This window comes from Pinus tabuliformis, chromosome 2_2, assembly GCF_031772625.1.
Source record: "Pinus tabuliformis cultivar Carrire ecotype Pingquan chromosome 2_2, CPIR1, whole genome shotgun sequence".
Lineage (NCBI taxonomy): Eukaryota > Viridiplantae > Streptophyta > Pinopsida > Pinales > Pinaceae > Pinus > Pinus tabuliformis.
In genome coordinates, this window is record NC_142300.1 from 748,091,141 (window position 1) to 748,163,229 (window position 72,089).

The following is a 72,089-nucleotide window of genomic DNA, read 5'->3' on the forward strand; positions in this document are numbered from 1 at the left end:
AGAAACAGGGGAATGAGGAGGCTAGGAAGATAAGGCTGGGACCCAACAACTGCTAATCTTCCAGCCATCATCCCTATTAAGATTGATTGGCCTTTTCTCGATTTCCAGGGCCTCTCTAAATTATCGATGGTGAAACTGCGCAACTTTGGCAATGACTTGAGCCTCCTCTATACATACATGATGCATAGTCTTCCCAGCATGCTCAGCCAGGGCCGAGGACTTGGTCCTACCATGTCTTAAATCTGCCGAATGCTCGCTAATCCGTTGATTGATAGAGCGACCAGTCTCACCAATATAAGGGGTCCCACAGGAACATGGAATGACATAGACGCCCTTCATGTCCTTAGGGTCAATCGGGTCTTTCACAGACCTGAGGGAGCCACGGATAGTATTGAGAGGTCTGAAAGTTGCGGGAACATTATACTTCTTCAGAATCCTCGCAATCCTGTCCGTGGTTCCCTGGATGTAAGGAAGATTCACACCCAAGATATGATCACTAGGAACCTTTCGGATTGAAGGCTCCTTCTTGGCCCTGAGGAAGGCTTTTGGACCGAGGTGCCTCTTGTAACCATTCTTCTCAAAGACTTCCAGGAGGTGAGCCTTCTCCGACTCCAGGCTCTCCTCATCCGAAATTCTAACAGCACGGGTGGCAAGCCTGCTAAGAACCCCTAACTTTTGAGAAAGATTGGTTATGTGATTTTGCCGAAGACTATCTTAACAATGTTATGGATCACAGAAGTCTAAATTCCCTAATAAAAAAAGTTATTATGAAAGGTGTATTTTTGATTGGAGTATTTGTATTTTGAGTGATTGTTGATGATGTAGCTTTCTCGGCATGGAATTATTTCAATTTTTCCGTCTCTGTTGGATAATTTTTTAATTTGAATTTAAAAATAAATTATTAAAAATTATAATTATATTTATTTAAATAAATTATTATCTTAATATTTTAATGTACTTTTATCATAAATTTAATTTTTAAAATGTTAAATTAAAATATTATTTTATTAAAGAAATATTTAGAAAGTCAAAATTCTTTATTTTTTAATTCATTTTATTTAATGATGTAGTATACTCGTTACACATACACAAAACAATTATCTAATTATATTTTATTTGTCATTAGTATATCTTCTGACATCATAGTTTATGTTTTTTTAGCAATATATTTTTTCATTATATTTATCTCAAATATAGTTGATGGCTTTTCTCAATATATTTTTGGATTATTTTTATATAGGTATTGTTTATGAGTCGCTGATCTGGTATTTTGTTAAGACACTCCTTGATGTGAAGTCACTAGTTCAATTCCCTTCCCGGATCCCCATGGTATATTGAACAGATGAAGATGTAGTCCTCGCAAACCAAAAGAAGAAATCCAACACAATTTCTTTACAATTTTATGATCAAATTTAGCTAAAAACTCAAAACATAAATTAACTAGCTACATTTTCTTTACACACACACACACACACACACACACACATATATAAAACATCAATCACATAATTATAACATAAACCAATTACATAATTATAACACTGACATCAATAAAAATATCAAATAAAACATGAACTACATAACCAGCAAAAAAAAATCCCAACACCATCTTTTATATAAATTTCAAAATACTCAATTTGCAAGATAAACACACTAAACGTTATCTAATTTTATACAGATACTATTACATTAAGAAAAGAATATAAATTTTAGAAGTTGTCTAGGTGGAGGAATTATCACGACAGCCAAAAGTGGCCGGAATCCAGGCAAAAAAATTTCAAAAAATCTTGTAGAGCCAGTGTTTGAATCATGCTTTTGATGGTGGAAATGAATCAAATGGATTCAGCACCATTAAAAGCTTTTAAAGCACCTAAAATTGTGAAGTTTAACAGATTTTGCTTGGATTTAAAAAAAATTCTGACGGATTTTTTCAAAATATAACTAGAATTTCCATAACTTTGAAGGCAAAATAGCATAATTTTTAGACTATGGCTAAATTTTATAATGAATTCGGAAAACTAAAATTTTTGTAATTTTATTTAGACACTATTACATTGAAAAACATATATTTTTTTGAAGAACAACATATTTTGAATGAATGATTCCCTATCATTTCACTATTTTTTGGGAAATTTAATTAAATAAAGTTAAATGAGCTCAATCATGTTTTTTTATGTCAAAATCACTCTCAATTGATAACAATTTTTTTTATTATTTAAGATCCATTTCAAAAATAGTTAAAAACCACTTTTTACATAACTCAATCATGTTTTTCATGCTAACATCACTATACAACAAAAAAAAACTTTTGCAAATCCAATTCAAAAATAGTCAAAAATTACTTCTTACATAAGAGACCAGTACTAAGCAACAACCGTACTACACTTCTTTAATAAGTGAAATGTAGAAGATTAGAGTTTGTTTGGAAGTGAAATTCTCATTATACACTTTATTTGTTTTAAATTTTTGAAAGATAGATTTGAGATTAAGGTTTGTATTACCTAAAGTTAAATTAAAATTTTGAAAAGTCTATTTGAGATTAAAGTTTGTATTACATGAATATTAGAGTCTTTATTACATGAAGATGAAAAATCATTTGTGAAGTGAAATCCTCACCATGAATCCTATTTTTTAAAACCAAAACTAAAATTATGATAGGCCAATTTCAATATAAAATGTCTATCGATGACCAAGATTAGAATTTAGAGTATATATTATATGAACATGAAAAGTATTTTGTGAAATGAAATCCTCACCATAATGTTTCATTTATACTTATAATGATGAATTTGTAAAATAAAATTTTATATGAAGCATGTTCATCATGCTTGCAAGAAAAGGAAATTGTTTGTTGATTTTTTATTTAAAAGAAAAATTATGAAATACATGTCCTTCATGACCTTTGCAAAAGAAAAATTGAATTTGTACTTTGGGCTCCTCAACAGACCAAGGCGGCCCTCCAGGTCATCATATTGGCCTCCCCAAGTAGACACCCATTTTCATCACTTGAAGGCTATAAATAGCCCATTCAAACTCCTCCCAAGGGCACTTTAGCTGATTACATCTCTCTCTATTCTAAGCAAAGAAATACAATGAATACAAGGCTGAAAACAAAAGGAAGAGATTTGCTTAATTTTCCCTCACTCTAGTGATCAAAGGAGGCATAGTTCTGGGTGGTTTGCTATGGTATGTTTTTTGCGGCACAATGCAAAGTCTAAGGCAAATTTGTAGGATGAATTTTGTCCCTTTTGTAGATCTGAAGAAGACCCTATTACAGAAGATTTTGTGGATAGAACTGAGGACACTTGGTTTGGATCTCGTGGAGGGTTGTCTTGGCTCTTGGTGGATGGCATATTTCTGGACAATTTTATTTTGATGGATATCTTGTTGCATTAATTCTCTAAGGAAAAAATTGGTTGGATAATTTTCCCCTTAGCGGGATTTTTTAATGGTAAAATCTCCTTGTCTCCATTTGTGATCTTTATTGTTCTTCTTTCTATGGTGTTGAATTTTTGAAGTATAATTACTTAATTATATTATTACCACGGTAAATGAAATCTATATCATTAGAAGTAATTACCATAGTTCATAAATAAAGTACTTTCATCTATTGTAATGGAAAAACCAACATTGTTTTGGACCTTTGGTGAAGGAAAGAGCGCAACGATCACTCTTCAAAAATACCTATCATGAAGAAACCGTAGATGTACAATAAAGTTGAGTTGGATCCATGGCTTCTACTATGAAATCAAAAAACAAGTTAGAGGGGGCTACAAAATTTAGTGCTTTGAAGATGAGAATCAACCTAATTCTCACAAGGGAAGATATTTTGGAAATTGTGCAAGGCAAGATGATTGAACCTACAAATGAAGTAGGAAAGAAGAAGTGTAAGAAATATGAAATAACTACCATAATAATTATTGTGGAGTACATCAAGGATCATCTAGTTCCATACATCTCGAAGCTTAACACTTCAAAGAAGATGTATGATGCCCTAAATGATTTGTATACTATGAACAATATTGGCCAAGCCATGAGTTTAAGAAATGAGCTTCATGATATAAGAATGGCAAAAAAAAAATAGTGGCTTCATACTTTTTGAGGATTTTTCAACTAAGAGATCAACTACAAGCTATTGAGGAATTTTTCTCTATCAACGAACTTGTGACCTAAGCACTCAATGGACTATCACTACCATGGGATACATTTGTAGTAGGTGTAAGTAGCCAAAAGGAGCTCCTTGATTGGAAGAATTATGGGAAATATTTTCTAAATAATGATCAAGACTATTGTCTAGAGGATGAAAAACAAAGGAAGAAGAATATTCTAAAGCCTAATCAAGTTGTTCCAAGAAAGATAGAGGAAGAGGAAAGTCTGGTTTCTAGAAAAAGAAGAAGGATTTTGATAGAATACCTAACCCTCAAAGAAAGAAAGATATGTCGCAAATTCAATGTTTTCACTGCAACAAATTTGGGAATTTCAAAGCCCAATGTCCTGAAGGATTCAATAATAGGAAGAGAAGAGGGAATCAACATGCTACCAAAATAGAATTTTAAGAACAATCTAAAAGTCCCAAAGTTGAAGGAGATAAAGAGTACCATTTCTACTATTCTACACTTGTAGGATCTCCTATAGATGAGAACAATGTATGCTTAATCGATAGTGGAGCTTTAAGACATATGATAAGGAAGTGTGATCATCTTACAAGTTTGATGGAAAAAATATTCATTCAAAAATAAAAGCTTGGAGACAACAATATCTACGTAGTCAAAGGAATTTGGACAACATCTCTTAAGCTAGAAACAGGTTAAAGTGTTCACATGAGTAACATACTCTGTGTTCCAGGATTGAAAGAGAATTCGTTTTCAATTTCATTTTTCAAGAATAAAGGAGACAGAGTAGCCTTCATTGATGGGAAACTTTTTGTGTGGCTCAAGGGCTCTAGTATAAGCTCTACTATGGTTATTAGGATTCATGAAGGAAGGTTATATAAACTCCTGGGGAAACCTATAGAAATTTCTCACTGTAGATTAATCTAATTATGCAATGTACTAAAGCAAAATAATTAATCTATTTCTACAATCAAAGTTGTGGAAGCTTAAAGATCGCGTTGAATCAGAGATGAACACATATAACCATAAGAAGAAGAATCAATGCACATGAAACGCAGAAAATACACATGGGAAAGTCTCAGCTAAAAACCTCGCTATCTGTATTATCATACAGGGTGGAAATACATCAAGATTACATAAATCTTTAGCTCCCACAGCTAGCCAACTCTCAGTACAATCCTCCTGGATGCTCACAGGCAAACAAGGCTTCTCACAAACCTTCTACTCTACCCTCCAAGCCTCCTATTTCCTTGTGATGTTTCTCCTGGGTGATCCTATTGTTACCAACTGTAACACTGATCACTCACAATGTTCTCACACCCTATAAAACTACGCAATCCTCAAGGAATCTTGTTCCTTCTGCATGGATGAGTTTTCTTTATAGGAAAATTCCTCCAAGTAATAGTACTATGTCCCTGTCCTTAATCTTAACTTGTCTTTGTCTGAATAGACACGCATGAGCTATTTATGAGAGAATCCTCAGTTATCTGGAGTACACTAGTTGCATGCATGCATGCATTAACTGACTGAACTCACAATTAGTTCCACAAACTGTTTGGAACTAATTTAACTGGACTTAACTAAATTAACTGATCTAGCTAATTACAACTCAAATACAACTCATCCTTATCTCCTTAATTAAGAGATAACTTCCTTAATTTAAGGGATAACCGTTGCATGACTTCACAAAGACTTCTAGCTTGAATTTCTCCAACTAATTAACTCAAGATGATTTAATTAATTATTTTCCAAGCAGATGGTGAGTCTAAATTCGAATTTTAATTCAAGGAAAAATTAACATTGGAATATTCCGAATGCTATTTTTAGCATTTCTTGTTGATATTCTCAACACTCCCTCTCAACAAGAAAGGAATTCAACTCGATCCCGGTCTCTAACCTTTGGAATGATCTACATGCAACACTTCTCTCTAGTTTTGTTGCTCTAGAAACTCCAGAAACAAAAAATATCCAACTTGAATCAGTATGATGCCTTTGTCATCAAAGTCTCTGACTGTTATTGCCTCTGTCGACTGAAAACTCTACACCTCTGTGCTCTTCAGTATCTGACTACTCTAGCCTCTATCACTTTCATCTTTGACTGTATCAATCACACTGATTGCTCCTGCTGCATCCGTGCCGCTACTGGTCCTATCTCCCAGCACTACATCCGCAGTGCACCTCCTCTCATCATGTTGCATCATGCTGCCCACTGCTGCATTGCAACTCAGTCACTAAGAAGTAAGTACCCGATCTCCCAACTAACCTCCCTATTGGGTTGGAAACACCCTCTGATGTTGAAGCTCCCTCTGCCGCTCCATCCGCATCTATCTCTACTCACTCAGCCAGTCCTGCTACTCCTCGTTGGGGCTCTTGTAGCAAGGTCTAATCAAAGAGGTTGGGTACCTCGAGGATCCTACCCCTATTTCAGCCTTCATGGGACTATCACTTCACATCGCCCCACCTCACACCTAGAGATATGGCTACATGTGATCCCTTTTTTGACATGGCTCAAAATTTCCCCCTACTGGAGCTCTCTGCATGAGTGGATGCCTACACTCGGTCTCCTCTCAACATCTCCAATTATGGCTCCTCCACAGTTATCTCAGACTTCTTCTGGGGCTGCATGTTGAGAGGTAATTTACTCTCCCTCTCAACCACCAAGTCTCTAACATGTTCCTTGCTCCTCAAGGCTTTGCATGCATCTTGAACCTCAAGAGCATATAGGTTCTGAACTCGTGAAGCAATATATTTTACTTGTCCTGCGGTGATGTGTCTAAGGTACACCTTTCCTTTACTGAAGACAACATCATAGCCTTTTTCCTCCAACATCGTGATCGATACCAAATTCTTCTTCAATCCAGGCACATACTTCACATCTGTCAAGGTGATAAGAGCTCCATTCTCCCTTTGGAAAGAAATCATGCCCACTCCTGAAACACTATACCTTTCATCGTCACCCATCTCTATAAGTATCTTAAGGTCTTTCTCCTCCAAGGTGCTGAATAAACTTTTATCATCAGTCATGTGGAATGAGGCTCCACTGTCAAGAAACCAACCACAACCCATCATTGACGAAACCATGCATGCGATGAGGGTGAAGTCCATTTCTAACTAAGAGGCTAATGCCTCACCTTCAGATCCATCCGAGGATCCCTTCTTGGACTTCTTCGATGGGCAATTAGTCAGATAATGACCTATCTCATGACAATTAAAGCATCTCAATTTAGATTTGTCACCCTTCTTCCCTCCATGAGAAGAACTCGATTTGGGATGAGAATCCTTATCCCTCCCTTTCCTTGCCTTACTCGGTAAGGCTAGATTTTCTTCATCCTCCTTAGATGAAGAACCATCTCGTTTGCTCCTCCTAATATCCACCTACATGAGATCTGACCACAGTCATTCCCAATCCGCCAATTTCTTCCTTCCATTCACAGAGTCCTGGTAGCTATGCCAGCTCTTTGGAAGGCCAAGGAGAGTGAGGCTCACCATATCATCATCGGCAGTAGTTATTACCACACTTCCATGCTCATCTCTATAGGTGGTGAGCTTGTTCAGATATGTGGAAATAGTATCACCATTCTCCATCGTTATTCTTCGAAGCTTATCCTTGAGCACCAATTTCCTCTGGTCGCTACCGTTCTGATATAGGTCCATCAATGTCTTCCACATTGAAAATGGAGTCTCCTCCCCATGGAGACTCGAGACAATATGGTCTCGAACTCCCTCAAGGATGACCTGTCTCGCCCTCGCCACACACTTCTTCCATTCAACCAACTCTTGTGCATTAGTTGAACCTGGCTTTGGGATTTCTTGATCAAATAAATCCTTCAAACCATTATTTACTAATATAGCTTCTAGGCGATATTTCCATGCTATGTGATTCGAGTTGCCATCCAACGCACACTCGAGTCTCAAGCCATAAAATGCCATTGACAAATCTGAAGTGTGAGATGAATTTGATTTGTACCTTCAATCTTGAACTTCAAACTTCGAATTTCCCTTCTTAGTATAATATTCACAACTTCGATCACCTTTGCTCTGATACCATGTAGAAATTTCTCACTATAGATTAATCTGATTATGCAATGTACTAAAGCAAAACACTGAATCTACTTCTACAATCAAACTTGCGGAAGCTTAAATATTGAGCTAAATCAAAGTTGAACACGTATAACCAAAAGAAGAAAAATCATTGCACATGAAACACAAAAAATATTGAGGGTAAAGCCTCAGCTAAAAACCCCGCTATCTGTATTATCATACAAGGTGGAAACACATTGAGATTACACAAATCTTTAGCTCCCACATCTAGCCATCTCTCAGTACAATCCTCCTGGATGCTCATAGGCAAACAAGGCTTCTCATAAACCTTCTACTCTGTGCTCCAAGCCTCCTATTTCCTTGTGTTGTTTCTCCTGGGTGATCTTATTTTTATCAAGTGTAACATTGATCACTCACATTGATCTCACACCCTGTAAAACTGTGCAATCCTCAAGGAACCTTGTTCCTTCTACATGGATGAGTTTCCTTTATAGGAAAATTCCTCCAACTGATAGTATAATGTCCCTGTCTTTAATCACAACTGGTCTTTGTCTGAATAGACATGCATGAGTTATTTATGAGAGAATCATCAGTTATCTGGAGTACACTAGTTCCATGCATGCATGCAGTAACTGACTGAACTCACAATTAGTTCCACAAATTGTTTGGAACTAATTTAATTGGACTTAACTAAGTTAACTGAGCTAACTAATTACAACTCAAATACAACTCATACTTATCTCCTTAATAATAGATAACTTCCTTAATTTAAGGGATAACTGTTGCATGACTTCACAAAGACTTCTAGCTTGAATTTCTCCAACTAATTAACTCAAGATGAATTGATTAATTATTTTCCAAGTAGCTAATGAGACTAAATTCGAATTTTAATTCTCAATTTTAATTCAAGGACAAATTAAAATTGGAATATTCTGAATGCTATTTTTAGCATTTCTTGTTGTTGTTCTCAACAAAGCCTTCCCAAGATTTAGTTCATAATGATATTAATCCTTGTGAGCTATAACATAGGAGATATGGACACCTTTATTATAGATCCTTTCAATCTTTGAAGTAGATTGTTTTAGGTGTATCATGCTTGTTGATGGATCATAAAGGTGTGTGTAAGGGATGTGCTATTAGAAAGAATGTTAAGAAACCCTTTCCAAGTAATGAACATAGGACCAAAGAGATTTTAGATCTAGTCCACTTTGATGTATGTGTTCCTATGCTGAAGAAAAATCTTAAAGGAACTCTTTAATATGTATCATTTATCAATGAATTATCTCACAAGGCTTGGATCTATCTTATGAAGTCAAACGATGAAGTTTTTAGGAAGTTACAAGAATTCAAGGATGAAGTGGAAACGTGAAAAGGAAGATATCTAGACTCTGAGATAAGATAATGGAGGAGAGTACACCTACAAGGAGTTCATTTCCTTCTATAAGGATGTTGGTATTAAGAGGGAGTTGATGGTTCCCTATAACCCTCAACACAATGGAGTGCCTGAGAGAAAGAACAAATCTATTGAAGAATCTATGAAGGCAATGATACATGATCAAGATCTTAAAATATTCTTGCGGGAAGAATCAACCATGGCAGTTGTTTTTACCCTAAATAGAAGTCCTCCTTGACTTCTAGAAGATAAGACTCCTGAAGAAGCATTCATTGGTCATAAACTGATCTACAAAATTAAGAGCACTCAAAACTTGCAATAATATACTTTCACTTCATTGTAAGGGCTGATTAATTTAAGTTACAATTTTATCCATAAAGATGCAAATTTCATCATAATCTTGTAACGTAAAACTGCATATAAAATAATATAGTCAAGCATGGACAAATATCATCCTCAAAACCAAGATGATAATGGAGTTCACACCCTTCACTGGGATACATCTCCAGATTCACCTCCATAGGTCGAATCACTTTTATTGTATTTCTTCAAAGAGGAACTTATGAGATTATCAAGGAGAAGATCTCTCAAATCCACCAAACTCTTCCCTTATCCACATTTTTAAAGGAAACAATCCCATGAAAATCTCAACTTTCCTTGAGATTAGGAAAATGGTTTGTGAGGTGGATTCTCAAATTTAATCATTTTTTCTTACAATTTAAATTAAAAATACATGGGCACGTTTAACATTTTATGCTCATGATTTTTTCAAATAATTCCACCTTTACCAATCATCCCTTGAACTTTTCTTTTGGCTCGGTACTCTTTGGACACTAGTTTCAAGATCCTCCTGGATCAGAAGCTACATGTTGATCATATGATAATCATTGGTTGTTTAGTGTTCATACATGTACCCAAGTATGAAAGAAAAAAGTTAGATCCATCCAAAAAAATGAGATATTTGTTTGGTGCAATGATTCATCAAAGGCATATAAAATCCATATCCAAGGACAACGACATGTTGAAATAAGTAGGGACATGACTTTTGATGAATATGCCACTTATTAGAAACCCATAGAAGAGAAATTTGACATTAAAGATGAAGAGAATAAGCATATGGCTCTCAAATAAAATGTTACAGGTCCTCCCAGATCCTTAAGTCTTCGTGAAGATCATGAAGAAATACCATAGGGATTTTGTGAACCATTGGATCCCATGGTTATTCAATAAAATAGAGAAAAGACCAGCTTGGCTTAAATCTACTTTGTAGGATGCAAAAGGAAATGCGGCTCCACAAGGCACCTTGAGGGAATCTAAGAGACCTAAGAGATATTTTGGTAATGCAACCTTAATGACTAAGTTGATTGACTCTGAATCTCCCAACTTTGAGGAAGAAACCACCCAACAAGTATGGAAGGATGCAATGATGGAATGAAATACCAATATATTATGAAGAACAGTTTGTAGGAAATTGTTCGAAGACCTGAAGGAAAACATATGGTAACCTAAAAGTGGATACATAAGGTCAAGCATGCATCAAATGGGGTCAGTGACAAATAAAAGGAAAGATTCATGGTTAGAGGGTTCTCCCAGAAGGAGGAAGAAGTGTATGATGAAACCTTTGCAGCAGTTTCTAGGCACACCACAATTAGATCTCTTTTTCCCTTGCTTCATTAATGGGCTTGAAGTTACAGCAAATGGATGTGAATATTACCTTCCTTAATGGCATGATTGAGGAAGAGGTGTACATAGAGAAACATCAAGGGTTTGAGGTTCATGAGAGAATACCTTGTGTGAGGAATGAAGAAGGCCATATATAGACTCAAGCAAGAACAAAGAGTTTTGTATTCTAGAATTAATGGGTATCTAACGAGACTTAGTTTGTCGAAGAGTGTTTCTAAACCAAACCTTTATATCAAGGTTGTGAAAGGTGAGCTTGTGATGCAACTACTACATGATGACTATTTTTTGCCTAACAAGTGTAGATCATCTTATTTTTCAGTTTAGGAGGGAGTTGTCCTTTGAGTTTGACATGAAGGGTATTGGTTTGATGCATTACTATTTGGGATTGGAATTTTGAAAGAGACTTGGTGAAATCCTCTTCAAGCAAGGAAAGCATGTCATCAAGATCCTTTAGAAATTTGGAATGATGGAATGCAAGTTTATGGAAAATCCTATGGTAATGAATTTGATAAAGCTAAAGGATTCTAAGTCTCATGTGGTTTATTCATCCATGTATCGAATGTTGATTGGTTCATTGATGTATTTGGTGAATACCAGGGCAAACATTTTCTTTGCAGTAAACACCTTGACTTAGTCTTAGATGGAATTGAGACATGAGCATTGGATTGTAGAAAATAATATATTAAGAAATTTGTGTGGTACTATTGATTATTTCTTGAGATATGCCTCTAGTGGTGAGATACAACTACAAGGATATATGGATTACGACTGAGTAGGGAGTGAGAATGACAAGAAAAGTACATATAGTGTATGTTTTAGTTTGGGATTTTCTATGATATTATGGATGAGTAGGAATTAGGCATTTGTCACACTAAGTACTGTAGAGACAGAGTATAATGTAGTTTGTCTAGCATGTTGTGAAGGATTATGGCTTCGTAAGCTATTCTTTAGATTGTTTGACCATCTGCTAGAATCAAATCTATTGTGAAAATCAAAGCTCTATGAAGCTAACAGACAATTCAATATTTCATGATAAGATGAAGCATATTGATATTAAGTACTGTTACATTCATGATATGGTGCAGAAAGGAGCAATGAGGCTCCAATATATTCCCATTTATGTGTAGATAGTTGATATTCTCACAAAGCCTTTATCCCATGCGATGTTTGTATAATTCAGGGACAAGCTTGGACTTGTGGAGAACCCATCTATTAGTGAGAGGGATCATTGATGTGACATAAAAAGGGGCATGGCTCAGACTATTAGTGACAATAGGAGCATGTCCTAGATTTTTTATTAGTGGACAATACGGGCATGGCTTAGTCTGTTAGTGACAACAGGAGCATGGATCGGACTGTTGGTGAGATAGCATGATGGAAAAACATTCTAGAGTGGATGGTCCCTCAGGACTGTACGCTTAATGGAGTGGGTTACTTTTCAACACCATGGCCTAGAGTGAGGCCTTTCAAAGTTGGGAGATGGGTGTCCCTAGGTTTTGACCTTGCGTGATGGAAACTCTGAACTAGTCACAGTAACATGCGGTGAAGTGCCAAACATATCATGGTAATTGGTTGAGTGAGTACCATTGGTTAGGATTGCTAATCTAGGTTGTGGTACCTATTGATGATGATGACGTTGATGTAGGTCAAGATTGTTGACATAGATGACAATTTTATTAATGAGTTGTACCTTCCCTAAGTGAAATCATTCATACAAAGAACACGTGGATAGTTATTATGAATACCTGCCTAGTTATTTTTTTTACATAGGGCTGATATTCATAATGATTCAATTGTACTTGTACTGATGAAATATAAATTATATTTGTAAAAGAAAATTAATATGAAGCATATTTTTCATGCTTGTAAGGAAAGGAAAATATTTATTTATTTTTATATTAAAAGAAAATTATGAAAGACATGTTGTCTGTGACCTTTTCAAAAAAAAATTGAATTTTTTATTTTTTATTTTTTCCTCCACAAGAGACCAAGTTGGCTTTCCAAGCCATCATGTCACCCTAGCTAGAAAGACACCTATTCACATCACTTGAAGGCTATAAATATCCCATTCAAAATATATAAATTACTTGTTTTATAATTTTGGTAATCATCTAAAAATCTGCAAGAATTTTTACTTTAATATGTGTATAACTATGAGCATGAAGAAAAACAAAACTAATATGAGAATCAAACCTCCTTTTAAAAAAAAAAGAAATATGAAAATAAAATTTCACAAAAAAAAAAAATTCATGAGCTCAAACCTTATAAGATCACTTACAATGTTTCCTTATATTATAAGATTAGTTTATAGAAAATGTCTTTAAACAATTTCCCTAAAATGGATATTAGGTCCCAAAAAAAGGATAAATGGAGAGGAAAGTTTTTTAATGGCTGGAAAACAAGTGTAAATTGATGGAGTTTTGGTTGTGGGACAAGAAAACCCTCTTATTTGATACTCTAATCATTCTTGTTATCTTGGTGAATGTGGAGGGAAAAAAATGAAAAAATGTTTTAAAATATATAAAATTAAAATTAAAAGCATTACACCCTATGCTATTCTCTTCATAGGAACCAACCTCTTCCCCATTGAGTGAATGCCCATGGTTTTTAAGTTCATCTTGTGTAGGAACATGTTAAGCAACATGGATGATAAGTGGCTCCATAAAATGGATTTTAACCCTAGCCATAAAAAACAATGGATGAAGTGAATAAGGGATCAAGATGTCAAGTCTTGGGTAGAAATCATTTGCGAATACTCGAAGATGTCATCTTATAGGATATCAATAACACTAAAATTACTATGACATCTATATTTAAAAAGAATATGTTAAAAAATATGGATGATAAGTGGCTCCATAAAATGGCTTTTAACTCTAGCCATAAAAAAACAATTAATGAAATGAAGAAGGGATCAAGATGTCAAGTATTGGGTAGAAATAATTTGGGAATACTCGAAGATGTCATCTTATAGGATATCGATAACACTAGAATTACTATTACATCCAAATTTAAAAATAATTTGTGGTGCCATAAAGAGTTGAAATAAAAGGAAGTTCAAATATTTTAAGGGAGTGATTAACCCTAATGTAATATAGAATATATTATAAGGAGGTGTTCAACTCTAATGTAATGTAGAATATCCAAATTCTCTCCTAGTTATGACTAACACAAAGAAGAAAATCAACATTCCTATATAACAAACAAACTTAATCACTTATGTGACAAATATAGGTGTTGGACCATTCCCAAAGCATAATGAGGTCCAAGAATTTGTTATCTTTGTGACACTAAGGGGTTTGTAGATAAAAGCTTCCTCCTCTTAAAGTGGTGTGGGTACACCCAAATTAAAAATCAATTTCAAGATACTTATTGCAAACCATAGAATCCAAAAATTTGTCATCTTTGTGACACTAGGGGGTTGGTGTTAAGTTATGGTATGTTCTATGCTTAGAACGGTTTACCTATCTTTCTTATTATTATCCATAGATTAGCAATCACATATACATTAAGTAAAGTGCAGATAGAAAATTTAAACAATCAACAGAAAACAAGCCAAGACAAGAGACACAAGATGTGCAGGCTAGCCAGGGACAAACGCCAATATGGGGAAACCCTTTGATCAAATCTTCTTTTATCTTCAATAATTCAGCAGAGAGAAATACTAAACAGATTTGATTTATATCAGCAGTATCAAACCCTAGATTAGCCCTAAACTAGGGTAGCATACCCTAGATCGCGCTTGTCAAGTCTCCACCAGTGAGTCTTTCACCGTACACTAATACAAGACTTCGCCGTGAACCAATCCAAGACTTTTCCATGCATCAGTCCAAGACTTCACCGTGCACTAGTCCAAGGCTTCACCACGCATTAGTCCAAGACTTCACTCGTGCACCAGTCCAAGCCTTCGCCATGCACTAGTCCAAGACTTTGCCGTGCATCAGCCCAAGACTTCGCCATGCACCAGTCCAAGACTTCACCGCGCATCAGTCCAAGACTTTGCCATGCGCTAGTCCAAGAAATCTGCGTCCTTCTTTTCACACGTGTGTGAGAAAGAGACTTTCTACGCAAGAGAGAGAAGAGACTCTTTTTCTGCGTAGGAGAGAGAGGGATATGATGAGAAGTGAGTGACCAAATGAGGAGGAGTCATCCTGTGTTTATATCCAAATGTTGAAGGTGAATAGATGTGTCTGTTGGGCGTCTGAGCCTACATAAGTTGCTGGCCAACTTTGATAATTTGTTAATAATCAAAATAAATTCGTATCTACATAAATACTTATCAGAATCGGATGATCTTTATATCAATCCTACACCTCTTGATGAGAGGAATCTAGGAAATATACTATCACCCATGAATAAGGCGATCACATGGAGTTTGGCCCTAGTTTCCAATTTTAACACTCCCTCTCAACTAGGGAGAACTCAATCTGCAATTTGTCTAACCATTGCTACTATTCATCCATCAAATGCACTGCCTTGTACAACTTGACCCCTGCTCTGCTATGCTCTGCTTTGCTCTGTTCTACTCTGCTCGAACTATGAAGAAGAAGAAGTGATTTAGGATGTCTCATACCATCCTCCATTGACCTGAAGTTAGTCTGGACTGTGTACTACTTTCACTAGTCCCAGACCAGTCCTCTACTGACCCGAAGTCAGTTTCAGAGGGTGTACCACTCTCACTGGTCCCAGACTAGTATCATTGATCCTAGATCAATGGAGGTCATCCTAACATAAGGAGTACGATAGATACAATGATGTGTCCATCGATAGAACTACTATGGTCCCTATCCTCATTTCCTTGCTCATTGATCAGATGAGAGGTACTTCCCATGAGTCCCAAACTACATGGGTAGGATGCCACGACATGAGAACTAATCATCCTATCTAGTGGATGCCACATAGAACAAATCATCCTGGCCTACTGGAGAATGAATCATCCTGTTCCACAATCGCCATGGAGAACGAATAATCCTAGCCCATAGGAGAACTAATCATCCTGTTCCATAGTCGCCACGGGGTGTCAGGGGAAGGTTGAACCTTTTACCTTGTAAAAAGTGCACCAACAGGGGATGGTGAGTTACCCTGTGGTCATATGTTGCTCCAAGAAGTACCCTGTGCTCCCCTAGAGCTCCCAGAGCTTAGTACATCATACTTGACCCTCAAAAGAGGGTCTCTGAATGACTCCAAGTCATTCTTGAAAAGTCAAAAATTTGACCTTTCCTATGGGCTTTGTCAAAATGTTGGCGACCTGTTCATCTGTACCAATATGTTGGAGCCTTATAGCTCCCCACTGCACCATGTCATGAATATAGTGGTACTTGATATTGATATGCTTGTAGTGATCATGGAATACAGGATTCTCTGATAAACAAATCTCACTTTGGTTGTCACATAGGATCACGATGGTATCCAAAGTAAATCCAAACGGCTCACTGAAGAGCTTTCGTAACCAGACTACCTCACAGGAGGCCATGCTAGCAGCAATGTACTCTGCCTTGGCGGTGCTCTTGCTCATCTAGGATATCAAAGGCCCACCACATTGCATGCCCAATCAGCATCAATATATCCAAGTAGTATCACATTTCCGGTAGTGTATCTTAACCCATAAGTAATTGTGCCACGAAGATATCTTAGCAGATCCTTGTCACCAATCCAATGTATGTGGTGAGGTTCAATCGTGTGTTTACTCAACGTGTTGACTGCAAAGCATATATCTAAACAGGAGTTCACTAGGAACATCAATGCTCTGGTGAGTTGATGATACTCGGTGGTATTTCCTAAAACAAGTCTTGTAGCACTACCGCTCAACTTCTTGAAGTCAAGCTCCATCGGGGTGGTTATGGGCTTGCAGTCCACCATGCCGAATCTCTCCAATATCTTCACCACATATTTTCCTTGAGATAGAGAAATCTCCCCTGGTTTCTGCCAGACTTCCAGTCCTAGGAAATAGTGCATAAGTCCTAGGTCTTTCATCTCGAACTCAGAAGCTAGCTCCCTCTTACATTTGTGAAGTTGAGGGTCTGCACCTGTTAGAAAGAGGTCATCAACATATAGCACCAGTATGAGAGGCTTGTCATCTTATAACCTTAAAGTAAAGGTTGGGGTTAGCTTCAATCCTAGTGAATCCTAACATCATCAAGTAGCTATCGATCCTCTCATACCATGCTCAGGGTGTTTGCTTTAGCCCATAGAGGGCCTTCTTAAACCTGCACACATGAGATTCTCGATCATGAATCTCAAATCCTTTGGGTTGCTCCACATAGACCTATTCTTTGATTGAACCATGTAAGAATGAAGTCTTGACATCCATCTGATATAGGTTCCATCCTTGTGAAGCACCAAGGGCTATGATCGAGTGGATGGTGGTATATCAAGAAACAGGTGCAAATATCTCGTCATAGTCTATACCTTCCTTCTACCAGGAGAAGCCATGAGCGACAAAATGAGCCTTATACTATTCCACACTTTCATCAACTACATGATTTATCTTGTAAAGCCATTTGATGTGACAACTCCCTTGTCCTGGGGTTTGGGGACTATATCCTAGACATCGTTCTTCATAATAGACTCATATTCTTCAGTCATAGCATCCTTCCATACTTGATGCTTGATGGCATCTGTGAATGATGAAGGCTCATTTTGGATGATTGTGCTCATGATGGTTAGGTATCCCTGATACCTGTTTGGTTTCTTACTTTCACGGAAGGTTCCTCAGGGTGCTATGTGTCCTTCAGCATCATCAAGTGTCCCCCTAAGCCATGAAGGCCTCTTCCTTGAAGAGGAGGGCGCAGGCAGAAGAGGATCAATATGATCTAGGGGTTCTTCCACATCGGGCATTGTCTCCTCTTCTTTTTCTTTCGGTTCCCTGGTATCAGCTTCTTGAGTGTTCCTCAAAGTAGGAAGACTTTCCACCTTGCTAAGGGCCATATATTCATCAAAGGACTCCACCCACAAACCTTTTTAGGTGGGCTTGGGACTCCAGCAACTATGTCCCATTGGTGTAGCCATACCATTTGTAGTTACTCAGGCAGTTTCAACTCATGTCCAGTCCGAAGCCGATAACACAAACAACTTCATTGAGAAGATCCAACACATCTGCAAGCATGTTCACTACATTCTGGAGAAATCAAATGCCTTGTACAAGCAGTGACATGATCAACATCGGGTGCCACACAAGTTTCAGGTGGGCGACAAAGTCTAGCTGCATTTGCAGAAGGAATGCCTTACTAGAGCCTATCAGAAACTTAGACCACTCTGATATGGTGCTTACACCATTACCAAGGCTATGGGAGATAATGCATTCGAGCTTAGCATTTCCCCATTCCTTGGCCTGCACCCAATGTTCAATGTGGACCACCTTCCACCATACTTCCCACCATTGGTGGACACATTAGACATTGCAGAACAACTCACACCTACAAAGTTAAATCCAAACTACATGGAAAAAGCCACAACTGATCGGATCATGGACACGTAGATCAAGAACAATAGACAACAAAGGATCCAACTATATTGTTTTGTCAAAGTAGGCCAACTCCTTCACGAGGTCAAGTGCCTTACCAGGCACCAAATTTAGTAGAAGTTTCCTCATCTCATCGAGGAACTCATCGCAATGGGGACCATTACTTCTTAAGGGGAGAGGAGTGATGTAGGTGGATTTTGGTGGCCACCCACCTATTCCACTTGGACCCCCATAATTTATTCTTTCATTTTTTCAGTGTACTTATTTGTAGCACAACTTACTATTTTTTGTAGTTTTTCAGTTCCTGAACTTCCAGAGCTGTTTTGAGGCCCTAAATGATGTTTTTTGGAAAACCAGGGCCAACATTTAGAATGGACTGATGTCAGCGATTCAAAAGTTGTAGTCCTCAACTAGATATTTCTAACGAGGTATTTTGCATGTCAAACGAAGATTGTATGACAAAGTTACGACCCCGGGAAGTTGATGTACCAATTTATCCAAACGTGGCCCATAGTTTGGCACTTCATCTCCTAGGGTTAGGCTTTTGGATGTTTAGGGTTTTCCATTATTTCTCAATAATAAATAGGCCTTTGAGCCTCATTGTAACATAGTTTAGATGCATGTAGCTGCCACATCTCTTCTTAGGGATAAGCTACCATCACTCAAGCTAGTCTTATTTCCATTTTATTTGTAAGCATATTTCAGTATTTGATATTAATGAAATGAAGTGTTATTTCTGTTTCATATTTGTATTTATGGTTATATTTGTAATTAGTTGCATTCTTGTTTAAATCGAGATCAATCAAGGTTGTGAAAGCTGAGATTGTGATGAAACTACTACATGATGATGATTTGTTCCTTAACAGGTATAAAGGATCCTATTGTTTAGTGTAAGAGGGAGTTTTCCTTTGAGTTTGACTTGAAAGATATTGGCTTGATGCATTACCATTTAGGATTGGAAGTCTGAAAGAGAATTGGTGAAATCCTCCTCAAGAATGGAAAGTATGTCATCAGGATGCTTTAGAATTTTCAAACGATGGAATGCAAGTCTATGACAACTCCTTGGGTGACGAATTTGAGAAAGATAAAGGATTATAAATCTCATTTGGTTGATTCATCCATTTATTGAATGTTGATTGGATCATTGATGTATTTGGTGAATACCAAGTGAGACATTTTCTTTGCAGTAAACACCTTGACTTAGTCCTAGATGGAATTGAGACATGAGCATTGGATTGTAGCAAAACATATACTAAGAAATTTGTGTGGTACTATTGATTATTGCTTGATATATTCCTCTAGTGGTGAGATACAAGTACAAGGATATATGGATTATGAGTGATTAGGGAGTGCGGATGACAAGAAGAGTACATTTAGTGCATGTTTTAGTTTGGGATTTGCTATGACATTATGGATGAATAGGAAGTAGACATCTGTCGCACTGAGTATTGCATAGGAAGAGTATATTGTAACTTATTTAGCATGTTGTGAAGGAGTATGGCTTTGTAAGTTACTCTCTAGATTGTTTGACCAAATGCTAGAATCGAATCTGTTGTTCTGTAAAAATCAAAGCTTTGTGAAGTTTATAGGCAATTCAGTATTTCATGATAAGACGAAGCATATTGATATTATGTACCACTACATTTGTGATATGGTGTAGAAGGGAGAAGTGAGGTGCCAATGTATTCCCATTTATGTGTAGAAAATTGGTATTCTCATAAAACCTTTATCCTAGACAATGTTTGTATACTTCAGGGACAAGCTTGGACTTGTGGAGAACCCCTCCATTAGTGGGAGGGAGCATTGATGTGACGTCAACAAAGGCATGTCTTGGACTATTAATGACAATAGGAGCATGACCCAGATTTTTGATTTCTTGACAATAGGGGCATGAATCGGTCTATTAGTGACAACAGGAGCATGGCTCAGACTGTTGGTGAGATAACATGAGAGGCGGCCATTTTAGAGAGGATGGTCCCTGAGGCGCGCACACTCAATGCAGTGGTTTCCTTTTCAATATCATGGCCTAGAGTGAGGACTTTCAGAGTTGGGAGATGGGTGTCCCTAGGGTTTGACCATGGGTGATGGAAACCCTGAACTAGTCAGAGTACTATGAGGTGAAACACACAACATATCGTGGTAACTAGTTGAGTGAGTATCATTGGTTAGGAGTGCTAAAATGGGTTGTGGTACCTATTGATGATGATGATGTTAATGTAGGTCAAGAATATTGACCTAGAAGATGATGTTATTGATGAGTTTTACCTTCCCTAAGAGAAATCATGAATACAAAAAACACTTGGATAGTTATTATGAATACCTCCTTAGTTAAGGAATGTTGAATTTTGTAGCTAGAGCCGATCTTCATAATGTTTCATTTGTACTTGTAATGATGAAATATAAATTATATTTGTAAAATAAAATTTATATGAAGCATTTTCTTCATGCTTGTAAGAAAAGAAAAATATTTATAGATTTTTATATTGATTTTTTTTTTTTGAGAGGCATGATCTTCGTGACCTTTACAAAATAAAATTTGAATTTTTAAATTTTTATTTCTTCCTCCACAAGAGACCAAGTCGGCTCTCCAAGTCATCATGTCACCCTACGTAACGAGACACCTGATCACATCACTTGAAGGCTATAAATAGCCCATTTGACCTCCTCCCAAGAGCACTTTTGATGGTCACATCTATCTATGTTCTAAGTGAAGAAAGACAAGGAATATGTTAGGCCCCTATACTACTAGTGTAACCCCTTATTGTTATTAGTACAACCCGTTTATTATATTGATGTACCCATGTAGTGCCCATATTGTTACTATTGTGTCATATAGAAGCCCACTATTGTTATTATTGTGCCCTTACATTATTATTGTTATGTCGGCTCTGATTATGTTATGACCCCTTAGACTCCTATATATAGAAAGGAGGTCTTTTCATTTGTATCATCCAATCATTGTTCATTTACGTAATGTAAAGGAGGTTTCCCCCTCGAAGAGGCTGAATTCTAAGGCGTTGATCTATCTTTTCTATCTTTTCTTGAGCTGGTTCCATAACATTTGGTATCAGAGCTTGGATTCTAGGGTTTCGCTGCTCCAAACAGGTCATCGTGGAATTTTCGCTATAACTTTTTTTCTATGACGTTTCAAAAGTCACAAAAAAAACCCATTTGACAAGAAATCGTGCTGAACCTTGGGTCCGAATTTTAGAGCTTTTCAAGTGATATTTTCGGAGGTATGATCTAGGGAAGTTGGTATTTTTGCAGACTCCTAAATTACATTCAAAATAGGTGGCCTAGAGAAAATTTTCATAACTTTCTTTCTGAGCATCGGATTGAAATTTCATAAGAAGGTAGAGAAAGAGGACGGACTGTAGTTGTTTTGTATATATGTTTCAGAGTCAAAGGTCGAAACAGTGACACGTGGCACTTCATACAAATTCTCTCTACTGAACTAGTCTATAATCAAGTCACTGCGGGAGATTGTGCATAACTCTTTCTTGGAGAATCCAATTTGGATCAGACTGATGGCATTGGAAAGAGGACACAGAGGGCTACTATAGGTAGAAATTTTTGAACTTAAATATCTACAAGTACAGAGTTACAGTCGTTTCAAGATCGAGGTCCTAAAATCAAGAAAAAGAAAGATGAGGAAGTTTGATGGCAAGGATCCGGTAAATTGGATACTTCAAATGGAGCAATATTTTGATCTACATGGTGTACCACTGTTACAAAAGGTATGTATTGCATCTTCATATTTAGAACCGGAACAATTTTTATGGTATAAAGCGCTTTGTTCTCGTAAACAACTTGTTACGTGGTAAATTCTCACGGAGGAAATGATAGCACATTATGAGGATACAAAGAACAACACCTTCTTTAGAGCAACACCACAACAATTGGAAAGAGTAAAAGGGCTTTGTGACATATTTGAAAGTAGAATTATGGAAAAAAGGAAGTCTTCCCCTCACAACTTTAAAGATGGACGTGTTGTTTCTCCTAGCCTTCCACAACCTACAAGGGTTACACCACAACAATTGAAAGAAAAAAGAGAAAAAGGGCTTTGTTACAATTGTGACCGCAAATGCACTAAAGGTCATAAGTGTGCTGAGAAGAAATTATTTTATAGAGAATATGAAGAGGAGGAAGAAAAGGATCAAAAAACAGCAAAAGAAGAAGATATACGGCAGGACCCCACCACAAAGAAAGAAGAAATGAATCAGACCATATCTTGTAAGGCATTGGCAAGAATTACCAATCCTCAAACTCTCAAGATAGAAGGACATATCAAGAAGAAAAAGGTGCAAGAGGTGAAAGATCACATTGAGAAAGAAGAAATGAACCCAACCATATCTTTTAATTCATTGGTCGAAATTACCGCTCCTCAAACTATCAAGATAGAAGGACATATCAAGAAGAAAAAGGTGAAAGAAGTGAAAGATAACATCGAGAAAGAAGAAATGAATCCAACCATATCTTGTAATTCATTGGTTGAAATTACCACTCCTCAAACTATCAAGATAGAAGGACATATCAAGAAGAAAAATGTTCAAGAAGTAAAAGATCACATCGAGCATCAAGAAATGAATCCAACCATATCTTGTAAAGGATTGGAAGAAATTACCACTCCTCAAAATCTAGAGATAGAAGGATATATCAAGAAGAAAAAGGTTCAAGCAGAGAAAGATCACATTGAGCATCAACAACAAGTTCTCCAACTTTTAAAGGATAACGCCACTTCAGTGCAAAATCAAATGAAACAACAGGTAGATCAACATCGTAGTGAAAAATGTTTTGATGTAGGTGATTGGCTATTTTTACTGCTACATCTCAAGCAAGCTATTTATGAGAAGGAAATGTTGGCAATACTACATGCACTTAAAAAATGGCGACCTTACCAAATGGGAAGACTCTTCAAGGATGAGGATGTGGGAGCATTGTTTTGTGCTATTTCTATTATCCACCCAGATTGGATAAATGAAGCAAGGGATGAATGGAAGAAGGACGAAGAAGTATGGCCATTTATTCAAAAGTTGCAAAAGATCCCAATTCAAACAATATTGCCAGAAATTGAAGAAGGAGGAAAAATCATATTAGAACTTGGAGCAGTCATAGAAACAAGAACCTGACAGCTACGAAACCGATCAATTTCAGAGTATCTCATCAAGTGGAAGAACTTACCCGCTGAAAATTCCACATGGGAGGACAAGAATTTTATATAGAAGCATCAAGAACTACTCAAGCGTTGAGGACAACGCTTTTTGAAGGAGAGGGGCATGTTAGGCCCCTATACTACTAGTGTAACCCCTTATTGTTATTAGTACAACCCACTTATTATATTGATGTACCCATGTAGTGCCCATATTTACTATTGTGCCATATAGAAGCCCACTATTGTTATTATTGTGCCCTTACATTATTATTGTTATGTCGGCTCTGATTATGTTATGACCCCTTAGACTCCTATATATAGAAAGGAGGTCTTTTCATTTGTATCATCCAATCATTGTTCATTTATGTAATGTAAAGGAGGTTGCCCCCTCGAAGAGGCTGAATTCTAAGACGTTGATCTATCTTTTCTATCTTTTCTTGAGCTGGCTCCATAATAGAATACAAGGTAAAAAATAGAAATAATATATTCACTTCATTTTCCCTCGCTCTAGTGATCAAAGGAGGCCAAGTTTTGGACAACTTTCTGTGGCGTAGTGCGAAGTATGAGGCTGAGTTGTAGGACAAAATTCGACCATCTTGTAGAGGTGAAGTAAGACTTGTCGCAGAAGACTCTGAGGACAAAATTGATGACACTTGTATTCGATCTTGTGGAGGGTTGACTTGGCTGTTGCTGGGTGGTCATCTTGTTGGTGGGTTTGACTTTGATGTATCTCTTGTTGCATTAATTCTCTAAGTAAAAGGGTGGTGGAATTTTTTTCGGCCTTAGTGACTTTTCCTAGAGTAAAATTTCCTTGCCTCTATGTATTTGTGATCTCTATTATTCTACTTTATATAATGTTAAATTTCCAAAATATATAAATTACTTAATGATCGCTAAACAACATGTATATTATTAAAAGTAATTATCATAGTTCATAAATAAAAAGGACTATATTATTAGAAATAATTATCATAGTTAAGAAATAAAAGACTTTGTAATAGAAAAATCCAACATCCATCTAATGTTTTAGAAAAACAATTCGAATATAATACGGCTATCAACAAATTACAAAAAACCGAAAGGTTGGTTTTAACCACAGTCAATGATCAGACCTCTTGGCATTGTACCCCTTGTTTATTTCACTATATTTCACTATATTGTACAAACTTGCAAGTTCTGGAACTCGGTGCAATCATAGGTTCAGCTGGGCCCAAAAAGTAGCGCCTACCTCTGAGCAAAGCATGGATGATAATGTCAACATATCTAGAGAGTAGGGTTACGCATGAGGATCCATAGCATCCGATGATACACACAACGATCAATGCACAAACCCGATTGGTTTAAGTCTCAACTACTTATTGTATCACGAATCACCATTCCTCTAGCCACCGTGTCCCCGACCGATTACTTTGCTAGACATTATGAAAACTCAATAAATTGTGCAATTTTGGAATGCTCTATCCTACTGCTCGTGTCCCTTACAGAGTACTTTCCTAGACATTATGAAAACTTTTCTGAGCGTCCTCTTTGTCATTTCCCATATAAGAAGGGTTTAATTGAAGGTGTAGTTTTACCCTTTCTTTTTCAAATATGATGAGTAACAATTACACGAATCCATTAATAGTTTTCATTTGTTTAAGTGTGCTATATATTAAACTCTTATATATATAGTTTGGAAAAGAAAAAATAAACTTTAATATTAATATAGATATTATGTGATGACCCCGGGATAAATGTAAATGTGGGAATTTTACTGTGGTAAGAAACATATTTGAAAGTTGTTGTTCTTTTATTTTCTTTAAAAAAGAAAATAAAGAACTATAATGACATTATCCTATTGGCAAAATTAAATATATTGGAAAGTATTTATATTTCTTGAAATGCTGGCAGCCTCTGGGAGGAGGATTTAAAAAAAAAGAAAACAGTTATGAAACTGAAGAAACTACCCTTTCACACAGGAAAAGTCCTGGAAAGGGGGACCCCTGTGCTGTAGGGACAGACAGGAGGATTCCAAAAGAAAAGGAAAAAAAAGAGCAAGAAACTGGTTAAGTCTGGTAAGGACCAGATAACCAGGCACGAAGTGCATGAATCTTGTTGAGGGTTGTAGGCCTGCAAGATAGCTCGGGGGGAGAATCCAAAGTGATATTGGATCTCAAGGTTGGGTGGTTAAGAGCAAGCATGGAATGCAGGTGAACTTCTGGAGTACCTATTCATATTTCTGGCGAACCAGGTATGAATTTACCACAAAAGATTAGCTGGAATATAGACTGTATTACAGAGTAAATGTACAGTAATCACATTCTAAATCTCTCTTAGATGTTATAATTCTTAGCAAATTTATGACAGAAGAACATTCGTGTAGAAATGACAAATATTATAGGTTAAGTAAATGCATAAGAACTATCTGTCATAATACCCAGAAGTATATAAAAGTACAGAGATACCAGTGCGGTTCAGAGAGACCAATAAAAGAACTGTAAAATTTCATTCAGAACAGTACATCATAGTGATTATCTAAATGGCTTAGCACCCAGAAAGAAAGGAAGCGACTTGAGGAATACGTTATTGATTCCGGTGCCATGAACTAATCAAACCTTAAAAAAAACTATTTCCATTCAAACCCGAGCAGGGGCGTAATTAATGGTTACAACAAGCGAACATACAACGAACCCCTGAGTCGAGGGTTAAGGCATCAGAACTGCATGAGGTGCCGTGTATCACAGAGCCAGATTAAACCGGCTAAGGTACACGATGTAACTGTTAACAATCAACAAAATAACCGAATGATGCTAACAATAAACCATACCAGAACGAGCGCGTCCAGCCGTTGGTACACAGCCGCATACATTGCTGTAGGTGTAATCATACATCGACAAGTAATAACATATGCATATACTGTGACGGAAAACCCCAAACATGATTTAGTCCAACCCTGTAACTATTGAAAGCAACACCCAATATCACTGCACAACCGAGATTAACGGTACATCGAAAAATGGAAACCGACCATTATTTGGAACGGATTCTACCGAGTATGGTAAATGAAACAATATCTTCATACATTCAGAGGAAGAGCATATCAAACGGAACTGTAAGAACATTTCTAAATAGCACGCTGTAAACATTAGGACGCAACAATCAGTATGTTGTAGACATTCCGGTAGGGCCGGTAAGAAAATAATACAGTTCCGTAATAAACAAAGACGAAGGTCTGAAGTGCAAACCATAAACATATATATAAACTTTGGAAACAAAGGGTAATGAGCGTTCATTCACCCAGAGTTAAACTTTGTCCAGTCGAGTCGACATAGAGGCCGAGGAAACACCATTGTTCATAAATATATGTACATAAATACAACTGGGCATAAATGCCGGAAAACACAATAAAACAAGTTTGCCTTTGATTAACTAAATTGCTGCACAAATCCAAGTATGGAATAGACGGCCTGCGATTCATAACTCGGCAGAATGGGTCGAAAGCATAACCCTGAAGACAAACGAACACGAGCGCCATGAGGGACTCCTCTGGCAAATTTCCATCTAACACTCAAGAATAAGAGGAACGGCATGAACAGAGCATGTGATTTACCAGTGCGGAGCAAACCCCAGGTCTCGCACCCAGCTAAGGGTCGATGACTTACCTGGAAGGTTCAATGGATGGTGGCTCGATCATCCTACGAGTAGTGGGAAGGCTGTAGCATTGTTTCGCCTGCACACCACAATAGATAAGCCATGAATTAGTATGAGCTCTCAACAGTAGAAATACAATCAAAAACCTGAATCGAAACAAAATGCGCAGCATATGTTAAACGGCGGAGCAAAACAGGAATCCGTAGTTAAGCAGCGAATAGAGCAGATACCTGTGCAAACTGTGGCTGTAGTAACCTTGACACCTCGGTGCAGAGGAGGAGCCGGCTTAGTGGTGGAAGGAATCGATCGCGGGTTGAGCAAACAGAGAAGTGCCGCGAGACCTTCTCGCATACCAAATGAACCAGAGGTGTGACCCGAAGGGTTATGAAAACCCCAAAACCCTTGAACGCATATGAACCCTCGGATGTGGACAACAGATCTCCACCGTCGAAAACGAGCGGGAGTCCAGGGCGGGAAGACCAAAAACGTAGAACCCAAGGAGTCACATGGCCAAGCGGGTGAGCCATGCCACCTGGCAATGTGCTGGTAAGAACAATTTAATTCTGTCAACCACCTGGCGCCGGAAAGGGATGCGGCTAAACTTTCCGACCGTCGACCAACACATGGCGATCATTAAATTTAAACGTTAGATATCATATCCAAGGTTCGACCATATACCGTAAACCAACTATAGTATTATTCCATTGTGCGGAAAGATTAAATCGCATAGTCATGGTCACGAACAAGTATAGTTAGGGGTATGAGCCGTATGGTTTAATTAATTTTTTTTATTTTTTATTTAATATATAAATTTATTTTGGGAACATGACAATGTGGTATCAGAGCAAAGTTTCAATACTGTGGCCTCTGGAGCAGTATGATTCAGTTGTACGGATAATTATCCCATGTACATATAAGAGATAATTAATCCAACTAACTATCCTTCTTGTCCCATTTATTAAGGGTGTAACACAGGAACAGTAATCAGCTAAAAGTCAACAACAGAAAGCAGAGGAAATGCAGGGAGCTGGCAGTGCTCCTCGGGAAAACCCAGAACTGTGGGTACAGCTTGGTGAGGAGACACGTAGTACAAACCTTGCGATATTAGAAACTGTTCAAGAGCTGAAATATTAGATGGCACGTCTACGAGAAGATAATGCACGATTGACGGTGGAGCAGGAAAGAACTTTGAAGAGTTTGATGGACAGACAAAACCCACCGTTAGCTAATCCCAGTGCAGAACAACAGAGGGTAACAGAAGAACGAAATTATCAAACTGCACCTGAAAATTCAGAGGAAAAAGAGGATCATTCTGATAATGTGCTGGAACAACAGACCTCAAAACGATAGAAGATGGAGTTGCAGGGAGAATTTTGAAAAATTAAACCTCCACATTTTGACGGGGAATAGGAAGAAGCGGCTGAAGCATGGTTAATTAACATGAACAAGTATTTCCAGCTGTATGAGTATGATCATAATTTGAAGGCACGACTGGCCATCTACCAGCTACAGGGAAAAGCAACCCTGTGGTGGGAAGAAATTAAGATTATTAAAGGAGTAAGTGAGCAGATCATAACATGGGAAAAGTTTCAGAAATACTTCAAGGAGAGATATCTGACCAAGCGTTTCTATGATGAAAAAGCACAAGAATTCCATTATTTACGGTTAGGACAGCAGTCTATGGACGAGTTTATTAATCGCTTCACTTCCCTGCTTCGCTATGTGCCGTATATTAAGGAGGAGAAGGCCAAGGTGCAGAGATTTGTGAGCAGTTTACCTTTATATATAAGAGAGCGAATTGAGTTTGACAATCCTAGAACAATGGATGAAGCTATCCGTAAAGTGAGAATCTGTTACCAGCAGAATAAACAGAAGGGAGATATTTCAAATAAAAGATGGAATGAAAGAAGGGGTAATAGAACTGCTGGGAATAGCAAAGGAAGTCACGGTAATGGTAGTAAGGGTACTGGCAAAGGACAGAATAGCAGAAATGTAGCGAAAATTTCCTTCTGAGCTAAGCCAGCCAGTGAGACCAGAGTAAGCGAACAGCCTGCCACGCCGGACATTGAAGGTATGGCCAGACCTCCAGTCCAATGTTGGGGCTGTGGAGGACCGCACTATGTTAAGAACTGCCCGCAGCGGAAGGGTGTGGAACAGATATCTCAGTTTCACGAAGCATCGACCGTTGGGGAGGTGGCACGTAGCGTACCAAGGATTAACGCAGCTTTGGATGATCGTCAAGCGGAATACCAGCCGACTATGGTGGAATTTGAAGGTAAAATTTCAAATCTTTCTATAGCTGTTCTTATTGATTCAGGAGCTACTTTAAGTTACATTAGCCCAAAGATAGTAGAACAGTGTAAGCTACAATCTGAAAAATTCAGAAATCCATGGCTGGTATAGTTAGCTATGGGAGCCAAGAGACGAGTCTTGGCAAAAATTAATAACTGCTCTTTAACCGTAGCAGGACAGCCAATAGTAGTGGATCTGAATGTACTTCCATTGGGCTCATATGACATCCTGATTGGGATGGATTGGCTGGAAAAACCTTGGTCATTAGTAAACTGTAAGACCAAAACCATCTACTACAAAGATGACCTTGGAAAGCAGCAGGAATTGTAGGGGATCAAGCACCCCGTGCAGATCCGACCCATTACAACATCCAAGCTAGCTAAATGCCTCAAAAAGAAATGTCAAATTTACGCTATTCAGGTCGGCTATGCAAACCAGAAAGACAAAACGTCTGCACTGGGCAATATCCCAGTGGTACAGGAATTCGCAGATGTTTTTCCAGAAGAGATACCGGGGCTGCCCCCTAAAAGGGATATAGATTTTACTATAGAACTAAGACCAGGGGCAGCACCAGTGTCACGGGCACCTTACCGAATGAGCATACCAGAATTAACCGAATTAAAAATGCAACTGCAAGAGCTGCTAGATAAGAATTACATTCGCCCCAGCATATCACCATGGGGAGCTCCAGTATTATTTGTCAAGAAGAAAGATGGAACTCTCCGGATGTGCATAGACTATCGTCAGCTGAATAAGCTCACGATCAAAAATAAATATCCTTTGCCTCGGATTGATGAACTTTTTGATCAAGTGAAGGGGGCGAAAGTGTTCTCTAAGATCGATTTGCGATCTGGTTATCATCAGATTAGGATCAAAGAAGAAGACATTGCTAAAACAGCTTTCAGAACGCGGTATGGGCACTACGAGTTTGTGGTGCTACCTTTTGGTTTGACCAATGCACCTGCCACCTTTATGTGTTTGATGAACAGCGTGTTTCACAGGTTCTTGGATAAATTCGTGCTGATATTTATCGATGATATTTTGGTATATTCTCGTTCCAGGGAGGAACACGAGGAACACCTTAGAGTAGTGCTGCAAACTCTCCGGGAACATCAACTATACGCTAAGTTTAGTAAGTGTGACTTCTTCAAGGAAGAAATCCAATATTTAGGCCATGTAATTACCAAATAAGGGATTGCAGTGGATCCTGAGAAGATAAAGACTATAATGGAATGGCCGTACCCAAGGATGTAGCTGATATCATGTCCTTTATGGGGCTAGCTGGCTATTATATAAGATTCGTGGAAGGTTTCTCGAGGATAGCATACCCTATCACCTCCTTACAGAAAAAAGGGAAGGTATTTAGGTGGACATCAGAGTGTCAGCAGAGCTTTGAACAATTGAAACATTTACTTACCACCGCACCCATTTTGAGTATAGATGATCCTAATAAGGATTACGTGGTATGTACTGACGCAAGTAAGGAGGGTGTGGGAGGAGTATTGATGCAGGAAGGTAAAGTAATTGCGTATGAATCAAGAAAACTAAAAGAGCATGAGCAGAAATACTCTGCTTATGACTTAGAGTTGACAGCTGTTATACATGCGCTGAAAATGTGGCGACACTATCTCCTGGGGAGAAGATTTCTGTTATTAACAGATCATCACAGCTTGACAAATTATTTCAGCCAACCTACCTTGAATACAAGGCAAGCTTGTTGGGCAGATTTCCTAAGTGGATTCGATTTCGAAATTAAACACTTAAAAGGTAAGAAGAACCGGGTGGATGATGCGTTGAGTCGAAAGGTACAGTGCTTGTGTGAACTTTCGATCACCAAGTGGCGGAATTCCTTGTTTGAGCAAATAAAAACAGCAGCAGATCAAGATGCTGAATACCAACAAATAAAATAGCAGGTACAACAACCTTTTAATGGAAAAACACAGCAAGGATATACATTAGATGATGCCGGAATGTTGTATTTTAATAAAAGGCTGTACGTACCTAACCAGAATGGCCTTAGGAATCTGATTTTGGATGAATTTCACATCAGCCACTACATCGGACACCCAGGATACCAAAATATGGTCACCGCACTTAGGAAAGAATATTATTGGCCAGGAATGAAGAAGAATGTAGCCAAGTATTTGGCGCGGTGCTTGGAGTGTCAGCAGATTAAAGCAGAGCATTTGCATCCAGCCGGGCTGCTACAACCTTTACCTATTCCAGAGTGGAAATGGGAAACTATTTCCATGGATTTTATAACTGGATTACCACGGACAAGGAAAAACAATGATTCCATTATGGTGGTGGTTGATAAGTTGAGTAAGGTAGCACACTTCATACCTGTGCAGTCCACTTATAAGGCTGTGCAAATTTCTCACCTTTTTATGCAGAACGTGTTTAGACTGCATGGACTGCCGAAAATAATCATATCAGATCGTGATGTAAAGTTCATGTCCACTTTTTGGAGAACGTTGTTTGTTGAGTTAGGAACACAGCTGAACTTTAGCACGGCCTATCATCCCCAGACCGATGGTCAAACCGAACGAGTGAACCAGGTAGTGGAGGATATGTTGAGAGCATGTGTAATGCTGAAACCAAACCAATGGGAGGAGTATTTACACCTGGTTGAATTCGCATATAATAATGGATATCATACGTCGACACAGCTAAGCCCCTTTGAGGTCTTGTATGGGCGGAAATGCCGCACACCCTCAAGTTGGGGTGGACCTGAGGATAAACTAAGTTTGGGTCCAGAAATGCTTAAAGAGATGGAAGACATGGTGAAAAGAGTGCGTACCAATTTAAAGGCTGCACAGGATAGACAAAAAAGTTTTGCAGACCGAAGGAGAAGGTTCAAAGAATATCAGGTTGGTGACCATGTGTTTGTGAGGATCCAAGCCAGAAGGAGCACACTGCAACGGAGTGGGTGTGCCAAGCTTGCTCCTCGGTTTTTTGGGCCTTTTCAGATCTTGGCAAGAGTGGGGCCAGTGGCTTACCAACTCACCCTGCCAAGTCATATTAGGATTCACAATGTTTTCCACATTTCTGTTCTAAAAAAATATGTGTACGACCCTAAACATGTGATCAAGTGGCAAGATGTTCGGGTAAGAAATAATCTGGTTGTTTTAGTTAAGCGTTTATGCTTGATAGGAAGTGACTAAAAGTGTTGTTGATTGCAGGTCAAGCCGGAAGGCGAGGTTCTGGTCGAACCACAGAGCATCCTCGACCGGAGAGAAGTGCGGCTGCGGAAGCGAGTTATTACCCAAGTTAAAGTGCTGTGGCAGCACTATGGGCCTGATGAGGCTACTTGGGAGGATGAGGAACTCATTAAAAAGCCTATCCGGACTTGTTTAAGGGAAATAGACATCAGGATGATGTCCAATCATAGGAGGGGGAGATGTGATGAGCCCGGGATAAATGTAAATGTGGGAATTTTACTGTGGTAAGAAACGGATTTGAAAGTTGCTGTTCTTTTATTTTCTTTAAAAAAAAAAACAAAGAACTATAATGACATTATCCTATTGGCAAAATTAAATATATTGGAAAGTATTTATATTTCTTGAAATGCTGGCAGCCTCTGGGAGGAGGATTTTAAACAAAAAGAAAACAGTTATGAAACTGAAGAAACTACCCTTTCACACAGGAAAAGTCCTAGAAAGGGGGACCCCTGTGCTGTAGGGACAGACAGGAGGATTCCAAAAGAAAAGGAAAAAAAAAAACAAGAAACTGGTTAAGTCTGGTAAGGACCAGATAACCAAGCATGAAGTGCGCTGTAGGCCTGCAAGATAGCTCGGGGGGAGAATCCAAAGTGATGTTGGATCTCAAGGTTGGGTGGTTAAGAGCAAGCATGGAATGCAGGTGAACTTCTGGAGTACCTATTCATATTTCTGGCGAACCAGGTACGAGTTTACCACAAAAGATTAGCTAGAATATAGACTGTATTACAGAGTAAATGTACAGTAATCACATTCTAAATCTCTCTTAGATGTTATAATGCTTAGCAAATTTATGACAGAAGAACATTCGTGTTGAAATGACAGAATATTATAGGTTAAGTAAATGCATAGAGACTATCTGTCATAATACTCAGAAGTATATAAAAGCACAGAGATACCAGTGCAGTTCAGAGAGACCAATAAAAGAACTGCAAAAATTTCATTCAGAACAGTACATCATAGTGAATATCTAAATAACTTAGCACACCCAGAAAGAAAGGAAGCGACTTGAGGTATACGTTAATGGTTCCGGTGCCATGAACTAATCAAACCTTAAAAAAAACTATTTCCATTTAAACTCGAGCAGGGGCGTAACTAATGGTTACAACAAACAAACATACAATGAACCTCTGAGTCGAGGGTTAAGGCATCAGAACTTGCATGAGGTGCCGTGTATCACAGAGCCAGATTAAACTGGCTAAGATACACGATGTAACTGTTAACAATAAAAAAAATAACCGAATGATGCTAAACAGCAAACCATACCAGAACGAGCGCGTCCAGCCGTTGGTACACAGCCGCATACATTGCTGTAGGTGTAATCATACATCGACAAGTAATAACAAATGCATATACTGTGACGGAAAACCCCAGACATGATTTAGTATAACCCTGTAACTATTGAAAGCAACACTCAATATCACTACACAACCGAGATTAGCGGTACATCGAAAAATGGAAACAGACCATTATTTGGAACGGATTCTACCGAGTATGGTAAATGAAACAATATCTTCATACCATTCAGGAGAAAAGCATATCAAACGGAACTGTAAGAACATTTCTAAATAGCACGCTGTAAACATTAGGACATTAACAAACAGTATGCTGTAAACATTCCGGTAGGGCCGGTAAGAAAATAATACAGTTCCATAATAAACAAAGACGAAGGTCTGAAGTGCAAATCATAGACATATATATAAACATTGGAAAACAAAGGGTAATGAGCGTTCATTCACCCAGAGTTAAACTCTGTCCAGTCGGGTCGACTCAGAGGCCGAGAAATCACCATTGTTCATAAGTATATATATAAATACAACCGGGCATAAATGCCGGAAACACAATAAAACAAGTTTCCCTTTGATTAACTAAATTGCTGCACAAATCCAAGTATGGAATAGACGGCCTGCGATTCATAACTCGGCAGAATGGGTCGAAAGCATAACCCTGAAGGCAAACGAACACGAGCGCCATGAGGGACTCCTCTGGCAAAATTCCATCTAACACTCAAAAATAAGAGGAACGGCATGAACAGAGCATGTGATTCACCAGTGCGGAGCAAACCCCAGGTCTCGCACCCAGCTAAGGGTCGATGACTTACCTGGAAGGTTCAATGGATGGTGGCTCGGTCATCCTACGAGCAGTGGGAAGGCTGTAGCATTGTTCCGCCTGCACACCACAATAGATAAGCCATGAATTAGTATGAGCTCTCAACAGTAGAAATACAATCAAAAACCTGAATCGAAACAAAATGCGCAGCATATGTTAAACAGCAGAGCAAAACAGGAATGCGTAGTTAAGCGGCGAATAGAACAGATACCTGTGCAACTGTGGCTATAGTAACCTTGACACCCCGGTGCAGAGGAGGAGCCGGCTTAGTGGTGGAAGGAATCGATCGCGGGTTGAGCAAACAGAGAAGTGCCGCGAGACCTTCTCGCATACCAAATGAACCGGAGGTGTGACCTGAAGGGTTATGAAAACCCCAAAACCCTTGAACGCATATGAACCCTCGGATGTGGACAACAGATCTCCACCGTTGAAAACGAGCGGGAGTCCAGGGTGGGAAGACCAAAAAAGTAGAACCCAAGCAGTCACATGGCCAAGCGAGTGAGCCATGCCACCTGGCAATGTGCTGGTAAGAACAATTTAATTTTGTCAACCACCTGGCGCTGGAAAGGGATGCGGCTAAACTTTCCGACCGTCAACCAACACATGGCGATCATTAAATTTAAACGTTAGATATCATATACAAGGTTTGACCATATAACCTAAACCCACTATAGTGTTATTCCATTGTGCGGAAAGATTAAATCGCATAGTCTTGGTCACGAACAAGTATAGTTAGGGGTATGAGCCGTATGGTTTAATTTTTTTTATTTTTTTTATTTAATATATAAATTTGTTTTGGGAACATGACAATGTGGTATCAGAGCAAAGTTTCAATACTGTGGCCTCTGGAGCAGTATGATTCAGTTGTACGGATAATTATCCCATATACATATAAGAGAGAATTAATCCAACTAACTATCTTTCTTGTCCCATTTATTAGGGGTGTAACACAGGAACAGTAATCAGCTAAAAGTCAACAACAGAAAGCAGAGGAAATGCAGGGAGCTGGCAGCGCTCCTCGGGAAAACCCAGAACTGTGGGTACAGCTTGGTGAGGAGACACGTAGTACAAACCTTGCGATATTAGAAACTGTTCAAGAGCTGAAAAATGAGATGACACGTCTACGAGAAGATAATGCACGATTGACGGTGGAGCAGGAAAGAATTTTGAAGAGTTTGTCGGACAGACAAAACCCACCGTTAGCTAATCCCAGTGCAGAACAGCAGAGGGTAACAGAAGAACGAAATTATCAAACTGCACCTGAAAATTCAGAGGAAAAAGAGGATCATTCTGATAATGTACTGGAACAACAGACCTCAAAACGATAGAAGATGGAGTTGCAGGGAGAATTTTGAAAAATTAAACCTCCACATTTTGACGGGGAACAGGAAGAAGCGGCTGAAGCATGGTTAATTAACATGAACAAGTATTTCCAGTTGTATGAGTATGATCATAATTTGAAGGCACAACTGGCCATCTACCAGCTACAGGGCAAAGCAACCCTGTGGTGGGAAGAAATTAAGATTATTAAAGGAGTAAGCGAGCATATCATAACATGGGAAAAGTTTCAGAAATACTTCAAGGAGAGATATCTGACCGAGAGTTTCTATGATGAAAAAGCACGAGAATTCCATGATTTACGGTTAGGACAGCAGTCTATGGACGAGTTTATTAATCGCTTCACTTCCCTGCTTCGCTATGTGCCGTATATTAAGGAGGAGATGGCCAAGGTGTAGAGATTTGTGAGCAGTTTACCTTTATATATAAGAGAACGAATTGAGTTTGACAATCCTAGAACAATGGATGAAGCTATCCTTAAAGCGAGAATCTGTTACCAGCAGAATAAACAGAAGGGAGATATTTCAAATAAAAGATGGAATGAAAGAAGGGGTAACAGAACTGCTGGGAATAGCAAAGGAAGTCGCGGTAATGGTAGTAAGGGTACTGGCAAAGGACAGAATAGCAGAAATGTAGCAAAAAGTTCCTTCCGATCTAAGCCAGCCAGTGAGACCAGAGTAAGCGAACAGCCTGCTAGGCCGGACATTGAAGGTATGGCCAGACCTCCAGTCCAATGTTGGGGCTATGGAGGACCGCACTATGTTAAGAACTGCCCGTAGCGGAAGGGTGTGGACCAGATATCTCAGATTCACGAAGCATCGACCGTTGGGGAGGTGGCACGTAGCGTACCAAGGATTAACGCAGCTTTGGATGATCGTCAAGCGGAATACCAGCCGACTATGGTGGAATTTGAAGGTAAAATTTCAAATCTTTCTATAGCTGTTCTTATTGATCCAGGATCTACTTTAAGTTACATTAGCCCAAAGATAGTAGAACAGTGTAAGCTACAATCTGAAAAATTCAGAAATCCATGGCTGGTACAGTTAGCTACGGGAGCCAAGAGACGAGTCTTGGCAAAAATTAATAACTGCTCTTTAACCGTAGCAGGACAGCCAATAGTAGTGGATCTGAATGTACTTCCATTGGGCCCATACGACATCCCGATTGGGATGAATTGGCTGGAAAAACACTGGTCATTAGTAAACTGTAAGACCAAAACCATCTACTACAAAGATGACCTTGGAAAGCAGCAGGAATTGCAGGGGATCAAGCACCCCGTGCAGATCCGACCCATTACAGCATCCCAGCTAGCTAAATGCCTCAAAAAGAAATGTCAAATTTATGCTATTCAGGTCGGCTATGCAAACCAGAAAGACAAAACGTCTGCACTGGGCAATATCCCAGTGGTACAGGAATTCGCGGATGTTTTTCCAGAAGAGATACCGGGGCTACCCCCTAAAAGGGATATAGATTTTACTATAGAACTAAGACCAGGGGCAACACCAGTGTCACGGGCACCTTACCGAATGAGCGTACCAGAATTAACCGAATTAAAAATGCAACTGCAAGAGCTGCTAGATAAGAATTACATTCGCCCCAGCGTATCACCATGGGGAGCTCTAGTATTATTTGTCAAGAAGAAAGATGGAACTCTCCGGATGTGCATAGACTATTGTCAGCTGAATAAGCTCACGATCAAAAATAAATATCCTTTGCCTCAGATTGATGAACTTTTTGATCAAGTGAAGTGGGCGAAAGTGTTCTCTAAGAACGATTTGCGATCTGGTTATCATCAGATTAGGATCAAAGAAGAAGACATTGCTAAAACAGCTTTCAGAATGTGGTATGGGCACTACGGGTTTGTGGTGCTACCTTTTGGTTTGACCAATGCACCTGCCACCTTTATGTGTTTGATGAACAACGTGTTTCACAGGTTCTTGGATAAATTCGTGCTGATATTTATCGATGATATTTTGGTATATTCTCGTTCCAGGGAGGAACACGAGGAACACCTTAGGGTATTGCAAGCTTTATATTATATAAAAAAAAAACTGTTAAGAAAGGTATATTTTTAATAAAAGCATTATCTGATATAAAAAAAAATATTATGAAAGGTGTATTTTTGATTGGAGTATTTATATTCTGAGTGATTGTTGATGATGTAGCTTTCTCGGCATGGAATTATTTCAAATTTTCCGTCTCCGTTGGATAATTTTTTAATTTGAATTTAAAAATAAATTATTAAAAATTATAACTATATTTATTTAAATAAATTTATATTTTAATGGTGTAATGTACTTTTATCATAAATTTAATTTTTAAAACGTTAAATTAAAATATTATTTTACTAAAGAAATATTTAGAAAATCAAAATTCTTTATTTTTTAATTCATTTTATTTAATGATGTAGTATATTTGTTACACATACACAAAACAATTATCTAATTATATTTTATTTGTCATTAATATATCTTTTGACATCATAGTTTATGTTTTTTTAACAATATATTTTTTCATTATATTTATTTCAAATATAGTTTATGGATTTTCTCAATATATTTTTTGATTATATTTATATCAAGCTCATTAGCTATTGTCTATGCGTCACTGATCTAGCGCTTTGTTAAGACACTCCTTGATGTGAAGTCACCAGTTCAATTCCTTGCCTGTATCCCGATGGTATATTGGACATGATGAAGATGTAGCCCTCGCAAACCAAAAAAGAATTCCAATAAATATTGGTTGAAATTATACATAATTTAAACATTTTAAAGGTTTTTGTTTTCCAAAATACTAAATAATTAAAAAAACACAATTTCATTAAAATTTTATCATCAAATTTAGCTCAAAAACTCAAAACATAAATTAACTGGCTACATATATATATATATATATATATATATATATATATATATCTATATCTATATATATCTATATATATATATATATATATATATATATATATATATATATATATATATAACACCAATCACATAATTATAACATAAACCAATTACATAATTATAATACTTACATCAATAAAAATATCAAATAAAACATGAAACAGTAAAAAAAATCCCAACACCATCTTTTATATAAATTTCAAAATACTCAATTTGCAAGATAAACACACTAAACATTAACTAATTTTATACGGATACTATTATATTAAGAAAAGAATATAAATTTTAGAAGTTGTCTAGGTGGAGGAATTATCGGGACGACAAAAAGTGGCCGGAATCCAGGCAAAAAAATTTCAAAAAATCTTGTAGAGCGAGTGTTTGAATCATGCTTTTGGTGGTGGAAATGGATTTAGCACCATTAAAAGCTTTTAAAGCACCTAGAATTGTGAAGTTTAACAGATTTTACTTGGATTTACAAAAAATTCTGATGGATTTTTTCACAATATAACCAGAATTTCCATAACTTTCAAGGCAAAAAAGCATAATTTTTAGACTATGGCTAAATTTTATAATGAATTCGGAAAACTAAACTTTTTTCTAATTTTATTTAGATACTATTACATTGAAAAAACATATATTTTTTGAAGAACAACATATTTTCAATGAAGGATTCCCTATCATTTCACTATTTTTTGGGAAATTTAATTAAATAAAGTTAAATGAGCTCAATCATGTTTTTTATGTCAAAATCACTCTCAATTGATAGCAAAAAAAACTTTTATTTAAGATCCATTTCAAAAATAGTCAAAAACTACTTTTTACATAACTCAATCATGTTTTTCATGCTAAAATCACTATACAACAAAAAAAACTTTTTCAAATCCAATTCAAAAATAGTCAAAAACTACTTCTTACATAAGAGACCAGTACTAAGCAACAACCCTATTACACTTCTTTAATAAATGAAATGTACAAGATTAGAGTTTGTTTGGAAGTGAAATTCTCATTATACACTTTATTTGTTTTAAATTAAAATTAAAATTTTGAAAGATAGATTTGAGATTAAGGTTTGTATTACCTAAAGTTAAATTAAAATTTTGAAAATTCTATTTGAGATTAAAGTTTGTATTACATGAATATTAGAGTCTTTATTACATGAAGATGAAAGATAATTTGTGAAGTGAAATCCTCACCATGAACCGTATTTTTTAAAAGCAAAACTAAAATTATGATAGGCCAATTTCAATATAAAATGTCTATCGATGACCAAGATTAGAGTATAAATTACATGAACATGAAATGTATTTTGTGAAATGAAATCCTTATCATTATTGAATTTTGTAGCTATTGTCGGTATTCATAATGTTTCATTTATAATTATAATGATGAAATATAAATTACATTTGTAAAATAAAATTTTATATGAAGCATGTTCATCATGCTTGCAAGGAAATGAAATTGTTTGTTGATTTTTTACTTAAAATAAAAATTATGAAATACGTGTCCTTCACAACCTTTACAAAAGAAAAATTGAATTTGTACGTTTGGCTCCTCAACAGACCAAGGCATCTCTCCAGGTCATCATATCGCGCTCCCCAAGTAGACAACCATTTTCATCACTTGAAGGCTATAAATAGCCCATTCAAACTCCTCCCGAGGGCACATTAGCTGATCACATCTCTCTCTATTCTAACCAAAGAAATAAAATGAATACAAGGCTGAAAACAAAAGGAAGAGATTTGCTTAATTTTCCCTCACTCTAGTGATCAAAGGAGGCTTAGTTCTGGGTGGTTTTCTACGGTATGTTTTCTGTGCCATAGTGTGAAGTCTGAGGCAAATTTGTAGGATGAATTTTGTCCCTTTTGTAGATCTGAAGAAGACCTTATTACAGAAGATTTTGTGGATAGAACTGAGGACACTTGGTTTGGATCTCGTGGAGGGTTGTCTTGGCTCTTGGTGGATGGCCATATTGCTGGAGAATGTGATTTTGATGTATATCTTGTTGCATTAATTCTCTAAGGGAAAAATTGGTTGGATAATTTTTCCCTTAGCGGGTTTTTTTAATGGTAAAATCTCCTTGTCTCCATTTGTGATCTTTATTGTTCTTCTTTCTATGGTGTCGAATTTTTGAAGTATAATTACTTAATTATCTTACTGCTATGGTAAATGAAATCTATATCATTGGAAGTAATTATCATAGTTCATAAATAAAGTACTTTCATCTATTGTAATGGAAAAACCAACATTGTTTTGGACCTTTGGTGAAGGAAAGAGCACAAAGATCACTCTTGAAAAAGATCTATCATGAAGAGACCTTAGATGTACAATAAAGTTGAGTTGGATCCATGGCTTCTACTATGAAATCAAAGGACAAGTTAGAGGGGGCTACAACATTTAGGGCTTTGAAGACGAGAATCAACCTAATTCTCACAAGGGAAGATATTTTGGAAATTGTGCAAGGCAAGATGATTTAACCTACAAATGAAGTAGGAAAGAAGAAGTGTAAGAAATATGAAATAACTACCATAATAATTATTGTGGAGTACATCAAGGATCATCTAGTTCCATACATCTCGAAGCTTAACACTTCAAAGAAGATGTATGATGCCCTAAATGATTTGTATACTATGAACAATATTGGCCAAGCCATGAGTTTAAGAAATGAGCTTCATGATATAAGAATGGCAAAGAAAAAAAATAGTGGCTTCATACTTTTTGAGGATTTCTCAACTAAGAGATCAACTACAAGCTATTGAGGAATTTTTCTCTATCAAAGAACTTGTGACCTAAGCACTCAATGGACTATCACTACCATGGGATGCATTTGTAGTAGGTGTAAGTAGCCAAAAGGAAGCTCCTTGATTGGAAGAATTATGGGAAATATTTTCTAAAGAATGATCAAGAATATTGTCTAGAGGATGAAAAACAAAGGAAGAAGAATATTCTCAAGCCTAATCAACTTGTTCCAAGAAAGATAGAGGAAGAGGAGAGTCTGGTTTCTAGAAAAAGAAGAAGGATTTTGATAGAATACCTAACCCTCAAAGAAAGAAAGATATGTCGCAAATTCAATGTTTTCGTTGCAACAAATTTGGGAATTTAAAAGCTCAATGTATTGAAGGATTCAATAATAGGAAGAGAAGAGGCAATGAACATGCTACCACAATAGAATTTTAAGAACAATCTAAAAGTCCCAAAGTTGAAGGAGATAAAGAGTACCACTTCTACTATTCTACACTTGTAGGATCTCTTGTAGATGAGAACAATGTATGTTTAATTGACAGTGGAGCTTTAAGACATATGATAAAGAAGTTTGATCATCTTACAAGTTTGATGGAAAAAATATTCATTAAAAAATAAGAGCTTGGAGACAACAATGTCTATGATAGTCAAAGGAATTTGGACAACATCTGTTGAGATAGAAATAGGTTAAAGTGTTCACGTGAGTAACATACTCTATGTTCCAGGATTGAAAGAGAATTCATTTTCAATTTCATTTTTCAAGAAAAAAGGAGATAGAGTGGCCTTCATTGATGGGAAATTTCTTGTGTGGGTCAAGGGCTCTAGTATAAGCTCTACTACAGTTATCAGGATTCATGAAGGAAGGTTGTATAAACTCCTGTGGAAACCTATAGAAATTTCTCACTGTAGATTAATCTGATTATTCAATGTACTAAAGCAAAATACTTAATCTATTTCCACAATCAAACTTGAGGAAGCTTAGAGATCAATTTGAATCAGAGCTGAACACATATAACCATAAGAAGAAGAAGAATCAATGCACATGAAACACAGAAAATAATTATGGGAAAGTCTCAGCTAAAAAGCTCGCTATCTGTATTATCATACAAGGTGGAAATACATCAAGATTACATAAAGCTTTAGCTCCCATAGCTAGCCAGCTCTCAGTACAATCCTCCTGGATGCTCACAGGAAAATAAGGCTTCTCACAAACCTTCTACTATACACTCCAACCCTCCTATTTCCTTGCGATGTTTCTCCTGGGTGATCCTACTGTTACCAACTATAACACTAATCACTTACAATGATCTCACACCCTATAAAACTACGCAATCCTCAAGGAATCTTATTCCTTCTACATGGATGGGTTTTCTTTATAGGAAAATTCCTCCAATTAAGAGTACTATGTCCCTGTCCTTAGTCTCAACTAGTCTTTGTCTGAATAGACATGCATGAGCTATTTATTTGAGAATCCTCAGTTATCTCGAGTACACTATTTGCATGCATGCATGCATTAACTGACAGAACTCATAATTAGTTCCACAAACTATTTGGAACTAATTTAACTGGACTTAACTAAGTTAACTGAGCTAGCTAATTACAAATCAAATAGAACTCATCCTTATCTCCTTAATCAAGAGATAACTTCCTTAATTTAAGGGATAACTGTTGCATGACTTCACAAAGACTTCTAGCTTGAATTTCTCCAACTAATTAACTCAATATGAATTAATTTATTATTTTCCAAGCAGATGGTGAGACTAAATTCGAATTTTAATTCAAGGAAAAATTAAAATTAGAATATTCTGAATGCTATTTTTAGCATTTCTTATTGGTATTTTCAACACTTCCTCTCAACAAGAAAGGAATTCAACTCGATCCCGGTCCCAAACCTTTGGAATGTTCTGCATGCACACTTCTCTCTAGTGTTGTCGCTCTAGCTACTCCAGAAACAAAAAATATCCAACCTGAATTAGTATGATGCCTCTGTCATCAAAGTCTTTGACTGCTATTGCCTCTGTCGACTGAAAACTCTACACCTTTGTGCTCTTCAGTATCTGACTGCTCTACCCTCTATCACTTTCATCTTTGACTACATCAATCACTTTAATTCCTCCTGCTGCATCCATGTTGCTGCTGGTCCTATCTCCCAACACTACATCCACACTACACCTCCTCTCATCATGTTGCATCATGCTGCCCACTGCTGCATTGCAACTCAGTCACTGAGAAGTAAGTAACTGATCTCCCAACCCACCTCCCTATTGGGCTGGAAACACCCTCTAATGCTAAATCTCCCTCTGTCACTCCATTCACATCTGTCTCTACTCACTCAGCCAGTCCTGCTACTCCTCGTAGAGACTCCCATAGGAAGGTCTAATAAAATAGGCTGGGTACCTCAAGGATCCTACCCCTATTTCAGCCTTCATGGGACTATCACCTCACATCGCCCCACCTCACACCTGGAGGTATGGCTGCATGTGATCCCTCTTTTGACTTGGCTCAAAATTTCCCCCTTCTCGAGGTCTTTGCATGAGTGGATTCCTCCACTCGGTCTCCAATTATGGCTCCTCCACAGTTGTCTAAGACTTCTTTTGGGGCTGCATGTTGAAAGGTAATTTACTCTCCCTCTCAACCACCAAGTCTCTAACATTTTCCTTGCTCCTCAAGGCTTTACATGCATCTTTAACCTCAAGAGCATATATGTTCTGAACTCGTGAACCAATATGTTTCACCTATCCCGTGGTGATGTGTCTAAGGAACACCTTTCCTTTATTGAAGACAACATCGTAGCCTTTTTCCTCCAACATCGTGATCGATACCAAATTCTTCTTTAGTCCAGGAACATACTTCACATTTGTCAAGGTGATAAGAGCTCCATTCTCCCTTTGGAAAGAAATCATGCCCACTCCTGAAACACCATACCTTTCATTGTCACCCATCTCTATAAGTATCTTGAGGTCTTTCTCCTCCAAGGTACTGAATAAACTTTGGTCGTCAGTCATGTGGAATGAGGCTCCACTGTCAAGAAACCAACCACAACCCATCATTGATGAAACCATGCATGCCATGAGGGTGAAGTCCATTTCAAACTGAGAGGCTAATGCCTCATCTTTAGATCCATCCGAGGATCCCTTCTTGGACTTCTTCAATGGGGAATTAGTCAGATAATGAACTATCTCATGATAATTAAAGAATCTCAATTTAGATTTGTCACCCTTCTTCCCTCCATGAGAAGAACTCGATTTGGGATGAGAATCCTTATCCTTCCCTTTCCTTGCCTTGCTCGCTAAGGCCAGATTTTCTTCATCCGCCTTAGATGAAGAACCATCTCGTGTGCTCCTCCTAATCTCCTCCTGCATGAGATCCGACCACAGTCATTCCCAATCCAACAGTTTCTCCCTTCCATTCGCAGAGTCTTGGTAGCTATGCTAGCTCTTTCGAAGGCCAAGGAGAGCGAGGCTCACCATATCATCATCGGCAGTAGTTGTTACCACACTTCCAAGCTCATCTCTATAGGTGGCGAGCTTGTTCAGATATGTGGAAATAGTATCACCGTTCTCCATCGTGATTCTTCGAAGCTTATCCTTCAGCACCAATTTCCTCTTGTCGCTATTGTTTTGATATAGGTCGTTCAATGTCTTCCACATTGAAAACAGAGTCTCCTCCCCATGGAGACTTGAGACAATATGGTCTCGAACTCCCTTAAGGATGACCCATCTCGCCCTCGCTACACACTTCTTCCTTTCAACCAACTCTTGTGCATTAGTTGAACCTGGCTTTGGGATTTCTTGATCAAAGAAATCCTTCAAACCATTGTCTTCTAATATAGCTTCCATGCGATATTTCCATGCTATTTAATTCAAGCTGCCATCCAACGCATACTCGAGTCTCAAGCTATAGAATGCCATTGACCAACCTGAAGTGTGAGATGAATTTGATTTGTACCTTCAATATTGAACTTCAAACTTCGAATTTCCCTTCCTAGTATACTATTCACAGTTTTGATCACCTTTTCTCTGATACCATGTAGAAATTTCTCACTATAGATTAATCTAATTATGTAATGTACTAAAGCAAAACACTAAATCTACTTCTACAATCAAACTTGTGAAAGCTTAAAGATTGAGTTGAATCAGAGTTGAACATGTATAACCATAAGAAGAAGAATCAATGCACATGAAACATAAAAAGTACTCAGAGGAAAGCCTCAGTTAAAACCCCGCTATCTGTATTTTCATACAAGGTGGAACATCAAGATTACACAAAGCTTTAGCTCCCACAGCTAGCCATCTCTCAGTACAATCCTTTTGGATGCTCACAGCCAAACAAGGCTTCTCACAAACCTTCTACTCTGTGCTCCAAGCCTCCTATTTCCTTGCACTATTTCTCCTTGGTGATCTTACTATTACCAAGTGTAACACTAACCACTCACATTCATCTCACACCATGTAAAACTGTGCAACCCTCAAGGAACCTTGTTCCTTCTGCATGGATGAGTTTCCTTTATAGGAAAATTCCTCCAACTGATAGTACAATGTCCCTGTCTTTAAGCACAACCGGTCTTTGTCTGAATAGACATGCATGAGTTATTTATGAGAGAATCCTCATTTATCTGGAGTACACTAGTTCCATGCATGCATGCAGTAACTGACTGAACTCACAATTAGTTCCACAAATTGTTTGGAACTAATTTAACTGGACTTAACTAACTTAATTGAGCTAACTAATTACAACTCAAATACAACTCATCCTTATCTCCTTAATTAATAGATAACTTCCTTAATTTAAGGGATAACTGTTGCATGACTTCACAAAGACTTCTAGCTTGAATTTCTCCAACTAATTAACTCAAGAAGAATTGATTAATTATTTTCCAAGCAGCTGGTGAGACTAAATTCGAATTTTAATTCTCAATTTTAATTGAAGGACAAATTAAAATTGGAATATTCTCAATGCTATTTTTAGCATTTCTTGTTTCTCTTCTCATAAAAACATTCCCAAGATTTAGTGCATAATGATATTAATCCTTGTGAGCTATAACATAGAAGATATGCACACCTTTAGTATAGATCCTTTCAATCTTTGAAGTAGGTTGTTTTAGGGTATCATGTTTGTTGATGGATCATAAAGATGTGCGTAAGGGATGTGCTATTAGAAAGAATGTTAAGAAACCCTTTCCAAGCAATGAACATAGGACCAAAGAGATTTTGGATCTAGTCCACTTTGATGTATGTGTTCCCATGCTGAAGAAACATCTTATTGGAACTCTTTAATATGTATCATTTATCAATGGCTTATCTCACAAGGCTTGGATCTATCTTATGAAGGCAAAGGATGAAGTTTTCAGGAAGTTCCAAGAATTCAAGGATGAAGTGGAAATGTGACAAGGAAGATATCTAGACTTTGAGATAAGATAATGGAGGAGAGTACACCTACAAGGAGTTCATTTCCTTCTATAAGGATGTTGGTATTAAGAGGGAGTTGATGGTTCCCTATAACCCTCAACACAATGGAGTGCCTGAGAGAAAGAACAGATCTATTGAAGAATCTATGAAGGCAATGATACATGATCAAGATCTTAAAATATTCTTGCAAGAAGAATAAACCATGGTAGTTGTTTTTATCCTAAATAGAAGTCCTCCTCAACTTCTAGAAGATAAGACTCCTGAAGAAGCATTCACTAGTCATAAACTGATCTGCGAACTTAAGAGCACTCAAAACTTGCAATAATATACCTTCACTTCATTGTAAGGGCTGATTAATTTAAGTTACAATTTTATCCATAAACATGCAAATTTCATTATAATCTTGTAACGTAAAACTTCATATAAAATAATATAGTCAAGCGTGAATAAAGAGCATCCTCAAAACCAAGATGATAATGGAGTTCACCCCCTTCACTGGGATACATCTCCAGATTCACCTCCATAGGTTGCATAACTTTTATTGTCTTTCTTCAAAGAGGAACTTATGAGATTATCAAGGAGAAGATCTCCAAACTCCACCAAACTCTTCCCTTATCCACATTTTTAAAGGAAACAATCCCATGAAAATCTCAACTTTCCTCGATATTAGGAAAATGGCTTGTGAGGTGGATTCTCAAATTTAGTCATTTTTTTTTACAATTTAAATGAAAAATACATGGGCACATTTAACCTTTTATTCTCATGATTTCTTCAAATAATTCCACCTTTACCAATCATCCCTTGAACTTTTCTTTTGGCCCGGTACTCTTTGGACACTAGTTTCAAGATCCTCCTGGATCGGAAACTACATGTTGATCATATGATAATCATTGGTTGTTTAGTGTTCATACATGTACCCAAGTATGAAAGAAAAATGTTAGAGCCATCCAAAAACAATGAGATATTTGTTTGGTGCAATGATTCATCAAAGGCTTATAAAATCTATATCCAAGGACAAAAACATGTTGAAATAAGTAAGGACATGACTTTTGATGAATATGCCACTTATTAGAAACCCATAGAAGAGCAATTTGACACTAAAGATGAAGAGAAGAAGCATGTGGCTCTCAAATAAAATGTTACAGGTCGTCTCGGATCCCTAAGTCATCATGAAGAACATGAAGAAATACGATAAGGATTTTGTGAACCATTGAATCGTATGGTTGTTCAATAAAATAGAGAAAAGACGGGCTTGGCTTAAATCTATTTTGTCGGATGCAAAAGGAAATGTGGCTCCACAAGGTACCTTAAGGGAATCTAAGAGACCTAAGAGATATTTTGGTAATGCAACCTTAATGACTATGTTGATTGAGTCTGAATCTTCCAACTTTGAGGAGGAAACCACCCAACAAGTATGGAAGGATGCAATGTTGGAACGAAATACCAATCTACTATGAAGAACAGTTTGTAGGAAATTGTTCGAAAACTTGAAGGAAAACATATGGTAGCCAAGGATTTCTATGAGTTGAATATAGGTTCCATGACAGATGATGAGTACACGGGAAAAATATGTGTTTGTGAAATTGGTTACAGGGACCAAGAGAAGAGTTCATCATATGGTGAGACCTTGTGCATTTGAGATTAATGGTATGCCTACATCAACACATCTAAATGTGTTTCCTTTCGGTTCATATAGTACACTTTTGGGCATAGAATCTCTATTCATTCAAAAAACTAAAGTGGGCTACTATTTCAAGGCTATTAAGTGCCTAGATGAAAATGGGGAAGGGAGAATCTTGTAGGGAAAGAAGAATTCCAAATCATTGAGAATGGTTATAGCTATGCAAACAAAGATCAATCATAGGAAAGGATGCTTTCTATTTACAATTCATGTTTCCAGTGAGAAAGGGAAGGACATTGATGATGAGGAATTTCTAAAGATGTATATTATTTTTGAGTAGTTTTAGGATGTGTTTTCTATAGAGATTCCAGAGCTATCCCCTCATAGGGAAGTGGATTTCTCAATTAATTTGATGCTAGGAGAAACACCAACATCTAAGGTAACTTATAGGATGAGCACTCCGGAGTTGGTGTTATTGAAGTTGTAGCTTAAATAAATGCTTGATAAGGGATACATAAGGCCAAGTATATCTCCTTGGGGTGCACCAATGTCGTTTGTAAGGAAGAAGGATGTTACTTTTATATTTTACATTAATTACAGGGAACTGAACAATCTAACCATTAAGAATAGATATATGTTGTGACAGATTGATAACTTGTTTTATCAACTGAAATGAGAAACAATATTCTTAAATATTGATCTTAGATTAGGATATCATCAGGTGTGCATCAAACGAGAATACATGCACAAGAATGCATTCCACAAAAGGTATGGGCATTATAAGTTTGTGGTGGTTCCTCTTGGTCTTACTAATATGCCAACCACCTCCATGTGTTTGATGAATAATGTGTTGCGCCCTTATCAGCATAAGTTTGCGATAGTCTTTGTTGATGATATATTGTTATATTCCAAGAATGAGGAAGATCATGTAGAGCACCTAGCAGCAGTGTTGAGATTGTTGAGAGAGCATCATTTGTATGATAAGCTCATTAAGTGTTGTTTCTTTCAGTATCAGATTCATTACTTGGGACATGTTGTTTCCAAGGAAGGGATAGTAGTGGATCCTTAAAAGATTAAAGTTATCATGTAGTGGCCAACTCCTAGGAATGTGGATGAGGTCAAATCATTCATGGGATTAGAAATTTATTATAGGAGGTTCATTAGGAACTTAAAAAAAATTTGGCTATCTTATTACATATTTACAGAGAAAAGGAAAGAAGTTTGAATGGACTAAGGAGTGTGCAACAGGTTTTGATTAGTTGAATAATTTGCTTACAGATGCTCCATTTTTAAATATTTTATATCTTGATAAGGAGTTTGTGGTTTATACAGATGCTTGCAAGGAAGGACTTGTTGGAGTCATGATGGAGGACGGACATGTTGTTCTCTATGAATCAATGAAATTGAATGAGCACGAGCAACAATATGTCACACATGATCTTGAGTTGGCAACTATCATTCATGCATTGAAGATGTGGAGACATTATCTCCTTGGAAGAAGGTTTGTTCTAATGAGTGGTCATAGTGGTTTGATGTATTTGTTTGACCAACCTAATTTGAATTCTAGACAATCTAGATTGTTCGCTACCATCAATGAGTTTGATTTTGAGATCAAGTACATTAAGGGAAAGGAAAACAAATTTACAGATGCTCTAAGTAGGAGAGTGTAGGTAAATCATATTTCAACTATGATCTTTTATACGCCATATTTATAGGACAAGATTTTACATGAAGGGCAGCATGATGAGACGTATCAACAACTGAGGTAGAGACTGTAGCAACAGGGTAAATATGATAGAGATGAGGAGTATCACCTCACCATAGACGGCTTCATGAGATTCAGAAACATGATTTATGTGCCAAATAGTAGTGAGTTGAAGAAGCTCATCTTGAGGTAGTTTCATGTCAAGCCATATTTAGGCCACCTGGTGATCCTAATTGGATCCATGAAGATAATCAAGTACCATGACTATATCAAAATGGGACAGACTTCGAATTTATGAACACAGAGTGATCAAGAAGACCTCTGGACAATGGAAAATTGCAACCAGCAAGGAACAACGAGGACCTCGATCAAAGCATGTTGACCAAGGCCCATGGAGTCTGCGTAGGAGGAAAAAATAGCACTTGGGAAGCCCGGATTTGGAAATGGAGGCCATTTCTGATGTGCGATTAGCTAATTGCACATCGCTAGGAAAAACCCCTCGAGAAGGAAAGGCCCTGAGCACTTAGTCACATGGGAAGCTAGGAAACCGTCGGGAAAGCATGGAGGCGAAAGGCATGACCCATGCTCCAAAACCGATGGTATATCAGGGGCACCCTTGGGCGTTAAGCGGATTTGACTAAAAACGAGTGATTCCACTCAATGCGAGATGCATGTCTAGGAGATGGGAGAGAAAACCGCCGCTCATCACACGCTAACGGTTGAGCAAGTCAACCGCATGAAATGGGAAAATAACATCGTATCTAGGGGATCTAGATGTAATGGCAGATATCATGCCCAATGGAGAAACCAGATTTGACAGGGGAATTAAGCCATGGCATAGAAAAGTTTGATGTCTGATTTGACCGCTGAGTTGGTGGATGAGTCATTCCATAGTGTAACTGAAAAAACAAACCAACAAGGAAGAGCTAGTGCAGTTCACGAGAGGACAAGGGGACACTCCCTGTAAGCCATTGATGATGACACAGAGGTAGGGAACTCTAAGCGAACAACAGCAGGCGATTCGAAGGGGTGGAAGAGGAATCAAATAGTCATGAGATAGATCGGCTTTAAGCCATGAACAGATAGAGAACAGAGGACGAAGAAGAGAGAAGAAGAGAACAAAGACAAAGAGAGTGAGAGCCAAGAAGAGACAGTGAAGAAGAAAACAGAAAACAAAGAGCCGAGCTAACTAAAGGTAGCATCGAGCAGACCGAAAGCTTGAGAGGTTTAATCAATCCCTGAGAGGATCTATCGGGAATTGAGCACCACATTGGGCTTCTCCCATTAAAGACCAAAGAGGTCAATATCTAGCAAGGAAAAGAGTTTGTGTATTCTAGTGGCTTGGGGAATCCAAGAACCACCCTACTGAGAATCATCTGTTTCAGGAGACTCTAATTGAGCTCCTCACTCTAAAATCTCTGCTTTAAAGACACAATAAAAGAAGTCCACCACTGAAAGTTGGACCAAAGATGTAGCCTTGGAGGATAGGTTGAACTCCTTATTAAATCTATTGTGTTATTGCATTTTCTTACTGTGTTCCTCTTACTATTTTCCATTCTTCCAATGTCTGTGTATTTTGCAATCTGATCGATCTGTTGCCTAAAATAACATAGACACACACCAGCACATGAGTCTGTAATACCTTCATTCAATAATTCTTTAACTGAGATCACTCAAGGGTGATTTTTAGATCAAGTGGTATCAGAGCTTTAGGCTATTAAGGTTAGACAAGCTTGTGTTGGTTTCGCTGTTGAATTCTAACTAGATCAAAGCTCAAATTACGAGAAGGAGAGTTGGTCGAAACTAATCCTCAAATCTGGAGAGTCTATCCTCGGAAGACAATGTCAAACGAAGGTCCTATGGGGCCAAACCCTCAATTCATAGATAGTTTCTTAGCCATAAAGTCCATGATAGAAGAAATGTATAGGGACTTTAGAAAACATAAGGATGAAGATTCATCAAGCTCTAAGCAAGACAAAGGAGAAGATGAGTCACATTCCCATGACCACTCAAAAGGCAAAGGAAAAGAGAAAATCTTTCTCATGCCTCCTAATAGCCCTAAAAAGAAAGCATCTTTGATCAAACTAGATGTTAAATTTGATTTACCTATATATGATGGAGAGTTTAATGCAAAAAATATGGACAACTAGATTAGACAAATTGATGTTTATTGCGGAGTACAGAATATCGACTCAGACAAGAGCAAGATTCAGCTGGCAAGCCTACGCCTTGGAGGCACTGCCTTTGTTTGATGGGAAGGTAGAACCAAAGCTAACATGAAAAGACATGGTAAGAACATCTCTGTATGGAGTGAATTTGTTTCTACAATAAAAAAGAAGTTCTATCCATTGGCCTACATGCAGCAAGCCATGATGAGTTTGCAAACTCTTCAACAGTTGAAAGGGAAAAGTGTGCAAGGGTACACTCAAGAATTTAGAAAGAGTGCATTGATTCTGGGAATCTCATTAGACTCACTTGAGACTCTGTTGAAGTACACTGGTGGTCTACCCACATCTACATGAGGCATACTATCCTCATGTTTAATCCCACTAGTAGAGATGAGGTATCTGTACAAGTTACTCATCTAGAAGCTAGAGGAAAGAATGGAAGTCCAGAAGTTGGGGGATCATCCAAACCCAGTGCAAGCAAGAATAAGGAGAAAAGAAAGCAGAAGTGGAAAACAAGGAAGGCTAACACTGCACAGAAAAGAAACGCTTCATGCACTCACTGTAAAAAGGATGGGCATGACGATGAGCATTGTTGGATTCTTCATCCAGAGCTTAGACCTAAAAAGTTTGAGGGCAAGACGAAGAAGACTGCTACAACTATTTAGAAATATTTGGGGTCAAACTCAGGAGATGAAACAACCATTGCACCCACAGGTATAAGCTTTAAAGAATTTTTAAATCAAGAAGCAGGTGTAGGAGTTGCTCAAGAAAGGGTTCATCAGACCTAGCACATCACCATGTGGGTCACCAATCATTTTGGTGAGAAAAAAAGATGGCTCGTGGAGAATTTGCATTGATTACCAAGCACTGAATAAGATAACAATCAGAAATCATTATCCCCTTCCTCACATAGATGATCGTTTAGATCAATTGAAAGAAGCTATTTATTTCTCCAAGCTAGACTCGCACAGTGGATACCATCAGGTCAGAATTGCAGAACAAGATACATGGAAGACTACTTTCAAAATGAAGCAGGGATTGTATGAGTGGTTGGCTATGCCTTTTGGCTTAACTAATGCTCCTGCTACTTTCATGAGATTAATGAATGATGTATTTAGACCTTTTCTTGATGATTTTTTATTGTGTATCTGGATGACATTCTGATTTTTAGCAAAACATGGGAAGAACACTCAAAGCATGTTAAGCAGACACTAGATGTTTTGAAAAGAGAAAAACTTCATGTTAAACTCTCAAAATGTGAATTTGGCAAAACAATCTGAATTATTTGGGTCATATAGTAGGGGGTGGTGAATTGAAGATAGATCCCTCTAAAGTGGTATTCATTGAAAACTGGCCTAAAACCAAATCTGCTACAGAAGTTACAAGCTTCTTAGGAGTAGCACAATATTGGAGGAAGTTCATTTCTAACTTTTCCTTAGTTGCATCTCCCTTACATGCTTTAATAGGATTGAACAAGGTGTTTCAGTGGGGAGGCAAATAGCAAAAAGCCTTCGACACCTTGAAAGAAAAGATTAGTACAACACCTGTACTAGCACTGCCTGATCTCCAAACACCATTTGAGATCCAAACAGATGCCAATGACTATGCCATGGGAGCAGTGTTAACAAAGTGTGGTAAACCCATATGTTATCATTATAAGACTTTTAATCCTACAGTAGTTAACTATCCTACATATGACAAAGAATTATATGCATTAGTTCAAAATGTGAAAAAGTGGAAACATTACTTAATGGGCAAAGAGACAGTAATACATATTGATCATCAACCACTCCAATATCTACATTCCCGAACTAAGTTGTAGTAATCAAGGCACTATAGATGGATTGGTTTTCTACAACAGTTTCATTTAGTCATCAAATATAAAAAGGGCATACACAATAAAGTTGCAGACATGTTATCTAGACCTATTATAAATGCATCTACTATACTTAAGCATAATTATGTGCTACATGAAAGCTGCATTGAATAATATGCTCAAGATATAGACTTTAAATATGTATATACAACTTTAAGTCAATGCAAATGAGTAGAAGAATTGGATTATCGTATAAAGACTGACTCTTATACCATTGTGGGAAGTTATGCATTCCACAAACTAAGAGAGTAAATATAATTAGAGAAGCACACACTTCTCTGATATCAGGTCACTTTGGGGTAAGTAAAATAGTTGCACAACTACAAAGATTTTGTTATTGGCCAAAAAGGAACGAGATAGTTTCTAGATATGTAAGAGGGTGTACTATGTGTGCTAAAAGCAAGCCCAGAAACAGAAAACTAGGCTTGTAAACTCCATTACCAGTTCCTTCTCACCCTTGGGAAAGTGTTTCCATGGATTTTGTTGGAGGATTGCCTAAATCTAGGAAAGGTCATGATTATCTATATGTTGTTGTGGATAGGTTCAGCAAAATGTGTATTTTGATACCTTGTAATAAACAGATTACAGTTGAACAAACTGCAAAACTATTTTTTGAACATGTATGGGTTCATTTTGGATTACCCACTTCCATTGTACTGATTGAGACACTATATTTGTGGGGAAGTTTTGGTCAAGTCTGTGGGAACTGATGGACACCAAACTGAAGGAAAGCACAACTTTTCATCCACAAACTAATGGCCAGACAGAAGTAGTCAATAGGACAGTGATCCAGTTGCTCAAGGGATATTGCAGCAAACATCCTAAGCTTTGGGATGAACATTTGTGTTATGTGCAACATGCTTACAACAGAGAAAAACATTCATCTACATAGAGATCTCCTTTTGAGACCTGTTTTGGTTTCAACCCAAGGTCTCCTTTGGATTTTGTCTTTGGTAAAGATACCATAGTTGATGGACATAGTGATGTGGACAAGGCAACTAGGTTCATTAAACAAATCCAAGAGATCCACCATGCAGTACAGGAACTGTTGGAAAAGAGCCAAGCCAAATACAAGGCAAGGCATGACAAGCATTGGATGGAGCATAATTTCCAAGTTGGTGACCAAGTCTGGCTGTATACCAGCAAGGACCGGATGCAAGGTGAAGGTAAAAAGCTAAAGCCTATCAGGTATGGACCCTTCAAGATACTTGAGAGGATTGGTGAAAATGTTTTTTGCCTCGATCTACCAGCTTACATGCACATCTACTTTGTTGTAAATGTAGATTGCTTGAGATTGTCTGAACCCTCTCTAATTGAGGATCCTGAAGAGCAGAGTCAATTGCCTTCTATTGATGACCTACTACCTGAATATCTGAATGAATTGTAGGAAGACACAGTTCTGGATTGGAAGGTGAGGATGATGTGCAGAGGAGATGTTGAGTACCTCAAAGTGGGGCTCAAGGGTTCAAAGCCAAGCAGTGCAAAGTGGATACAGATTGGACAAGTGAGATAGTCGTACCCTCACTTAGTCGACGCTTGAAAACCAACTTTTAGTGGTCCAAAAGCTTTTTCAGTGGAAAGGTCGTGACCCGAATTAGATCCATGAATATTATCAAGTACCGTGACTGTAGCAAAATAGGAAAGACTTCGAATTTATGAACACAGAGCACTCAGGAAGACCTCTGGAAAGTGGCAGATTGCAGCCAGCAAGGAACAACGAGGAACTCAGTCAAAGTGCACAGACCGAGGCCCATGGAGTCTGCGCAAGAAGAAAAAATGGCACTTGAGAAGCCTGGATTGGGAAACGGAGGCCATTTTTGATCGTTGGGAAAAACCCCTCGAGAAGTAAAGGCCCCGGGTGCTCGATTGCATGGGAAGCTAAGAAACCGTGGGGAAAGCGCTGAGGTGAAAGGCAGTACCCCCGCTCCAAAACCGACGGTATATCAAGGGCACCCTTGGTAGGTAAGCGAATTTGGCTGAAAACGAGCGATTCCACTCAGCGCACGATGCATGTCCAATGGATGAGAGAGAAAACCACCACTCATTGCACGCTAACAGTCGAGCAAGCCAACCACGCAAAATGAGAAAATAACGCTGGATCTGGGGGCTCCAGATCTAACATCAGAGATCCCATCCGATGGAGAAACTGGATTTGACCGAGGAATTAAGCTAAAAAATAGAGAAGTTTGACATCCGATTTGAGTGCTAAGTTGGTGTATGAGTCATTCCATAGTGTAACTGAAAAATAGAATTGACGAGGAAGAGATGGCATAGTTTGTAAGAGGACAAGTGGCCACTCCCAGTAAGCCATTGACGATGACGCAGAGGCAGGGAACTCCAAGCGAACAACAGAAGGTGATCTGAAGGGGTGGAAGAGGAGTCAAACAATCATGAGATAGATTGGCTTTAAGCCATGAACATACAGAGAACAACAGATTAAGAAGAGCGAAGAAGAGAACGAAGACAGATAGAGCGAGAGCCAAGAAGAGACAGTGAAGCAAAAAGCAGAAAACAAAGAGCCAAGCTGACCTAAGGCAGCATTGAGAAAACTGAAAGCTTGAGAGTTTCAAGAATACCTAAGAGGATTTGTCGGGAATTGAGAACCACATTGGGCTTCTCCCATTAAAGACCAGAGAGGTAGAGATCTGGTAAGGAAAAGAGTCTGTGTACTCTAGTGGCTTGGGGAATTTCAAGAACCTCCCTACCAAGCATCATCTGTTTCAGGAGACTCTAATTGAGCTCCTCACTCTAAAAACTCTGCTTTAAAGACACAATAAAAGAAGGCCACCATTGAAATCTGGACTGGAAACGTAGCCCTGGAGGATAGGCTGAACCCCTTATTAAATATGTTGTGTTCATGCATTTTCTTACTGTGTTCCTCTTACTATTTTCCATTCTTCCAATGTCTGTGTATTTTGCAATCTGATCGATCCATTACCTAAAATAACATAGACACACACCAACACATGAGTTTGTAATACCTTCATTCAATAATTCTTTAACTGAGATCACTCAACGATGATTTTCAGATCACCTGGGATACTAGAAGATTTTCATAGTTTTTAAGAAGTTCAATTATTGGATGAATTTGAAGAAGGAAGTGATTGAGTTTGTTGCAATATGTTTGGATTATTAGTAGGTGAAAGTGGAGTGCAAGCATCCATCTGGTTTGTTGCAATGTATTCAGATTCTAAAATGGAAATGAGAAGTTATTTCCATGGACTTAATTATAGGATTGTAGGGGACATCGAGACAACATGATTCCATCAGGGTTGTTCTTGATAGGTTGAGCAAGGTAGCTTACTTCATTATAGTGAAGTCTTCTAATTCAGCTAGTGAGGTAGCTTAAATATTCATCAAGATGATAGTGAGGTTGCATGGAGTTTCCAATAAGATAATATCAAATAGATATCCCAAATTCACTGCCATGTTTTGGAAGGAATTGTTTGCAGGCTAGGGGACAGAGTTCGCTTTCAGTACAGCTTATCATATGCCAACAGATGGACAAACAAAGAGGGTTAACAATATAGTTGATGATATGTTGAGGATTTATGTCATGCATAAGTAGAGGAAGTGGGAGGATTATCTTCCACTAGTAGAGTTAACATATAATAATGAGTACTAGGAGTTCTTGAAGATGAGCCCATTTGAGGCTCTCTATGAGCAGAGTTGTAATACTCTACCAGTTAGACTGATATAATGAACATGGTTCTAATTGGACTGGATATGTTGGTTAACATGGAGTAGGAGATGCAGGTTATTAAAAGGAATTTAAAGGAAACACGTGATAGGTAGAATATTTCTGTGGATAAACATAAAGCATTCAAGGAGTCTCATATTGGGGAGCATGTGTACTTACACATCAAGCCCAAGAGGATCACCTTGAGGATTGGGTCATGTTCCAAGTTGGCACCTCGATGTTGTGGACCTTTTGAGATCCTTGAGAGAATTGGACTAGTGGCCTACAGACTTACACTGTTGCCAATAGTGAAAGTCCATGATGTTTTCCATGTTTCATTGCTCAAGTGATATGTCTAAGATATTTATCATGTAATTGGTTGGTATATATTATAGGTGTAACTAGAGGGAGAGTTCTATCTATATCCACAATGCATTTTGAAGTGGAAATAACTAATGCTTTAGAATCGATCAATAGATAAAGTTAAAGTGCAGTGGAATCGCTTTGGGCCTTATGAAGCTACATGGGAGATGGTGGATGAGATGTGGGATTTGTATCCTTCCTTATTTTCTACTTGAGAAAATGTTTTTGGTATATTGTAAATACTTCATCGAGTTGTGTTATAAAGATCCAGAAGTAGTATGCTTTCTTGGTCATAAGCTTCATAAAAAACAAGGATGGTGGTCCCCAAAGGGGGATGTGTTTATAACATCCACTGGTTGATTTTACATGTAAATAAAATAACACCAAGGTCATGGGACACATATTCCAAGCTGAATGGTGGGAAAACATTATAACAGACATCACTTGTGGTTTATTAATGGCTATGGAAATTGGCAAAGGAATTGAAAAATGCAAAGAGGAAATAATTAGCATTTAATTAAGGAAATAAAGGAAAATAGGAGAAAAGGAAGGTGATGAGACACAATTATTCATACATGGGAAATTAGAGAGAAAATAAAGGGAAAGGATAGAGAACATGGGACATCATTAATAAAAGGGAATTCGAGAAACAATTGATAACTTTTGATTATTTTCAAAAGCAAGGCTCTAGGAGAAGAGAGAGGGAGCACTTAGACACAATCAAGAAAGCAATCAAAGGACAAGTAGAGGAAAGTGAGGGAGCACAAGGAAAAGTTGGAAGAGATGCTACAATAAGAAGACATTGCAAGTAATAGGTTGCATGTGTGAATTCCTTGCTAAGATTTGAATGAATGGTACATACATCTGATCATTTCGCTATTTTGTTGTCATTGGCATGGGATTTGCCTATATTGACAATGCTTTTAGCCTTTCCTTTTCATTTAATGGATAGCCACAATGTAGTGGGTTATATATTTTGATTAATCTTTGGATGACCAATAGACTTAGATCTTAGTTGAGGTGGTCTCAGAAAAATTCCAAGGGTTAAGGTAGAGATGGGATTTCTCTTGGACCTCTTGACAGATGGGTGGAGGCAAGAAAACTCTTCTAGAGATGGTGAAGGAAGTTATATCCATCCAAGATTTTTTGGTGTTAGTGATTTCTTGACCATTTGAAGTGATATCATTGTACCTAAGGATTGAGGTGGTTTGACCTATGGAAGCCCTAGTTGGTTCTATTTTTCATTAACCCACATGATCCCAAATTCATGCTTGGAATATGGCACTGGGATGATTGGTTGAAAGAGAGATTTGGTTAATCCTAATCTAAGGTCACGTGGTATGTGGAAGTCCCTCACTTGGTTGGCATTTGCATATGCTAATATGAATCATGTTCCTATTTTGATAAATGGGAACATGTGCTAGGTATTGTGTTGACCTTATGGCTAGTTTTTCATGGATTTTGTTCCAGTTATATGTTGGTTATATGCTTGGTTGGATGATGTGCCCTTACTATAGATATTTTTCACGATTTGATAGGTTATTGAATAGTTAATGTATGAATGGTATAACAAGTGTTGTTGAAGATAGCTTGAGAGGGTAATGATTCGTCCTAATGATTCTCTGATGAAGTTAAGAAGATCATGATTAGATGTGTATTCCTGGCTTGTAGTTTCTATGTTTACTATAAGAATCATGAAATGTCTATCGTATAACTAAAATGTTTTCGGATAGATCTAGGCATAGTATTATTTGTATAGACTTATTATCATCTTTGACATAGTTTTGGGAAGTTCTGGGTTGTTCTAGAAGTGGCCTAGAGGCTAGCCTTGAAAAAGTAGCATTGATCTCATAATCGCACCCTCAAAACTCATAATCATTTATTGCAATTGCATGCAAGAAGGCACATGTACATGTTTGGAGCCTTCCAACCACATGCACATAGTGTCACACATGTATTTGGTGTGTAAATCTTGAGAAAAATAAGTTTCGACTCAGGTATTGATCACTAGTGCTAGTTGTCAGACACCTCGGTCATATCAGATCCTTAGGGATGGTAGCACAGGAGATTCACTCAATGATCCTCTGACATATCACATGTTTTCGTATTATACTAAACAATACCCCTAATTTTAATACATATTGGAAAATACCTCTAAAAAATATATTATTTAACCCCCACAAATACGAACCTAATACACCTTCCCAATATAAAAATACCCCTACTTTCAATAGATATAGTAGGTATCGATTTTTTCATTAGAATTTTTATACCCTTTTATATTTTTTCATTATCTCTGAGCTTCATGTTTTATATCTACCAATATAGAAAACCTTTACCACCTATATATCCCCCAATATATTATGAAATTTTTTCATCAATATATATCCCCCAATATGAATGCATGTTGTATGATATTTCTCCCCTAGTGAAGTCCCCATGGATGACAATAATTTTTCAGTTAGTAGACCCCACTCAAATAACTGGAACTTTGAGGTAGGCTCATGTCATTGTAACATTTAGCTCATGTTTACCTTGGAGAGATTGTAAAGGCAGGAGAATGTGGTATTGGGTGGTTACAATAGCCAGCTATAACATCTCTCTCAAAAGAAAACTGTAAAATAATGTATATCAACACACTAGGACTATATATATATATATATATACATTATCTTAGAGATTTTTACAACTCAAGGTCGACAGATGTATATACATTTCTCTTATTTCACAAGTATAGAAATGATAAGTATTCATGAGCTCATCTGATTTAAAACAAAACGTTTTGAAAAGTGTTAGACCAGTCATACTTAATTGTTCATTTAACTTAGAATATTCGCATACCAAACTATACTATTCAAGTCATATTTTGATCTTTGGCCAATCATATAAATATATATATATATATATATATATATATATATATCCATAAATTTGTGAGTTTCTTTAGTTCACATAATAATGTATGTCATAATTATATATACAAGTACCCCACTGGGCATGTTTGTGTTACCACAATTTTACATAGAGAAATCAAACCCTTCCCCTGGAGAGACATTCATCATAACTTGAATGATTTGGAGATTATGAAAATCCCTAATTTGTTTAAGAAAAAATTATAAATCCAACTTTATATCCATTATATGATAACTCACAAACCATTGGAAGTTGTAATTGTTACTTTCACTTCTCCTACGAGGATTTATATTAAATTTAAATCATTCCTTGACTTAGATTAGTTTTGTTGTATGTATGGTGCTCTTCTCTACTTTACTGTTAATGGTTCTCATGGTTAATATTTCCAAAGGCTCTATAGAATGTGAGTTGTATGGCATGTGGTTTTTGAGCATGTATCATAGATTTTTGTGTAGTTGATATGTCATGACATTGACAGTTTGGATGAATTAGGGTTGAATTGACGATGATGAGGTTCTGGGTTCAGTTATGGGGTAACTACCCTCTCCCATGATACCACAGAACCCTCATTTACTCTCTCTTTTTTCCACCATTGATCTTTGCAACCTCATCTCACCTGTAACACTTGGATATGTAGTATCTCTACGAGTGTTGGATTTTCTAATGCTACAGGGTCTTTGAAAATCCTTCATGCTAATGTTCTTTCTTCTTAAGTTATGGTTTGTTACATTGTCTCATTTTCACCAATAACATTTTGGCCACTGGCTAGTTAGTATTTTTTTTTTAGTTGATACCTCTATTCCTTAGGTGAAACTCAAGGTTTTAATTTGATTTATGTTATGTTTGCAGACTTCCTATAACCAAGGGTTTTTTTGGTGCCAAGGAAGGGAAAGCATAGGTATTAATTCTTACCTTCTCCTCATTTACTCTATTATTTATTATGTCTTTAAATTCAAGTTTTAGCAATAACTTTGGTTTTATATTATGACTGTAGGTACTAAAATTTGACCCCAGGATTCTTCTTATGCAAGTGACATATTTTTATAAAAACCATTGCAATGTATTTTTTCTTTATTTTAGTTTCCAATTGAGCACTTATTATTTTCTAACAAACCATTTTTTTCTTCTGGGGGTCTACAGAGTAGCTCCTTTATGGAATGTAATAGATACAAAAATAAGCTAACTTTTCAAGGATAACTCTTCTCGTCCGACTGTTGTCCATGTGTTTTTTTTGGTCAACTTACTCTAGGGTTTTGGTTGTGAAGCTAAAACCTACTCCGCAAGCTGCACATAAAGGGGTTTATACTCTTGCCTGCACATTTGTTTTCTTTATAGAGCCCTTTCGACTTAATTTTTCAATACATAAACATATTTTATTCTCTATATAATTTCATCCATTTTGCCTTACAAAAGTTTTCCCTGGAAAAAAGACTAGTACTAGTGCTTTATTTGCATGATGGTTGTATAATTTCCAAACTCCATTTCAGTGTGCCACACTGTGTTTTTAGTTGCCTGGGCATATTATGATATTGGCCTTTCTTCCTGGCCTGAACATTATGGTTGGCCAATTATCGAAACCTTTTTTGTCATACATGGAAAAATCATCCTTTTTATTACGAATAAATCCGTTCGATTATATTTTGTTTTACTGTCATCATTGATATGTGCACTTTTCTGTTATACTTCAATTCCATGTAGTAACTAAAAAAGTAAATAGTTCCTTTCATTTACATGTATATAGTCTTATGTTAATTTATCGTAAATAAGCCATGATTGTTTTTTAAATAAACCTTCCTCCTTCATTCTTTAATTGTTTCCTTTCTACAACACTATTATCTATCCTCCTTTGTATACTTGCATTGTAATGAAGATATATGGGTTGGTAGTAAGACTTTGTGCATCTCTAAAAATATTTGTATTGAGGCATAATAGTCTAGAGAAGAAGGCAGGGCTTATCCTAGAGGCCTACCTTCTACCTTCTTCCTTCTGACATATCTTGTAGATTCTAAGACCGATACCCTCTCCAGTCAATGAATATACAATTGGTTCATTTAACGTCAATAACTAAGCTAACTCAAACCCTAACACTTGTTTAGGTAACTACTATAGATGTAATATATATGTATATATTTTCCTAAATGTACATTTTTCTATTGTACATTTTCCTTATTATGGGTGATTAATAAGGATATGGATTGATGCAATACTTTAACTTTCTCTTTCTTTTTTTTTTCTAAAATAAGACAATTATAGTAACTCTTATATGCAACTATTTACTTTCAAAGTTTTTTCAACAAGCCTTACCTTACTTACCTTGGTATTCTCCGGGCTTACCACTGAACTTGTTACAAGTTAATATTACATATAATATCCATCCATAGAGTCAAATGTGTATATACAATATAGTTCCTTCTTTATATACAATTTTCCTGAATAATTTTCAAAAGTACTAATTCAACATCTAGCTCAAATTATTTTCTATTTGACAAAAATTTCGAGAGATTATTCTCCACTAATAAATACTTATCTAGTCCTTCTTGAAAGTGTTACATGGGCTTCCTAAAAGTGTGACATGGGCTTTCACTGTCATCTGAATAGTAAGCTAGATCTTAGATCTAGCTACCCCAAACTCTAATCCACACTATCGAAGAATAATTTTCAAAAATTATTTATAGGGTATTAACCCCTAAACTTCTACATATCAACATGGTTATTTTTCTTATGTTCCAACCAATATTTTTATCCCACTAGTGATAAATAAGAACAATTGTATTTCTTTCCCACAATTTGTTCCTACATAGAACCAATTTATTGGCATTTATCTCCAACCATTACTTTTTTTTTCTTTAGTCTATCTTTTTCACTTTTCAATCCATACTCTAGAAAAAGGGATAAAATTTCCTCTCTTTCTTTCCTTCCCCTTTCTCGTAGGATAACTAATTCTAACTATTCCCTGAGAGGTGTGAGTTAAGTTCCACTTGACATCCCTTAACACATTTTCAAGAATGGAATGACAAAAACAATAATTTTTTTTTCATTAATAACCAAATATAAAATATTTACATCACCTATTCACTGATAAACTCTTAATCTTTTCCCATCATAGTGAAATAGTAAAAGTTCATAAGTAATTATCGAGGGGTTTTACATCTACCCTCCCCAAAAAAGTGACACCATCCTTGGTACTTCATATTCCATTATTCTTTGGAATAGCATTGGAAAAGCATCTTTCATTTCTTCTTCCAATTTCTAAGTGGCCTCCTCCAGCCCAAAGTGCTTCCCATTGCACTTTTACTTGAGAAATAGTTCTTTTGAAAATAGTAGTTTCCCTTTGATCCAAATTCTATATGAACTCAACCTAGAATTCTTTTTCTGGTTCGACCTATACAACATTTCAATAATTACATGATTAGGATCAGATATATATATATTTCTTTAATAATGTCACATGAAATACATTATGAGAGTTAATATAAGCTAGTAAAGCTAATTGATAATCACTAGTCCAGCTCGAGCCATTACATCATAGTTCCTACAATATCAAGGAACCAATTTAAAACAACTCCCTGATTTTAGGGAACTCTTCTTGGGTTTTAATTTCAAATAATCATGCTCTCCCACTTGGAATTCATGGGAGTTCTTTTCAAACTTTCATATATGTTTTCTCTATCATGTGCCTTCTTCAAGTTCTGTTTGATTTTCATTACCGTTTGCTCCATTCTTACAGTAATTTAGGTAATAGTACCATTTTATCTTTAATTGGACTCCAACATATTGGTACATGGCATCTCCTCCCATATAGAGCTTCAAAGGGGCTCATTGTTAACAAGGACTCAAATCCATTAGTATAAGTGAATTCTACCAACTGTAGACAATCGTCCCACTTAGTAAGTTGATTCATACAATACATATGGAACATATATTCAAGAATTTGGTTCACACTTTCAGCTTTCGCATCTGTTTTTGGATGGTATATGGTATTTGAGTTTAACTATGTGCCTAATCCAGTAAACAATGACCTCTAAAAGTTTGAAGCGCACTTTGGATATCTATCTGATATAACTACCTTGGGTATACCATGAAATTTAAAAATTTCCTTCAAAAATGCATTAGCCACTTATGTAGCTTTATATGTAACTTGCATGAAAATGAAATGGGCGGCCTTTGTCAACTTATCAACGACCACCATTATGGAGCTATGGTGTTTCCATGTTCATGATAATCTCATGATGAATTCTAGGGATATTACCTCCTACTTCCATTCTAGTATACGTAAGGGATTGAAGAAGCCTACTAGGTGTTTGTGTCAATTCTTTACTTACTAACATTCCTAGCACCTAGCCAGATATTCAACAATTTATTTTTTAATTATGGGTCATAAAAGCTCTTGTTTGAGGGTTGTGACTAGTTTCTGGTACCTTGGACGACCTGCAAGAGGTTTCTCATGGTACTCATCCATTACCAAACGTTTGATTCCTTCATGATTTTGTATACAAAAGTATAGTTTTCTATATTAACACCCAATTTTATCAATTTCATAACCAACCCACTTGTCTAAATCGTATTTAGTTTCGAGAATTCTATATATTTTATTATAGTTTTGATCCATTAATGCTTACTTTTTTATCTATTCGGACAAATATGTTTCAATTCACTGATGGAAACCTCATATACTTATTTCAAAATCTCACTTAAGGCATCTACCACCTTATTTTCTTTACCTTTTGTGTGCTTAATGGTGAATTCATATTCACTTAGGAAATCCATCCATCTAGATTTTCTGGTGTTCATCTCGGGTTGAATGAAAATGTATTTCAAACTCAAATGATTCATAATCAAGGTAGATATCCTTCCAATCAAGTGGTTCTTCCACATTTTGAGTTCATCAATTAATACCACCAATTCAAAGTCATAGATTGTGTAGTTATTCTCATTATCTTTCAATTTTTGAGACTTGTATGCCACAACATGCCCCTCCTACATAAGAACACCTATCAGGAATTCAACATATCCGTTTGTACATACTTCAAATTATTTATCCATATCTACTATCTTGAGCACCAAAGCAACAGTGAATAAGTGTTTCAGCTTTTCAAAGCTCTCTTGGCATTGAGGAGTCTAGAAAAGATTTACCCTATTCTTCCACAGGGAAGTTATGGGGTAGGCCAACTTACAGAAAACCTCTATAAACTTATGATAATAACCAGCTATCCCCATAAGATATCTTATGTCAACCATGTCCTTCAGTATTAGCCAGTCAAGAATGACCTTCATGTTTTCAGGATTAACAACTATTCTTTCCTTTCAAATCACGTGACCCAAATAGTGTACCTTATCTTAAAAAAAATTTGCATTTACTGAATTTTATATATATCTAGTTTTCTCATAGCATTTTGTAGTACTATATCCAAATGTTGTTTATGTTTCTCCAACATTTTTGGGTACACCAGTATATCATCTATAAAAATAAAAACGAACTTATCCAAAAACCTACTAAAAACATCATTCATTAAACACATAAATGTGACAGGTGTGTTCGTAATCCCGAAATGTAACACATTGGATTCATAGTGTCCATATTTGGTTAAAAACATGGTTTTTGGTATATCCTCTTCCCCGATTCTCAGCTGGTGATACCCAGATCTAAGATCTATCTTGGAAAACATCATCGCTTTCTTAGTTTGGTAAAAAATATCATCAATACGAGGTAAAGGCTATTTATTTTTTTACTTATAACTTATTCAAATGGAAATAATGTATGCATACTCTGAATGTGCCATCCTAATTATTAATAAAATAGAAGGGTACACCCCATGGGGATACAGTGTGCCTAATATACCCTTTACTTAATAATTATTGTAATTGAATTTTCAATTTAATGAGTTATGGTACCATCATGCAATAAGGGGATTTAGACACTGGTGTTTCTCTTGGTACTACTTCTATGGAATAATATATCTCCCTCCTTGGAGGTAGTCTTAGAATCTCATCGGGAAATACATCTTGAAAATTTTTGACCACGTCTAATTATTTTAGCAACTTGGTTGTCCTTGTTTGAGACTGATTTTCTATTTGGATGGAAAAATGTTGACACCCTTTTCTAGATTTTTTTTCAATTGCAATGCTAATATTTTATGTATTGAACAGGTCTAGGTATACCTCTTATGACTTTAGCTTCGATACCATCAGTTATACAGATAACTATTTTCTTAAGATAGTTAACAAGTTCTCTATGACTTTCCAGTCATTCCATGCCTATAAGGACGTCATAAGAGACCAATGACAATATATTTAAGTTGATTGTAGTATATTACTCATTAAACACAATAGAGAAAGCTTTTACTGAATTTGTGACGCTTCTCTTTGCACCCATTGCTAGTAGAACTAGCCAAGTATTTTAAATTTTTCTACCTATAAATTATAGTCTTCTATGGATTTAGGACTAACATAACTTAGGTTGGAACTACAATAAATTCATACAAATATATTTTGGTTCAAAATAGTACTTTCTATTTCCACTATGGTGGATTGGTGCTCCATCTATTGATCCTCCAAGCATGCACTAATGTGCAGAATGTTTCTAGCTACACTGTTGACTCAAGAAGCCTCTTGTATGTTCTGAATATGTTGTACTAATTTTGTTTTATAAGGGAAATTTAGTAAGAGACGAGGTTCACCAAAATCCCAACATTTTAATGGTTCCCTTTCATTCCCATTCAATCCTTTACTAGGTTCAATTTTGATATTTTTCATCATGTCTAACAATTCTCTATTAAATACATGGGCTTGTTGGCCAAAATGTACATAAATATGATCTTCGCCAATATGGGTTTCCTTACGAGGTTCTTCCATAATTCCTTCCTTTTATCAAATCCTCTTTTGTCTTAACTATACAAAATCAACAAATAATTATTGTTACATACTATTGGAAGACATAGTTGACCAAAGGCTTCAATTTTTGAAACCTCACTCAGATACCAACTGTAACATCCCTCTCAAAAGAAAACTATAAAATAATGTATATCAATGAACTTTGAAAATTTTATTTTTCTTTTTATATATGTTGGTACCATTCCATGACCATCTTTTTCTTCTTGAAACACATCATTTGTCTACCTTTTTCCTCTATAGATCCCTTATATTCCTTGAAATTGATTAGTTAATAGCATTATAGTTGTTAGTTTGCATTAAAGTTAATTTATGAGTTTTTATGTTAGAAATTAGGAATTTTTAATAAAACGGTTACAGGAAGTCACAACATCCTGTAAATGGTTCATCATCTGACATGTGGCATGATAGGTAAGCCAAAGCAATGGATATGAATTAAAACTGGAATGTACAAGCATGGAGAAACATCTATCCTACAACAAATCAAACACTCCTGGTTATGCGGTCAACACTGGTCAAAGCCCCAGCCTTTTGGTGACAAAGGCAGCAACAACCATAGGTTTCCCAAACTGGTTTCGTTTTGTTTCTTTTTGGAAATCGGTTTAGAATGGAAATAACCCAAAAATCATTCCATAGTAAAAGCGGAAACAACTGCATAGTGAATTTACATTCAATCCAAATGAAATCCGTGTATTAATTGTTTTTAAAAACACAGATATAGTTACATTTATGTGGTGGGTAATCTCTGTATATCATTTTGAGAACAAAGCTTTTGTATGATCTTCAGAACTTAATACCAGAACTCGATTACAGTCACGGTTTTATTATAACATTGTTCATGCATTAATACCTTAGTTGCTTGAGCGTATTCCAGTGTACCATTGAAACGCGGATGAGCCCTGCGTGGACTGGTATACTGTCATTTTCATTTCATTAGCAGCTTTTGAATATTGAATAGCATGCATAGTAATTAGAGTTATGCTTATAATTTTATTGATTTAATTAGCAATCCTTACGAATGGTGTTTATGGTTATAGCTTAAAGAATTTATCGTTAAGATCATTGAACCGTATCTTGTAAGATATCTGATCCATCGTTATATTTTTAAAGCATCCTCATAGACTCTGTTTATATGTATTTAAATTTGTAGTATGCTTTTGATCTTTCATGAATGCTGAGTGTTAACTAGACAGAGCTTTTATGCATAGCATCCTTGTAAGGGAATTAAAATCTCAGTCTAGCAGTACACAGTGTCTTTAGGACAGTTAGATGAGTTGAGTGACCTGAGTGTCAAGGTGATAGGGAACATATCTTAACCTTCCGTAAAGAAGTACTGTAACCTACCACAATGAACACTTAGTTAGGAATCCTTTATGTCTATAGATTTTAGACGCATGCCTCGAAGTTTACTTACCCTGGTCGATAATAAATTTAGCCTAATCTAGCACCCTAGGTTTGTCACTACATTTTGGCGTCATTGCCAGGGAGGCGTAGTTAGAGGATTTAAAAAAAAATTAAAATATAAAAAAAAAAATTAAATAAACAAAAACAAAGCAAAAACACAAATTTAGAAGTCATGTTTACTTATGCCTAGATCTAGAGGTAATAAAGGTAGATTCATAAAAACCCCCCATCCAAAAACTAACCTACCATCAGGAGCAGACCCTTTAGGAAACATTGAACACACAACACCAGCTGAGGAAGTCACCATACAAGAATTAGAGGATAAAAAAAAATCAGGGCAAAGACTCATACTCATCGAGAGGAAAATTCTATTAGCACACAAATCACAGAAGAAACACTTCCCTGGATCCTCTATACAAGGAGAAAGTAGCACATTGACTCAACAATCTTTCTTTAATCTTCTCTTTGAAACAAGTGACACTGAACAAGAAACAAAGGAACCTATCAAAATGGCTGAGGAAGGAGATGGATCAGTACCAAATCAAGGTTGAAGAGATGAGGAAGAGTCAGCCTTTAAATTTCCTATTCAAGAACCACAAGAAGATGATGAAATAAAAATGAAAAACATACCTCCATTTGTGCTACCAAACTTTTATGGCATGGCTTCAGAAGACCTAGATTCATTCTTGTTTGAGTTTGACATTGTATGTCGAACATATGGTTACACAGATGATGCCCATAGGCTTAGACTCTTCCCAACAACATTAAAAGCATCAACATTAAGATGGTTCATGGGGCTTGGTGAACATGCAATCACTGATTGGGATGGCATGAGAAGAATATTCCTGAAGAAATACCAACCTTACAGTAGATCGAAAGATTCCAAAGATGATATCTTTAGGATGAACCAACAAGAGGATGAAAATTTAGAGGAATACTTAGAACGGTTTGTTTACAATTTACAAAAATAAAAACACTGAACCATGCCACTTTATTTGATTCGAACAATATTCTTGAAAGGCATTCGAGAGGAATACTTAGATGATATTAATTTGATGGGAAAAGGTGATATTTCTACTTTACCTTTTGAACAAATTGCTGAGTTATGTGAAAAGTATTCAAGGAGCAAAGCCAAAATTGGAAAAAGAACCATATCATCCAAAGCCACAAAATCTGCTTCAGCAAGTGTCACAAGGGCTGAGATAGGGAACTTGTTAGAGGAATTCCAAACGGATCTATTAAGTACCTTAGGAACCCAAATTGACACTCTAAAAGCTAAGAAGAGACAAGAAGAAGAAGATCAGATGATGGCTATCTTTTGCCCAAAATGCCGGAAGAAACATGCCTTAAAAGACTGCCCATTAGAAAACATTCAAGTTTGTGCCTTTCGTACTGAAAATCATGATATATTTCATTGCTCTAAAGTCAAGGTTTTGCAGAATTGTAATGTGGCAGCTAATGCAGATATGGAAAATGTGTATTACATGGGCGCAAAGAGACCATGGCAGCCAAAACCAGCACCTCAAGGTATGTTCCCAAACCAGAATTTGTAATTTCCTGTACATGATCAGATGTATGCTCAGAATTCATGGAATGTACCCATGCCATGGCAGCACCAAAATTACCCACAACAAAAATGGAGACCATCTCAGCAATACTATCAACAATACCATTCATATCCTCAATCATACCAACCATATTCGCAGCCATATCAACAATGTCATCAGCCATACATGCCATATCCTCAAACATATCAGCAGTATCCTCAGCAGCAAGTTGTTTACCCACATCAACCTCAACCCACTCAACAAGCATTGCCTACTCCTCCACCAATAAACCCACCACAATTACAACTTCCATCTAACTCACAACCTCCCAGACCTACTCAAATCCTTGCTCAACCTGTACCAAATCCAAATAACATAGCAAAAAGACCCGCCTACAACGTAGATGAGGGAACCTCATATCCCACATTACCCTTGCAAAATATCAATT